Source organism: Hipposideros armiger, unplaced genomic scaffold, assembly GCF_001890085.2.
Source record: "Hipposideros armiger isolate ML-2016 unplaced genomic scaffold, ASM189008v1 scaffold_12, whole genome shotgun sequence".
NCBI classification, from domain to species: Eukaryota; Metazoa; Chordata; class Mammalia; order Chiroptera; family Hipposideridae; genus Hipposideros; species Hipposideros armiger.
In genome coordinates this window covers 650,278-722,366 of record NW_017731362.1, presented here as the reverse complement: position 1 = coordinate 722,366, position 72,089 = coordinate 650,278, and the positions used below count along the sequence as shown (strand labels likewise).

Genomic DNA, 72,089 nt, shown 5'->3' with positions numbered 1-72,089 from the left:
TTTTGGAGATTGTACAGCAAGTTGAAGATGGAAGACCAAACTGTGCATTTTTGCCATATTTTACTGTTACTTCCATAAAGGGAAGAACGCCTGTCAAGCTTGTGAAAAGTTGCATAAAGTTTACGGTGGCAATGCTCTACAAGAACGTCAGTGCCAACGATGGTTCATGAAATTCCATGCTGGTGATTTTGATCTCAGCGATGCTCCTCAGTCAGGAAGGCCCACCGAGGCTGATGACGACAAAATAAAGGCATTGTTCGAGTCAAACCCACATTACACGACACAAGAGATTGCAGAAACATTGAACGTCCATCATTCAAGCATTCACAACCACCTGAAGAAGCTGGGATATGTAAGCAAGCTCGATATTTGGGTTCCGCATGAACTCAAAGAAGTTGATTTGAAGGAACGTATAAACATCTGCAATATGCTCATTAAATGTGAGGAAAATGATCCTTTTTTGAAGTGACTTTTAACTGGTGGTGAGAAGTGGATTGTTTATAACAATGTGGTGTGCAAACAGTCTTGGTCCCGACGTGATGATTCGCCTCAAATGACATGGAAGGCAGACATTCATCAGAGGAAGGTTATGCTCTCAGTGTGGTGGGATTTTAAAGGTGTTGTGTTTTTCAAGCTCCTACCAAGGAACCAATTCGATCAATTCGAACCAAACAATCAATTCGAATGTGTACTGTCAGCAATTGGACAGTTTGAATGAATCCATCATCCAGAAATGTCCAGAGCTTGTTAATTGTAAAGGAGTTGTATTCCATCGTGACAACGCGAGACCACACAGAAGTTTGATCACCCATCAAAAATAATTGGAGCTTGGATGGGATGTGTTGCCACATCCACCATACACGCCTGACCTTGCACCATCAGACTTCCACTTGTTTCGCTCTCTTCAAAACTCCTTGTGTGGTATAATGTTCAATTCAGATGAGGCTGTAAATCAGCACCTTGTTCAGTTTTTTGCAAATAAAGACAGGTATTTTTATAAGTGAGAAATTATGAAGCTCACTGAAAGATGGCAAAGGGTTATTGAACAAAACGGGCAATATATCATTGATTGATCTTTGTTCTTTATATAAATAAATGACCTTTAAAAAACATAGACAAAATACGTCATGACTTTTCCGAAAACCACACACACACACACACACACACACACACACACACACACACACATATATATATATATAGTCATAGGATGTAAAGTACAGCATAAGGAATATAGTCAGTGGTATTGTAACAGGTATGTATGGTGTCAGATGGGTGGTAAACTTGTTGGGGTTATTACTTTGTAAGGTATGTAAATGTCAAGTTACTATGTTATTTGCACAGCTGAAACTAATAATAAAAAATAATAAATTGGTCCTGCTTACAAAAAAAGAAATGAGAGGGGGAAGTTAATGAGCCAGACCAAGAATATGACTGTGAACTTGTCCTCCAAGCCAACACCAGTCTCTGGAAAGGGCAGCCCTGTGTCAACCTGATAGCCACCGTTTCACCCATCTCACCACAAAACTTTGGGCCGGTGCTGAACATCTTGTCCAACGTGAGTTAATAGGTTCACCCTGTGGATCTTGAATTGGTGCCCTGAGGGACTGAGTCAGAGCAGTTCTTTTCAGGCCATTTATTGGGAAGGATCACATTGGTTCCATTATTTTCCAAAGTGCCATGGACCTATATTGTTGTAAAATACAATAAAAATGAATTACCAAAAATTAAACTGAAAAAAGGATATGGAAACTATAAGACCCAAATTTTTATTATTAAATATAGCAGACATAAAGTTATTTTTCAATATAAATAGAACAAACATAGCCTATGGAGATAAAGAAAAGAATTACAAAAATTATGCACATTTTTGTTGAAAGTTTACATAAAGGCAATGAATATAGAGTCAATCCATAAACATAGCTAAACAGAATTTATGATTTTAATAGTGATTCTCCATAATGCCTACCTGTTTTGAATGAATACTATGTATATCAATATTAAAAATTTTTAATGAGCTTACTTCTTGCTTGTTAACTAATCTAATCTAGGTTGTATCAATGACAAAACTACTTATAGAGGATAACTTGTATTTAAACTGCCTCTATGTTTTCTTTTAACAGCTCTCATAGTAGATAAACCAACCTTACAGAAGTGGATTGATAGAAATAGAAGATATTCTAAGGAATTCCCACAAGCTCAGGGTAGTAACTTTTGTCCAAATGAAGTAGGTGATAATGTATTTTCTAAATTTATATCCAATTTGATTCAGTAGTCAGTTCCAAAAACTTAAACTTATGAAGTTACAATTAGATTTCAATTTCCTTTTGATTTGTAAAATGAATTCTGAATTTTATACATTTTTGGGTCACAGTTGACAAAATAACCTTAAACTAGCACACGTTGGAACATAGTACTGCTGCATATAATGTGTGTCTCGCGCAACTCACCATCTGAACTTAGTATCACCCACCCTGGTCTCTACCCTATGCCAAAAGGCAAGCCTACCCATCATGCACTTGGATGACGGGGCAAGATCAAATTGCTATGAAAATTTCTAAACATTTACTCTCATTCTGTACTTTCTTTTTTCTTTGATAGAGTGGTAACAATCTTTTCACAGACTGGCCTGCGGACACAATTTGAGGAACCCAGAGCTATGTAATGGAGGAAATATGGACTGAAGTCATGGGATTTAGGGCCAGGCAAAATCTCATGCACACTGAAGGTTTGGGGAGGCAGAGAAGCTTCTCAGTCTGTAATGATAAGTGTACAGAAGGGGTCAAAGTCCGTGAGGTCCATTTAAAAACAGAGAAGCAGCCTTGTTCTTGACCTCTACCTTTTAGTTCCTGGGAGAGGCTGCTGTCAATGAAATTGGGTGCTAGGCCTAACTCATTTGAGGTTTTTTTGTTTGTTTTGTGCAACAAAAGGATCCCTGAGTAAGATATTAGATAAAATTAATACAACCCTTCAAGAAAGCAGATTTAGAGTGACTTTCTAAGCCTCTTCCATCTACAGATGGCTGCCCAAGTACAGCTACAAGTGATCCAGGTGTGGATGGCCTCCAGAAAGTTGTTAGCTATGCATGTAGTACTTGGGTCTGTTTTTTTTTTATAATTCTGCTAGGGGATTGTGATGCTCTAAGCCTTACTGTACACTTGTAAATGGGAATGTCCTGATTCATTCTGAATGTTTTTGAGAAAGAAGCAAAATGCTGTAAGTTTGAAGGGTAAAAAAAAGAGTGGGAGGTCAATGGTCTTCTTCAAACTGTGTTGTAAGTCTTGTGAGTACTTGCTGTGGATTGTATAAGAGAGGAATTTCCATGCCAGTAGCTCTGGCCAAGCCTGATATCATTAACTAACAAGCATGACCAATAGCTGCTGAAAAAAAAAAAGATGATGAAAATGTGACTGCGGGTATTAGCGGGGATTTTCCCAGCAAAAGTCAGGATGACTCCACCTGGAATTGCCCGGCTCCAGGAATTTGGGCTATTTTTTGGCATATCTACCCTACTTGTACAAGCAATTTGTATAGGCTTTTGTGGATGATTTTGTTCACTGATATAGCTCTGCTCACCTTGCCTTCACATATGTGGGTGTTTGATGTTTGCTGATGAGCATTTAAGATGATGTTTATATATATTCTGGTTTTGCACAGATGTGTCTAGGGATTTATAACATAGGGCTTCCATTAGGCCTTCCTCAATGACTAGATATTTATTGACTAGATTAATTAACACATTATATATTCTTAGGCACAAATATCTCCATTTGTCAATGATTTAGTAATTTCATGGGAGACATTGAAGTCGTTCATTAGGGTACATCATTACCCTTCTGGAACGCAAAAATGATTCTAAACTATTATCCCTTGAAACCCATGCTAAATTAGAGCACATACATAGAAAGAGTTAGAGGGAAATTATGAATAGTTCATTTCTCTGTAACTCTTAAAATCACAGGAGCGTGTGTGGAGGGCAATGATATTAGCTAACTCAAAGCCCTATCTTCTGACAGTATGGAACCTGCCGATAGACCTGCACTTGAGGAGGTTAAAAGAAAACTGAAACCATTAGGACCATCATTATGAGCATCAGCAAAAGGCAGTCAAGCTGGACTTACACAACAGATTTCAACTCATACCCTGGTTTAATTCCCACATGAATTCATTATACATCAAATAGAGTTTCCACATCTCATAAAATTCTCAAATCTTTCACTTGGAGCGTGGGAGCTGATATCATTTCCAACCTATTGACTGACAGATATCCACCCCAGGCTGACCTTAGTTCATTAAAAACAATATGTGTGTTTTTTCTTTATGTCATCACTTTATTGAACCCCAAATGTTCATTGCTAGTTCTGAGGCTAGAAGGTTAAATTGTTCATATTGCAGAAGTTACCTAATTTTTCTGCACATTTTTTTTTCCATGACCTTAGGTTTGACTCTTTGAGGTAAACCTCAGGCATGGGCATTTTCAGCACATTCTGCTTTTGAGAAACAGGCTGCTAAAACGTGCTTGCACTGAGTGCAACCAAACTCAGACTGCTTGCAGCCACACACACACACACACACACACACACACACACACACACACACACACACTTCAGTTGTTGCCAATGGACGGGCTTTAATGTGTCAGTTCAGAAATCTCTCAAGAAGCTGCTGTCACATTTTGTTTGTCACTGTGAAGTTAGTGGATGCGTTCAGCATCGTCTGCCCTCTGCGGCGTGGGCATGAGCTTTACATAAGCTGGCATGATCCATGTGCAAACTGTCTAAGCAATTTGGCAAATTAAAAATAGACGTTTGGGGCTGGCCGAGTGGCTCAGTTGGTTAAGAGCTCACTCAAGAATTTGAGCTCTGAGCAACAGCGGTTTGATTCCCAGCCCGAGCTGAGCAGCCACTGAGCTGCCAACAGGTGGCAGGACGGCTCAGCTGGAGAAAAAAAAAAGTAGACGTTTATATGCCCCATATATGCCTTGCCCAAGGGCTCCCATTCTCCTGATTCCATCGTACATTAGGGCCTTGACTTTTTTCCCCTCTGCCTTTTGCTTTAGACTTACATTAAAGCAGGGGCACAATGACACAGCATCCAAGAAAAAGGTAATTTCTGCTCAAAGATGTACTAAGCATTTTTTAAACTTTAGTATGTAAATGTATTACCCTAATACACTGATTCTTCTCTTGTTCAACAGAACCATTAAACATTAGACTGCCCATGACAAACTCAGAATATTAACAAGAATCCTTTTACCGCACTATCATTAACAAGGATGTTGGAGTTCCTACTATGTGCCTGATGTACAAACATCTAGCTAAGGCCATTTCAGAGATTCAGGTCCGAGGCAAATTACATCATGTTTTCTTCCACGTGTACCCTTCCAATTCTCCCCAATATTTTTCCATAAGCAGCATTAGGCTAAAGTTAACTTCCAGCTTGACATGTAAAAAGAGTAGCATAAAGACAACCTACAGACTGCAAAGCAAATGGGAAGATGAGGGAGGACTGCCTCCTGTTACTCAGCATGTTGCTTTAGGTTCTATGGGAAAACACAGGAGGTTTCCAGAATGACTGATAAAATTCAAGAGTATTTGGCATCAGCTATAGAGCCACCACCTCTACCCTTATCTGCATCCTTTCTAAGTCATTGCCAAGTGCTCAGCAGGGCTCCCTCAAAGAAAGGGCAAAGCAAGTAAGGTGAGCACATGATTTGTGTGGCTACTCAGGCTGGCCTTGAAAGCAAGTGCAGTGCTTCTGAGTGGGGGAAGAACAGAGAGGACATTCTTCTCCAGGAGGACCACAACACACAGGGCTCACAGGGTCACAAGGGTCTGACTGGAGACTAGAGGTCGGGTGGGCACAGGTGACAGGGAGGCTGGGCTCGCAGTGCTGCCTCCATCTTGTGTCCTCTGCTTCTGTGTCCTCATTTTCTCATAGTTGGACCACTGAGTCCCCCACTTGTAGTTTCTCTCAGTCCTGTTCTTTGCCAATCCAGATGGAGACTGAAAGTATGTCCGCGGCCATACTCTCCTTCTCCACCAGTAGTTGCACACCTAGATTTATGACACCATTACAGACCTGGCTCAGCCACACCTGCAGGATTCCTAACATTGCTCTTTACCCGCTGATCACACCCAGGCCACTTGGTGCCCCTGGAGCAAGGCCTGCAATCAGATTCCTCCAAGTTACAGCTCACTTCCTGTCCAGCTCCTGCCCAGCTAGGACTAGACTCCTGCTGTTTCCAGGTCACAGGACTCAGGGCTTTACGGCCTTGCCTTACTCTGGATGGCCTTTGCTCCTCTGTGAGAAGTTTGACCCCAGAACCCAGCCCAGTGGCTGGGGTCCTACTCCCCAGAGAGAGCTTTGTAGGGTGGTTACGTCTCCCTAGATGACTCTCTGCTCTCCGGATCTGGGGTCACTGTCCCTTGCTGGCCTGATTGAGAACTCCAGTTGGAACCCAACTTTCATTTGAATCATGACTGAGATTGACACTGGTTTAAGCACATTTTAGAAGGACTTGACCCTGCTCTTTACCTGTTCTTCGTGGTCCAGGAGTCAGACTCTGCAGCCCCATCACTTCCCCACCACTCATTCTGCCCTGGTGCCTCGTTGTCTTGCTTCTCGGAGAGCCATCATACAATGTATTTAAATACAATCTAGCCAAATATCAAGATATGCTGTGTATAAAGGAACCACACTGGTGGACAATCTCAACTGATAACCTGTGATGTTAAGATCTGATTTTCTTATGTAACAACAGTTAACACCAGCATGATACACTACTTTGGATATATACTCACTTGGTCCTCAACAACCCTATGTTAAATACATTTGTGATCTCCATTTTATAGGCAGGGAGACCAAGTCAGAGAGAGGGTAGTTACCTTGCTCAGTGTCACACAGCTAGTGAGCAGTATGCCTGGGATTGAAACCCAGACATTCTGACCCCTGAGTCCACATTCATCACCATCTCTGAAGCAGGAGGCCCCCTTTAGGTTCACAATATAATCAATCAGTGGTCAAATTGGGGCATTTTGGGGGCACTGTTTGCATAAGATATTTCTGTTAAAATAAAATTACTGCTAACTGAAGCTAATTTAGACTTATGCTATTCCAACACACACACACACACACACACACACACACACACACACAATTTGACACAGACAAGATTTTACCTCTCAGTGCACAAATGATTGATTTGGGCAAGAGTTTTGCAGTGAAAAATCAAACACTATAAAATATGAAAAGGGACTATTATGGTTCCTGGTATTTGTAAACATTTGATAACATTTATTATTGTCTTTATTATTAATATATCATATGTCAGCATTATGGATTAATTTGCAGCCTCCCCATACTAATATCAAAGGTGCAGTGACTTTCTACAAAAGCTCCCTTATCTCTGGGTCGCTCCCTAAAATGCTTTCTGTGACCATTTCCCTATATGTAACACAGATGCAAAAATTTTGCCTCTTTCAACATCACAATAATGTTTGTAGGTAAAATAAAATAATTTGCAAATTAAAACACTTGAAATGACTATTTTAATGAAATACTGAGAGAGTTCCTTAAAAATCAGATTATATTTCATACTGCTACCTCTAGACTCTCCCTAGAAATATACCATTTTGAAATAGCTTTGATTAACAAGAAGCAGCATGGCCAATAAGAGATATAAAATTATTTTCAAGCTCATAAGAACGGGAACTTCTCACTCTGTCATCCCTATACCTACCCAGAGCCAGTGTCATGGGTGTGTGAGTTGTGCAGACACACAGGGCCTCACACTTAGAAGGTCTGTGTACTTGCTCTGCTGTCACTCTTTGGAAATTCCTATTTGTGAACAAAGGACCCTGCATTTTCATTTTGCACTAGGACCCACAAATTATGTAGCCCCTATCTTTAGTCTGTAATGGACCTACCTTACAACGTAGAATTGATTTCCTTAGGGTCATCGTCTCCACAGGGTCTAATAACTCCCACAGGGGCTTCAGCTAAATTTAGAACAGAGGATAAGTAATAGCAGATTGGCAATAACGCTTAGCTTCTTTACTATTACCGCATGACACACCTGTATTCTGGCAAAGTGATTTAACAAAAAACTAAGTGAGGTTCATTTTGTAAAAAGGAAATAGGTTATGGTCAGAAATACCTGCCTCAGCCAGGAAGTGGGAAGCTACACTGATAATACCTCCATTTCTGAGACCTTGGGTGCTAAGAAGCATCTCCCATGTTCAGTACCCATGCTGGGGCCTGTGAGATGAAAGCTGGTGGCCATGAGGGCCACACCTCTCCATGTCCTTTCCTGGACAGGGACTGCTTATAACCTGCAAGCAGACTTCCACCACGTATGTGGAGCTGCTCTTGTTTTATTGCCAGTCATTTTAGAAACAGCTTTATTGTGATATAATTCACATAGTATAAAATTCACTCTTTTAAAGTGTACAATTCAGTGGGGCCTTTTTAGTATATTCACAGAGTTGTGCAATTGTCACCATAGTCATTTTTCAATACCCTTAAAAGAAATCTCGTACCCATTAACATCATTTTCCAGTCTTTCCAACCCAGCCACTCATTCACTTTCTTTCTCTATGGATTTGCCTCTTCTAGATTCTTCCCATAAAGAGAATCATACAATATTTGTTCTTTAGTTCCTAGCTTACTTTACTTAGCATAATGTTTTTGAGGTTCATCCATATGGTAGCATACATCAGTAATTTCGATTCCTTTTGATGGCTAAATAACATTCCATCATATGGATATACCACGTTAATTTCTCCACTCATCAGTAGGTGGACATTTGGGTGGTTTCCACTTGGAAGCTCTTGTGAACAATGGCACTATGGCTGTTCACACACAAGGTTTTGTGTGGATCAGTGTTTTCATTTTTCCTGGGTTTACACCGAGGCATGGAATTTCTGGGTTGTGTTGTAAAGCCAGTCATTTTTCTACGTATCTACAAAAACAAGACCCTCCTATCACAATTACCAAAACGAAACTAGAAATTGAATCTGAAAATCCCTAAGCGTGCAAATTAAATAGTAGTGAAATCATTTATATTTAGATTCAAAATTTGGAGCCAGATATGTTGGAACAGCCATAACATAAATGGCTTTATAATTAAGTAAACAAACCCCAGAAAAGGTAACATCCCTCTGCCCTCTAGCACAATTAAAGTAGATAATTCAGGATTTTTGCTCTACCTTAGCCAGAAATTGCGTTTGGCATCTGTTCGAAATCACTCCTTCCTGAGGCCTTTGGGAGATCTGGCCTGGGAGATATTTGTAGAACAATGTGCCAAAAATTAATCGGGTCTCTATGTGTGCCTAGGACAGGTTTGGGAGGGAGAGCTTTGGAAAGCGCTATCGTCTCAATGTGTCCCCCTCAAGTCATATGTTGAAATCTAACCCCCAAGGTGACAATATTAGGAGGTAGGGCCTTTGGGAGGTGACTGGGTCATGAAGGCAGGGCCCACATGAATGGGACGAGTGCCCTTATTAAAGAGAACCCACAGAGCTCCTGTTCCCCTCCCACCATGCGGGGACACAACAAGACGTCTGCAACCCAGAAGGGGGCCCTCGCCGGACATGCTGCACCCTCATCTCAGACTTCCAGTGAGAAAGAAAATTCTGTTGTTTACAAGCCACCCAGTCTGTGGCATTTTGTTATAGCAGCCTGAACAGACAGAGACAGGAGGGGAGATCAATTTGAGGAAAGAAGTTATAAGAAATAATATGGAGGGCCGGCCGAGTGGCGCGTTGGTTAAGAGCTGTCTTGGGATGCCAGAGGGCCCTGGTTCGGATCCCACATGTGAGGGCCAGTGACACTGCCCTCCACAGCTAAGATGCTGAACAACAGCTCAACCTGGAGCTGCACTGTCATGAGTCGCTGGAGATGGAATGGGCTGCAGCCCCTGCTGCAGTGGGTTGCCATGGACTACCGTGTGTAGCCAGCAGCCAGTGTGAGCAGCCAGCAGCCGCAGTGACTGGCCGTCCAGAAGCTGGCAACCGATCTGCCTCGCCTGGGAAGAGCGCCATGATGGTGCCAACTTGGGCCAGTGAAGCAACATCTTCCACAACTAGACTGAAGAACAAAAGGACAGCAACTTGTCTGTTCCCATCCCCCAATTCCCCAATAAAAATCTTAAAAAAAAAAAAAAAAGAAATAATATGGAAACTGCCAAGGCAGTGTTGTCAGGCTTTGAAGTGCACGTGCGTTACCTGAGTATGTTAGTAAAATGCTTGATCTGATTCAGTGGGCCTGAGTAAGAGGCTTACACACTGCATGTCTAACAAGTTCCCAGGTGATGCCAATGCTGCTTGTCCCTTGACTTAAATGTAACAAGGCTCTGTGGGACCCCATGGCAAAAGGAAGACAGACTAAGTGACATGGCTCCCTAGACTCTGAGTAGGTCATGGACCCAGATTTGTTGCCCCAAATTTGACTCCTGTGTAGTTTTCTAGGTAAAATAAAGCTTGTAAGGGCCAAATATCCCACACCTACTACACTGAGGCAAGAAAGGGAAAGACTTGACCACCATAAGCTCACATCTCCTCTTGCAGAATCAGCAAATCTCATTTTGTCTTTCAATTCAATTAAGCTCAACAAGCCTGATTAAGTGACAACCTATTTGAAAGCTGGGTGGCTTCATGTTACAGTGAAAGACCAGGGTCAGACCAGCAAGCAAGAATAACTGAAAATAAAATTCAAAAGTGTATTCTCCTGAAGAACAAGGAAAGGCAATCTAATTTAAAAGCCACAGAAAAAAGGTATTAAAATGCTCCTTTCCTAACCGCCTCCTCAGCCTCCCAGACACAACACAATGGCCTTCAAGATCTTTCTTCTCTAATTTCTCACAGCTCCATCTGTCTCTGTGTCTTGCCTGTATAGACATTCTTCTTCCTCACCCTTCCCTTCCCTGTGGGTCAGGTATTAGTTGGGTAGACACTGCTTCTTAGATTTTAAAGCACACATGAATCACCTGGAATCTTGTTAAAATGGATTCTGACATGTAGATCAGGTGCAGCCCAAGACTCTGCATTTCTAACAAGCACCTAAGTGAAGCTGATGTGTACCACACTCTGAGGATCAAGTGTTTAGATTATTTTAGCTTTTCTGCTTCTTTAATTTCTTGTCTTATTTCTCCTCCTCTTCCTCCTCCTTTGAACTGGCAGGAAATAAATGCTGATTGTATAGACTAAATGATCCTTTCTGATTCTTAGTTTTATCACCTGTAATAGTAATGACAATGAAGGCTACTGTTTTGAGGTTGGTAATGATAATATATGAAAGACCTAGCACAGTGACTAACTCATAATAGATGCTGAAAATATAATAGTTTATTTTATTCCACCATCCTAGGTTCCTTGTGAAGTTCTAAGCAGGCAATTTTTATAAGTACAAGGGATAAACAAGCATTAACAATTAATATTAGCAGATATCACAAACTAGACTTTTCCCCATAAAAAATGCACTGTTTATTAAAACAGAAGCATGAATGATGGAATTAATCACTGTGGAAAAAGTGTAATTATATTGACATAGAAGCTGCATGAATTGGAGGTAACATCCTTCTAAATCCAGGTCATTTAAAATTAGAGCAAGATTTCAAAGAAATCTAAAGTGCCTCACCAGCCTTTATTCTCCATCAAAGATTAAGCTATCGAAGACTAAGATAAAAAAAGTCTGATATTACCCACACAGCTTCTAGCCCTCTGCCTGAAAACGGGTTCTTAATTATCTGAATGTTTCTGGGTCCCAGCTGACTTGGCCCTCTCTGTGGTGGTTGGACAGATGACAAGTGGGGTGCCTGACTCTGTAGTGGGGTATCTGCAATCCTGAAGAACTTCCTTTCCAAGGGAAGAGACATTCTGAATCCTGTTTTATGCTCCCCCAAGGCAGAAAATTGTGAGACCTTGGTGACACCCAGTCATGAGTCTAATTTTATCAGGGACACTGGAGATCAAAATTCTTATGTTATCTAATTGAGCACACAAAGTCAAGCTAGCATAATTTCCAAACAAAGAGGGACTTTTAACAAGAAAGTTGCAGACATGACACATTCTCATTCCTCATGGCACTTGGCTGTCCGTCTTCTGGGAAAGAGGCATACAGATCATGGCATAACTTGCTTAGAACAATAGATAATTGTCTCAGCCTATTAAGGAAAAATGGTTACATGGTGAAGTCAGAGGGTCTTGGGCGCAGACAAGGATTTTCCTGAGGGTCTCCCACAAGTCCTGATGTATAATTGGAAGCATGATGTAAAGAAGGGGACCCTCTGGGTTTTCAAGGTCTGAGTCCCATCACTGCTTCTGTGATCTGAGCCCACTGTTTTATTAAAAAAAATTTTTTTCCAGTGGTGAGCTGGGCTTAGAGTTGCAGCATTAATATGGATAATGAGAAAGAAGAGGAAAACAGAGAGGGACATTTGCTTTAAATCAGAGTGAGATGATATTATCTGCTGGATAGTGTAGAATTTCTACCTGATTTGTTCTATCCACTATCAAGCTATTCCTAAACTGGAGAGAAGGACAGTATCAAAATATTCATAGGTCTCTTGATAATTCCTGGTTTTTAAAAAATTATTATTTTAAAATTTTGTGTAATTTGGAGGTATCATTTAGATGACTTTACCCTTAATTAGATCATCCCAGGAAGTAGCCCTGATTGGGGGTCAGTACTCCTGATTCTTCAACTAAATGCTCCTGTGATCTTGGGTGCATATTTCAAACTTTCTAGACCTTTACCCATAAAAGCTAGATTAGTCTCTGTTGGGTTTTTGAATGTGTATTGTGTAGAATAAGTGTTAGGCAAAAAGAAGATTCATTGATCAAACATGGATGATGCTGAGTGAGGGTTAGTTTTCTTTGTCGCAGGACTTCTCAGAGTCTTTAATATGCAGGACACATACACTGAAAGTGTCCGAAAAGAGGCTCAAGTATGCTGTTTCTTGAAAAAATTTGACCACAGAGCCCCTCTCCTTTGGCCCTCCTCCCATTTTAGTAGCATCTCCTGGGACTTGTCTGAGATTGAACACATTTTAGAAAATGGTGTTTCTCAATAATATCTAAATTTTCACTAATAGTTATTTTAAAAACTATATTAGATCCTATCTCTCAAGTTGCCAGCCTAGAGACCGTTTTCAGAAACTTTCCATACACATTAAAAAATTATTTTCCTCTTAGCTTTTTCGTTGACATGCTACAAATTTGATGTCGATCTTAAGAGCATGAATGACTTCAATACCTTTATATACTGCATCTGCAATGAATTATTCCGGCTCTTGGGGCTGCTCTATTAATTCGTGGATCAGGGGAATGTTTATGTAATTTCAACATTAGCTCCAAATACACTTAATCCAATGTTTTAGGCTGTTTAAAGAACACATCAGATTGATTTTATGGCCAACTTGATAGCTCAAAAACTTCTTTTGATAATGGTTCAGGAAAAAAGAACAGACTTCACAATGCTAAAGTTCCTTATACCACTGTCTCTGTGGATTACACAGGTACATAAGGGTCCACCAAAAGTAATTTCTAGTGAAAGAAATTATGAATTATTGATTATCTTTAGAACTTGGGTATTTGTCCTCAGAGGGTATATCGTTATCTAGGCAGGAAGATGTCCTAGTCACAAACAGGCTATTACAGTAATCCAAGCACTGATGACTAACCATCTATTCATTTTAATTTCTCGGGTAATTGGTTCCATCTATTAGCAGTCAGCCACATATTTAAAAGACTTTTCTCCATAAAAATCTTTCCTCTTGGGTGTGATGGTCAGCTAAGCCAGTAAGCATAGTGGATTTTGCCAGCATCTAATATCAGTGATTCTAGACATTCCAGGAATTGGCCATAAATATTTCCCCAAACAAGATCTATAATACAAAGTGACTCCTACTATTTTCTGACAAAAGAATCCCAGAATGGTGTGCATTTTGCAATTAGTTTTCTTTTATTGTACAGCCCAGCTTTCTATCATTTACTTTGCTATATTCATGATATCCTCGGGACATTGCAGATATCGGTTTAATGTGCCATTTCAGAAGGACTAGAGCAGCTGAAGCTATTTAACAGTTTACAATAAAAGAGGTCCTTTCTGAGATGAGAGTTGATTTTTATGTGCCTTTCACATTTCAAACTTGGATTTAGTTGGACTACAAAACATTTACATTTTTCACTACAAACAAGTTCCTGTTTTGACAGATTGAATGTAAAGAGATTCCCAACTCCTTTTCCACTTTCAAAAGTGTCCAAATGCCTACTTTTCTCCTACCACCACCACTGTCATCTAATAATCTACTTTGTGGAAAAACAATCCAATGTGATCCATTTATAAGCTGAAGCTAGAATATGCTACCATGTTATCATGGGGAAGAATGATTTAATTTATATTATTCTTCAAGGGATAAAAAAAATCTCTTCTAAATTGACATTAAGCATCATTTTGTGGTTCTCTTCCTGAAATTACATCAGATTCATCTGAAATGTGTGATTCACGCAAAACTCACTTTAGAGACTCAAATACCTGTTACTTGAGACCATCCTCTACAATTATAAAACATAATCAAAAGGAGAAACAGAAAATGGATATATTGTCCACAAGATCAAAGCAAGGGGTTAAAATACTTCATTTCATCTTTGAAGGGTAAAGTTCTGTTTCAATGAATTTAACAGTCTATAAGAATTATTTTGTATTTTAAATTTTTAGGAAACTAATTATGAAAGATTTCAACCCCAAAAAATAACACAATAGTATCTATGTATGAATTATCAAGAATAAGATTACATTGGGCCGGCCGAGTGGCGCGATGGTTAAGAACTCGCTTGGGATGCCAGAGGGCCCCGGTTCGGATCCCACATATGAGGGCCAGTGACACTGCCCTCCACAGCTAAGATGCTGAACAACAGCTCAACCTGGAGCTGGGCTGCCGTGAGTCGCCGGCGACGGCGTGGGCTGCAGTCCCTACTGCAGTGGGTTGCCATGGGCTACCGTGTGTGGCCAGCAGCCAGCGTGAGCGGCCAGCAGCCGCAGTGAGCGGCCGTCCAGAAGCCGGCGACTGATCTGCCTCGCCTGTGAAGAGCGCAATGATGGTGCCAAGGGCCAGTGAAGCAACGTCCTCTACAACTAGACTGAAGAACAAAACGACAGCAACTTGTCTGTCCCCCTTTCCTCAATCCCCCAGCACTGTTCCAATTCCCCAATAAAAAAAAATAAAAAAAAGAATAAGATTACATTAATATTTTCTATATTTCTTCTGATAGGCCTTTTTAAAGGAAATACTATGCTACAGGTACGCTCAAGTGCCTTTCCATTTTTCCGCCTCCTTCCCTCTAAAATGTCAACTTTTACCTTAAAGTTGATTTGTATCGCTGCAATGCATATTTTGAAGTTTTACTACCCACATATTTACACTTTTAAATAGTATCTACTTTTTTTATTTACCTAGTCTACATCTTTGTAGAACAACTTTATTGAGATATAATTCACATAACATACGATTCATCTATTTGATGTGTACAATTTAATGGTTTTTAGTATATTCACAGATATTTGCAGCCATAACCACAGTCAATTTTATAATATTTAACCACTTCAAGAAGAAGCCCAGTACCCTTTAGCTAGTATCCCCTATTCCTCTATCAACCCTCCCCTGCCGCCGGCCAGTTATAAACAATCACTAACCTAATTTCTGTCTCTATGGATTTGCCTATTCTGGACATTCATATAAATGGAACCATATAATATGTGGTCTTTTTGTGACTGGCTACTTTCACTCAGCGTGACATTTTTAAGGTTTGTCGATGTTACAACATTCCATTATATGGATACACTGCAATTTGTTTATCCCTTCATCGGCTGATGGATATATGGGTTATTTCCACCTTTGGCCATTATGAACAATAGTACTATAAACATGCAGGCACATGTTGTGTGGACAGATGTGTTCACTTCTCTTGAGTATATTCCTAGGATACAGCATTGGTTTCCCATACATGTAGATCTAGTTCATTGTAACTGCCGTCTGGTGCTGCATTGCATTAATAAACCTTGGTTTAGTCCTCTCTTCTCTTGCTAATGCACAATGTAGTGGTTTGTTCTTTTCATCTTTGCTCACAGTGCTGCAGTGATGTCCTTATCTGTGCTCTCATATGCCTACACGGGACTTTCTGGGGGAAGACTACCACAGGTGGAAGGAGAACACATCTGGAAAATTTCTAGTTGTGACAAAATGTCCTCCAACATTGCTACAAACATGTTTATATTTACCAGCAAGATGTAAACATTCTTATTTCTCCGTATTTTTCCCAAACTCACAACTATCTGACAACTATTTTTTCCAGCCTGCGGGGATTGGAGTTTCATTAGTTCGCTTCAATATGCATTTCTCTGGTTATTAGTGAAGTTGAGCACATCCTCATGTTTGCGGGTCATTCCCATTTCCTCTGCAGTGAATTGCCTTTTCATAGTGTTTGTGCTTTTTATTGGGTTACACTATTTTCTTTTCTTATTACTTTGCAACATCCTTTTTACAGATTAATTTTGTGTCTGTTAAAGAGACTGCAATGTCTTCTCCTGTCTAAAGTATTTTTCCCAATTTAAAAAAATTTTTTTTTCAGCTTTATTGAGATATAATTAACAGACACACATTGTGTAAGTTTAAGGTTTACATGATGATGACTTGATACATTTATATATTGCAAAATAACTACTACAATATTAGATAACATATCATCACCACATAATTTTCATTTTTGTGTGTGTGTTTTGAGAACATTTCAGAACTACTCTTTTAGCAACTTTCAAGTATATAATACCGTAGTGCTAGCTATAGTCACCATGCTATATATTAGATCCCCAGAACGCATTCATCTTGTAACTAGAAGTTTGTACCCTTTGACCGACATTTCCCCATTCCCCTCCCTTTGCCCCCGCCTTGGTAACCACTATTCTACTCTCTGTTTCTATGAGTTCAGCTTTTTTCAGCTCCACATGTAAGTGAGGTCGTACGGTATTTGTCTTCGTCTATCTGACTTACTTCACTTAGCATAATGCCCTCAAGGTCTATTCATGTTGCCTCAGATATTTCCCAACTTTTAAAATGCTTCTTGTCATACATTGGTTTTAATTTTTAATATCAAATTCTCAGTGTTTTCCTTTATAACACATCTTTTGTATCTTGGTTTAATAATTCTCTCATTTTACACTCTTATTATTCTTCTGTATTTTTAAGTGCTAGGTTTTGCTTTTTTCACATTTAAGTCTTCAATTCATTTGATATTGTGTTTGCATGTGTGTGTGTGTGCATATGTGAGTGTGTGTGTGTGTGTGTGTGTGCATATGTGAGTGTGTGTGTGTGTGCATATGTGAGTGTGTGTGTGTGTGCATATGTGAGTGTGTGTGTGTGTGTGTGTGTGTGTGTGTGTGTGTGTTAATGGGGTGGGGGCAGAATGGGAGGGAAGGAAGAGGGGAGGGGAGAAAGGAGAGATTGTTTCTGGGTTCTCTATTCTGCTCTGTCTGTCACTGTGCTAACATCACATTATTTACTTTAGCTTTATAGTAAGTCTTGTTATCCAAGAAAATGAATCTTCCTGCTTTCTCTTCCTTTCTTCTTCACCTTCAAAATTATCTAAGCTACTCATGGTCTTTTGTTATTCCCTAAGTATATTTAGAAGCAAATCATAGTTGTTAATGCACACTTGTTAAATTCCAGAAAAAAAGCCTGCTGGTGTTTTTATTGTAAATTGTGTTGTATTTAGATTAATTTGGAGAAAACTGATTAAGTTTAGACATTGTTAAGATAAGTATACAATCTAAAATTCAAAAAGTAACCACTGGGGGGGAAAGTAGAGATGGAATATATAACTTTCAAACCAGTACAAAGAAAAAAGGAAATTAAAAAAACACAGTATAGTAAATTGACATCTTAGCAATCACCTACTGTTTTTCTCCATGTTCTTGTGTTTACTATTTTACTAGCACCTTCATTTTACAGACCCTACAAATTATCATTAGAGTGCAATTAAGGAGGAAGCACAGGCAAAGAAAAAATATGGTAAATTAGAAGAACAGGTATTATGAAAGAAATAAAGTCAATTATATCAGTAATCCTAATTATTATAAATGAACTAAATTATTATAAATGAACTAAATTCAAGTTACAAGTTAGAGGCCCTGAGACTGGAAGCCCCTGGCTGTATTCCAGAGCCTTGGTTCCTACTCCCCTCTCACTTGGTTCGGAGCCCTGGGTCCCCCCCTGCACAGACTATTAGGGTGCCCCCTCCCCAGCCTCACTCTTGCACTCCTGATCCATCATGTGCTTTCACATCTTGTTTCAGTCCCACCTTTATTTCAGGCAACTTGGTGTTCCTCTTCTTACTTGTGAGTTCAACGCACATTTAAACATTTTATTTTGTTATATTTTCACAGCAATTATTAAGTCTTTATAGCTGGAAGACTGTCATATTATCTTCATTTGCCATCTTGCCAAGACCAGAATGCCTCCCACAACAAGTTTTTACCGGCCTACCTGGCCCTGCAACTACATAACCTATAAAGTTCATAAAACACAGCAAGTTCTGAATGATTCAAATTGATGGAACACATGGTTTTGCCAAACAACAGACACTAGATAATTTGTGTGTATGTGTGAGGGTTCTCCAGAGAAACAGAACCAATAAGCTCTATATGGCTATATACAAAAGGAGATTTATTACAGAAATTGGGTCACACAATTATGGAGGCCAAGAAGTCCTATGATCTGCTGTCTGTGAGCTGGAGAACCAGGAAAGCCGATGGTGTAATTAAGTCCAGTCTGAAGGCCAGCGAATTGGGGGGCCAATGGTGTAAGTGCAGATTGGAGTCAAAAGGTCCAAGAACCCATCCAAGGATGGGAGATAGATGTCCCAGCTCAAGCAAAGAGAGCAAATTCACCCTTCCTCTGCCTCTTTTGTTCTAGTCAGGCCCTCAACAGATTGGGTCCTGCCTACCCACAAGGGTGAGGGCAATCTTTATAACTCAGTCTACCAGTGGAAATGCTAATCTCTTCTGGAAACGCCCTCAGAGACACACCCAGAAATGATGTTTTACCTGCTGTCTGGCATCCTTTAACACAGTCAAGTTGACACATAAAACTGTCACAGTGCGATTCACCATTTCTATAAATTATTTCTAAAACTATGCTGTGCAGTAGAAAAATATAATTATTGTTTAGTGAAACAGATACAAAAAAAATGCTTCTTTATGGTTTCAGTAGTTAGGAAAAATCATCCCGGCAGTGTGGTATGGGATATATCAGCTGTGGGATTTGTTTATTGAAAAGTCTGATATTGACCAGCTCTCCAGCTCCCATCACTATGAGATGTGTCTCCCATTACTATGTGTTTTGATATTTATTTTGAGAATGTAATATATATATATATATATATATATATATATATATATATAATACAAAGAATGTATTCTCTATTGAGATTTATTTTGTCTCCCATCGCTATGAGAATGGGCAGTGCTTGTGTCAACATTGTGCCCCATCCTGAATTGTTGGTTCAGGAAAAGGTGACCAGCCACCTAGAGGAAAACATGGATGTGTGCTCTGTGGACCCTAAGAGTATAGAAGAGTCCCTCTGCTGGGCAAGATTCACACAGCCTGGTTTGGAATAAATTGGAGGCTCCTAAGCATCCAGTAACCAGAGTTATTCAGTGAGGGGGGGGGGGGGGGGGGGGGGGGGGGGCGGGGGAAGCATGTTGCTTTTCTAGAAATATTGAAGAAAGGAAAAGAGTCTTGAAAATAAGATAATCTTATCAAAATAATGTCTCCGAAACCCCAAAAGTTTCAGTGTGAAAACGATAAGCCTAGAGAAATAAATACTATGTATGTGTTTTTGTTCTAGTCTTGATTGTCCCACACATTCTTATATCTTGAGATTCTGAGCACCAGAGCCAGATAATGTGAATAAGAAAGCATTTCTTGCTTTTATCCCCACTCTTGACAGAAAGGACTTGACTCTTAAAAGATTTCATGGAATACTGAATAAATGACATTCGGGAGACGATTTTACTTTTGAAGCTCAGCCAGTTATGTGAGTTACATACCCAACAGCCATTTACTCTTTTTGCTCACGAACAGTTGATTTCATTCAGGTTTTTCTATCTTTCCCCCGTGTAGCTCTGATGACAATCCTGATTCATCTTAGTCAATCACCACAATCCCATTTTCCTAACCAGTAAGTGGGTCCAGGGGTGGGCATATACCCAGCCAATGAGAATTAAGAGGAGATCTGGTGGGGGTTTTCATCTGTCTGCACATTGTTGTTGGCGGATGATGTTTGTAATTTTGAAAGTCATCTTGCAAGCTTGTGGGGAGCTTGTCAAGGATGAGACCAATTTGCTGAGGTTGGCAGAATGGAAAGAAGAAAGAACCAGGGTCCTGAGGTCCTTGAGTTGCTTTATTGAACCATCTTAGAGCCAGCCTTGTGATAGAACTTCTTATCTTATAAGTCATAATTGTCCTTTCTGTTTAAGCCAGGTGAGGTAGGATTTTCTGCTATATTTCAGGATGTTCTGGTACAGCCCAAGTCATCCTAATTGAAACAATAGCAACCTTTAAGAGTCTTGGTTTAATCACCACTCAACTGGACTTTGTAAGATTTGGAGATGAGTGGCAGAAAGAATTCGAGAAAACTGATTTCCCAGGCAGCCTAGTGGAGGAGAGATGATGGATGTGAAATAAGGAGGCTATAGGGTGTGACATCAAGCCATTTCTAGAATTCTATCTGAGGCCCAAAAACTCGGTTGCCCATTTCAACAGAACCTTCTAACACTGCTGGAGGTACCCACTAACTGATGATACCATGTTCAGGCTGCTGTGGTTTAATTAGTAATGGGGCTCTTGCCTGCATTAAACAAGTACAAAATTCTCTGTTTTTTACTTCTCCTGAGGTACAAATACTGTCCAAGATGCTTGACTCTGCAGGGAGGAAGGAAGGATGTGGAAAATCTGTTTATTTGGCACCTTCGCCCTGTGGCAATAGTGGAGTCTCAGAGACTGAGCTGCTTGTTTTGCAATTAAAAATGGGGGAGGAGGATAGACGTTTTCCAACTTCTCCTGAGTGAATAAAACAGTTCTAAGCAGCAGATGACTGCCAGATAAAGAATCTGATCTTTTGTTTTGTTTGCTTGTTTGTTATGTTCTCCTAAAATTGGAAACAGCTGGTGGCCAAGGAGCTCAGACTTCCAACCGTGAGGCTGCCCTGGACACTGAGGCAGGTCTGAGGTCCGGCCTGAATTCCAGAGCAGCAGGGAGGTGTCTACATGAGAATGAAAAGCTTGCCCCAGAATTTCTTTCCTAGAAGAAGTCCATGCTCTGAAAATTCTTGCCAAAATAGAAAAACTCCCCAAGAGTAACATCCTTCCTAGCCTCCTCCCTCCAACCAGTTCACCTACAACCAGGAAGCCCAGTTGCAAATGGATCCCAATGTGCCCCATCCTCACACCTCTGCAGCATCCACAATAGTTTTACAAAGGCATGAAGACATGTTTTCACTGTGTGTCAAGGAAGGCATGGGGGCGGGGAGGAGAAAAAATATTCCAGAGCCTAGCCATATGTTTCAGATTTTTATGGAGATTCAGGAAATGCAGGGCTCCCTTACTACCACAGCTGTCCCCTAACTTTCCACTGGTGTTCACATCTGGGCGGCTGAGCCTGAGACTCCGTAGTTCCCTGTCCTAGAGCAAGGGGGGTGAGGTGGAGGCTAGTTCTCACTCCTTATGATTCTTCCTCTATTTATAACTGGGATTCACTCTGATGAGGAGAAAAATGTGAAAAACGGTCCTGGACTCTTTCTCTGTGTTTAGCTTTCTTTTGTGTCTGCCTTAATCAACTGCCCTGTGCTTTAGTCACAACTTGCTGGAGTCCAACAAAATACTTGGGATTTAGAAATCAAACAAAAAGATAATCACCCAGAAATCAGATTTAAATCCGCAGTGACTAAAGTTGTTTTGTTAGAGAAATAAAAGTGTTAAGAAGCTTTTTCTTCTAAGGTTACTAAAGAGTTGTAGCTCAAATAGGTTTGGGGCTGTTTGCATTGAGCGGTGTACAACTCACCTCACATGTGGAAACAGGTTAGATTTACTTTGATTTCAAAGCTCTTTCAATCACTCAGAAAATGGGGAATAATTCCTCACTCTGATTTGGAAGAATTTATGCTTTTCTTATTAATTGTCAAGGCTGAAAATGATGCAACCTCTCTTTTGGCAGATCCCAAATGTCACTCCCACATCATGAAAACGAGGGGATTAATATGACCTGGGAACTCAATGAAGGCAATAATTACAATGCATTGTCACACTGATATTTTACAAAGTGGCTTTTTAAAATAGAAAATAAATAAATAAAGCCGAATAACCCCCACAGCGACCCGTTAATGCCTCAACCTGGAACAATAAAGCTCAGTTAAAAACACTTGCCATTAGCTACCATCTGCTGTCAGCAATTGGGGGTAATCTTTATGTCCCGTTGACAGCTTGGCCTCGTTCTGTAGCCCCGTGATGAAGCAAAGCCTCCAGTGGATGAAACAGGTAGGGGTAAAGATCTATAGCTTTTCAGAGCTCTGAGTTTGGCGACTAACATTCAATAATCTGTTCGGGGTTTTCAAGATTGCAGGTAGAATTGAAGAAACCTTGCAAACTGTATTCCCTTCCCCACTCACAGTGCTCTGTTCTTGTAAGCATTTTCTGCACAAATCAGAGGTAAGGTGAGCTCAGTGACCTGGACATATTTGGGAATTTAGGGGAATAAGAAAACTACTTTCCTACTCTGCCCTGCTAAGTGAGGAAAGTTGTGTGTGGCAACAAAGTTCTCGGGAGCACAATTCCTCCAGTGCGCCTGCATCTTTCTCCCATTTGAGCATGTACTTTTAGACTATTTAGTAAATATAATTCTAGTTCACACCAAAGTAAACATTTTCTCTTTGTAGTGCTATGAGCTAAGAAATCTTAAAAAAAAAAATAAGCAAGATAAATGAGAGAGTCACATGGTCCCCCATAATTTAGTGAAGAACTCTTTAGTAGATAAAGGTGCAGAGCACAGGGAAAAAATGCTATTAAGATTCCGAGTATACGGAGACTACTGTTTTTCATCTTTCAGATGTAATCGCCCTGCATATGAGGACTATGATTAGAGAAAGGAATGCAGTGCCGGTAGAAGGTCTGAATGACACACGCTTGTTGGCTTTTATCCTGTACAGAGGTTTTCCCTATCCAGCTCTCTCTGATGGTGCAGAGCCATAAAATGAGCTTTGATTTCTCTGGAATCGTCCTTCTCCAGTGTTTGGACTACATGGAATTCTTTGAGACAAAGTTTCTGTGTTCTTTTTGTGTACCCACTTGTTACAGCAGAGAACTGGACCATAGGCATAAAAACAATCCCAGACAGGCTGGTTTCTTCAACAATCTCTAATCCCAAAGGTAGTGCTCTCTGATCCACTCCAGTCATGGTTACTGGGGATGTCAGGGCTGGGGAAACTTTCCCCTAAACCCTTTAGTTCTTCTGACTGGTAGAATAATTCAAACAACATACAGCAGATTAACAGGAACAAATAAAATTTTAAAATGTGCACACAGTGAATTCACGTAAGTGTGAACATTGCAAAGATAGTGAGGCAAAGTGAGGTATATATGTCATTTTGGACTAAGGAGGGGGAGGTAGGCAATTCACAGGTAGATCAGAAAAAGCAAACATTTGCTAAGCAAATTCCCCCAGAGTCACCCAGAAACACTGGGACACAAAGGGGAAATGAATCTAAGGAAAGATTTTTGCTTGGATCCTCCCTGTCTGCTGTATTTAGTTCATACATGCTAAGGTGAATATGGTAAGGCTCCCTTCCTGAACCAGGATTTTTTTCTATCAGAATCTCTTTAGGCAGGTAACAGATAAGAGGGAGGTAACAAATGGTTTCTGACTTTGTTGGGCTTTAATTGTTTTCGGCTCAAAATAATCTGCATGCCAGGGTGGTACATTCTAAAGATACTTCCTTCTGACCCCAACAGGATCATGCCCTATTATTTCATTTTTGGCTTCTGTCTCCTGGCGGTGCTCTGAGAAGGAAAATGGGGTGTCGGGGTGGGGGTAGTAGAGAATGGGAAGGAATGAGGGATTGGCCTAGGCCAGCTTGTCAGGTGTACATTCTTTCAACCACACTTTTGTGTTCTCCTTACTCTTAACCTCCAGACAGTATTCCTTGCCTTAATATCAAAGGGATTGATGGTCTACTTTCCATTTATTCTGGTAATAATAGTGGCAGCATCACTTTAAATCTATTCCAGGGCATTCATGCTCTGTTGGGAAGGCGTTACTCTAGACCAGAGGTCGGCAAACTGTGGCTCGCAAGCCACATGCGGCTCTTTGGGTACGTACATGTGGCTCTGAAGTAAAGTTGAAAATGAAAATAAAACTATCATAGTTTCATTTACAAAAATTTAGAGGATATTATTCACATAATGGTGATTTCATTTATTTTATGGCTCTCGAATAATTTTTAAATTGTTGTGAGGGACTGGATTGGCTCTTCTGTCTCAAAAGTTTGCCGACCCCTGCTGTAGACACACAAGATGCATAATCTCTCCTTTTCCTTGTCTTTTTTCCCCCTCTTCTTTCTTCTTGTTCTTTTAGTCTTAGACTGGCCTTGGACCTCACCCAGACAAAGAATGCCACACTCTATTGGTCTGCAGGTAACCTGGAGGACTCTAGGAGACCAGTAAATGTTATTTTACTTTTTTTTAAGCTTTTATTGGGGAATCAGGGGAAGGGGAACAGACAAGTTGCTGTTGTTTTGTTCTTCAATCTAGTTGTGGAGGACGTCGCTTCACTGGCCCAAGCTGGCACCATCATTGCGCTCTTCCTGGGTGAGGCAGATCAGTCGCCGGCTTCTGGACGGCCGCTCACTGCGGCTGCTGGCCGCTCACACTGGCTGCTGGCTACACATGTGGGTAGCTTATGGCAGCCCACTGCAGCAGGGGCTGCAGCCTACGCCATCACTGGCAACTCACGGCAGCCCAGCTCCAGGTTGAGCTGTTGTTCAGCATCTTAGCTGTAGAGGGCAGTATCACTGGCCCTCATATGTGGATCCGAACCGGGGCTCTCTGGCATCCCAAGCCAGCTCTTAACCAACACACCACTCGGCCAGCCCACCAGTAAATGTTATTTTAAAAGGTGAGAACCCCTGCTCTTAGAATTTATGTTCTGCTAATAATGAGTATTTTGCATAGATACATGTTTCACTGATCAGAACTCTCTCCTTCATCTAGTTGTGTCATTTATGTTGCCTAAGAATGCAGTGAGCGTGGTGAACACAAACCCAGAATAACCTTGATAATGGGGGTCTATTGCAATCCCTATGGTATATTCACTCAGCCTCATGGAGGATAAGAATGGCACTGTTTCAAATATTGCTTGAACTCAAAGAACTCATTGCAGACAGCGATCGTAATTCCCAAGACAGAGAATATGATCAGGTTAGTTCTCATCATTCAGTATCAAACACCCACTTAATCAGTGATTCACTTCATGGCTAGATGGCCTTGTTCATGGTGAGACCATTCATTGTTTTCATCAACCTTATCATCATCATCATCTCTGACACATATAGGCCCTGTTCTAGGTATTTTACATACATGAACTCAATTTAATTGTATCAACAATTACATGAGGTGGATACAATTATTATCCTCACTTTACAGATAAAGAAACTAAGGCACAGAAAGGTTAAGTTACTTGCCCAAGGTCACCCAACTAGTAATCGGAGGAGCCAGCATGCTGACTCAGGGCTAATGCTATTAATTGACAGCGCATTCATACATTCATGCTGACCATGATTTAACCTTGATTCAATCAGACAGGTTGATTAAAGAGATCAAACTCCACTGTGACTTGGAGGCCCCTTGCTATTCCAGTTAAGTCCCTTTTATTGCTGGATCTGGAGGGGCTTCTGCAATCCTGCAGGAAGAGATGGGGCAGCCACTTTAGGGCTGTGGGGAGAAGTTATTTTTCAATTGGTAAGGAAGAAGTATTTCAATATTTTACTGATGGGTAGTCCCCAGTGGCACCTCTGAATATGTATGCATACTTATAGCACTCAAATACTATTTACTTTTCCTTACTTGAAAGCTGTTTTTGCTCCAGCCAAAAATAAAGGACAAGTTATCCCACCTCCTTTCCAACATATACACACATATTCTATCATTTCAGTAATGTACCATTTGTACTATTTATTTTAGAATCAAGCAATAACTACATGGGACATCTTTGGAGCCTGTATCTGAAATTAGTTCTGATGAAATCAGATAAGATGCAATTAGTTCCAATTGCAATCCTCACATACAGAACTCATTTTCTAAGATTATTATTATAAAGGAAGAGTATGTTGTGAGGGCGAGAGGGCATCTCCTTTTGCATTTAAAAATTACAACTCCGTTAGTAGTGCAATAGAGTGTAGTTATAGTCTAAGTAGAGCCCAGGTGAAATTACGTAAGAATCAAATATAGAAGTTATTTACAAAAGGAGTTCATTTAATGGGATTGGCAATCCTTGAGTGAATGAGTAAGGCATATACAGGATATAAAGCTGAAAATACTACCCAACGTTTTAAATACTTGCACTGTTTTAAATATGTCACTGAATGCAAATAACCCACCCTAAGGGTGAAACTAGCTTTAGGAATAATATGCATTCCAAACAAATTCTGATCTCAGGTGTGCAATCATCTTTAACACATGAGGTCCATATTATACGTGTGAGGGAACTGACTTATTTCACCCAGATATAAGCCAACAACAGTCTTTCCACTCCCCCTAAACTCTGATGAACTATTTTAACTTGGACAAGGTAAAACACCTTCTCCTTTTTATGCCTTGTATGGTTCATAACCTGAGAAGAGTCACAAAATAACAACCATGCAGGGCAGCCCAAGCAATATTTTCAATTGTTTTCCTGTCACCTATCAGAAAAGATGCATTAAGGAGATTCTATGAGGTCCTACAGCAGACAGGATTCTGGGTCAATTCCACGGGTCTCAATTCTTGAGATAATTCCAAGAAGACAACTTTAAGGAAGTAAGGAAGCAAATCTCACTGATAGGTTACCAACTTGAGAAGCATCAGAACCAGTCACCCTCACTTTTTTTTTTAAATTTTAAATTGTAATACACAGGCTGAATGGCATACTTTGAAATTGCCTCCAAAAATTAAACTCCAGTGTGATAAAAGGTAGATTTTTTCCATTACAATGGTCCCAAGCTTAAGGCCTTTAATTCTGGAAAGTCTGTTTCTGTTTGTTTGTTTTCAGTTCTCCATGAATAGGTGACAAGCAGCAGTCAATTGTCAAAGTTGCCAGGTGGAAATAGGATTGAACCAATTTGATATGGCAGCTCTTCTCACATCCCAAACCTTGAGGTTTTTCACGTTGTGTGTGAATTATTTGCCCAGAGGGACTTAAGTCCTCTCCTCTGATAGCCTTGTACCTTACACCAATTCTGTGTCTTAGAAGAAATAAGGAGAATTTACAGTGTTGAAAATGGCCCCTTTGTGACAATAGTATCGCTTAGTTTGATATCTATTCAGGTTGAGAGTATTCCCTTAACCTCAACCATGCCAGTCCTTCAGAAACCATTGCTTTTCTTGGGAATGGGAATATAGAAAATATTGAAACCCCAGTTACAAGCTGATCAGTTGGACTTACTATATAATTCCACGGTTTCCAAGCTTCAAGTTAAGGCTTACTTCCTTGACTTTGAAGGACAAAGGTCACTCTGGTTTGACATATTCCATTCTGGGGAGTCCATTTTCTTCTATCTTTATTAGAACTGCAGTGTTTTTAAGGGAGGGCAACAATGGTAATGGCCACAAACGAAGGTAGAATTAAGGTTGGAAAAAATCTCATCACGACTTCTGAACCTTAACTGCCATCCCAAGGCAATTTGAAATAATTTCTATTATAGTATAGGTGAGAAAACTCTTTACTATAATCCAGTCAATCTCAGGGGCTTTCTTCCCCTCACCCCTTATAAATCCTGTAAAAGTCCAGTAAAAGAATCTGAGAAATCCTTCTGGTGAAATATTTGTACTGCGTTACGTCCAGCTTTGTGAAACCTTTGCCTATTTATTTGTGTTGATTTATAAATCTTTAAGAGATTGTCCACCTCAACTAGCTCATTCTACAGATGAAGAAACTGAGGCCTCTGAGGAAAGTGATTTACCTAAAATTCCAGTGTGAGGAAGTGGAAAAACTGGAATTAGATGTCAACATTCCCAATACTTATTTGAGTTTGTTATCACCCATGTCCTGCAACTTGATAAAAAAATCAAGTTACAGTAGCAACTTTCAATCCACTGGATGGGAAAAAGATCTGGTAGATGAAGGTCCATGCAAGAGGATATAGAAGAAGAAGCCGGGGTGGGGGGAGGGGGAGGGGCAGGGGGAGGAGGTTCAATTTAACTTTGTCCCCCAAGCTCACATATATATTTTGTCAAATAATTTATTTTTATATACCAGGCACAATTTTACATTCAACATGAGACAGAAGTAGAGTGCGTTTCCAATTTAAGGTTAACCCAAGGTAGGTCATGGTGCGAATTTTATTGGGAAGGCAATTGAAAGCCTGTGCTTGATGTTACCCGTAAGACACTCATTGCTTGTTTCAGATGCCTCATGTCTCAAGTCTGTTCATGATCTAGGACTCTAAGCCATAGACAGAATAAAACTGAAGCCTAATTTATTTTTCTACAGCAGTTTGGTAGATGGTTATCCTATTTTTTTTAAATGTGTAAATTGGATTTATTTATCAAAACATCTTATGTAATAGGGGAATTCAACATTTTAGCTTTGAATTAAGGTAAAATATACATACAGGAAAGTGAATATAAGCGTTCGGTTTGAAGAATCATCACAAACTAAATGCATTCATGTAAGCAACACCTAGATCAAGAAACAGCACATTACTAGCATCTCTTCAGACCCCATTTCAGTCACATAACCCCCCATCCCTCTCCAATTCTGAGTAACCACTCTCCTGCCTCCTAATCACATACGCTACATATATACTCCTATTTTGTACTTATAAATGGAATGATGCCATATGTACTTTTTAGGGCCTTACATCTTTTCCTCAATCTTTGGCTTGTGAATGTAAACTATATTGTTGCATGCATTTGTAATTGTTTAGCCACGGTGCAACTTTATCACAATTTATTTAACCATTCTAATCCTGTTGGGTGTTTGGGTAGTTATCCTAAAGATTTTTGGTTGTGTTGAATCACTGGCAGGAAACATTAACTCGAAGGTGATAAGCTCACCTTTTAGAAGTGTGGTATATTGCACACTTACCAGCTCATGCTGTGGAAATATTTTCCAAAATATAGTTTGTATTTTTCTGTGTGTGTGTGTGTGTGTGTGTGTGTGTGTGTGTGTGTGTGTGTGTCTTTGAATTTACTGTCCTCCCAACCAACAGTTTCCCCTAAGCCTTTCAGTGGCTGGAACTTCAACCTGGCAGCAGGGAGCCTTAACACTGCATGCTCCAATCAAAATAAATGGCTGAGTTATTGTGACATTAGTAAACAGGTAATTCATTTCCCATGTCATTGCTCCTCACCTCAAGCTGGTTAGCCAAGGTTTCTCAGAAACCCCAACTTGTTTGACCTGCTAACCAGTTACAGTCCATTTCAAGCTCTTCTATAAAAAATGCCATCTTGTCAAAGGGAAGACACCTGCTCCCAGCAGGAGGGTTGCTCACCAACTGCCAAATCCTTTGTTAGAGTGTCTAGAAACAAAATGATCTTTCCAGCTGGAATGTGTCTGCCGCCATGACTGCTGGCCTTGGCTTGGCTGCCAACCTCTGATACGAGAATGAGGCAGAGAAACATGGGAAGAGGGCCCTGGGAAATGGATTTGATGAGTTCTTGACATTATGATTTTAAAGGTAATTTTCTGTGAAGGAGAAGCATTTACCTCCTGGGAGACTTCAGCAAAATATCCTAGTTTCTAGGTCTGGTTTCTCTTTTGTGACCTCACCTCTAGCTTGTTTACTTCTTCTGGCTTATTTTAAAATTTTAAATAGCCTTTTAAAAATTCTTACTTTACTCTAAAATATTCTCCTTTGTGGAAAACAAACTCCTGACTAGGGTCCCAGCCTTTCTTCAAGGCAGAAGAAACCAGTGGGTCGCTGCTCTGCTTCACTCCCTAACCGACAGTGTGGGATGCTGGAGCCCTCTGTGTCACACAGACCCTCATAGGTCACCCACTTTGCAGTCTGGGGCCTTCACAGTAGGCTCCTCTTTCTAGCTGTCCTTTAACACTGTGAATTGAGTCCATTTGAGGGTAATAGGATGCATGTTCTCATACCAACCCCCTTCTTCCTGATTGAAAATTACCAGTGTCACCACAATTTCCAATGGCCTGCTCCTCAGAGTCCTGGGGAAGCAGAGGGCTTCAGAAAAAGTTGGCTTACTTTCTATCTCCACTGGGTTGTGCCCAGAACATAACCAGATACAGTGTTCACGAGCCGATTTTTTTAATTGCACAGTGGAAAATATTCACTAACAGAGAGCATTTTAATTAAAAATTAAAAATATTTTTCAAGATTACTATTCTCTGTTGAAACATTTACAAGAACTTTAAGATTTCAACCAAGGACTATTATTTGATGTAATTGCTGTGGATGGGTTAAAGGTCACTCAGTTTGGTGCTTTTAAGATAGGGTATTAAGAAAGAAAAACTTAACTATCTCAAGGCATTCTGTACATTGTAAAGCACAGAACAAATGTAAAGAATTGTTATTTTAATTGAGCATGAGGAATTACATGTTTAAAAATTGTCTAAATGTCCTTGGTCCCCAGGTTGAGTGGAATTCTGGAAAACAGTGACCACCAAACTACAAAACAAACATCTCTTCTCTCTTAGAAGCCCAGTGCTAATCTCTCCCTTTAATTTTTTTTCCAAAGGTAAATAACTTCCCATGGGCTCCATCTTTGTATCCTATTTAATTAAAACAACACTAATCACCAACTAATCTAGCTCTCTCTTAACAAACTATTGTATTCTAACAAGTCTGGTTTTGTTTATTGTTTTTCCTTCTCCAGGGAGAAAAAAGGATGAGGAAACGTAGATATTGGTTTGAGGTCAGCAAGGAGATTTATGTAAGAAAACTAAACTACCAGAGGAATTGACTCCATTTAGCCATAAAACATTTCCCCCTGCAAGTTCAGGAAGGATTTCCAATTATTTACAAACAGATAACATTGTGTAGCTCCCTCAGTATTACAGATAAGTCACCAGAAAACAACTAATTTGACAAAATTGCCTAGCAGCCCATTAACTGTATAGCTCGCTAAATATCCACCATGGACCTCCCTCTGTGGGATTTGCTAAGAAAACAGAGTGCACTGAGTTCCCCACCATCATTCTGGAAGTCATGAAATAAAAAGCAGGATATGGCTTATACCACTGATGTGCCAGTTATATCAATTGAAGGACTGGTTGTCATGCCTGTGTGTGTGTGTGTGTGTGTGTGTGTGTGTGTGTGTGTGTGTGTGTGTGAAAGAGAGAGAGAGAGAGAGAGAGAACATAAATAGATGGTAAACACCCAGTAAGAGTAAAAGTAAGTCAATGTTCAGGACCTTCTGAAGGTAAATGGTAAATGGATGTTTTATTACTATCTGTTTAGGGACAGCTAAGCTTAGTGGTCACTAGGGAAAGGCCTGACTTCTGGTTCAGTTTTTGAGAGTGGAAAGTTATTTTCTTCATGTTAATGTAGATAATTCCTGTTGTACTGTAATACAATTGGGAAGGAACTCAGCCATGTTAAACCAGAGACTCTAAGACAAAATAAATGAGTCTAGTTTAGTGGTGCATATTTAAAATCCTACCAAGAAATATTTTTGAAAGTTTATCTTTTATTTGCTGCTCTCTTGAGATGCCTTCACAACAGATGTTGAGAGAGGTCCAGGTCGTGTCTATGTTTGGGGAGCTCTTGATGTATTATAAAATAAAAATAAATGTCAAAATAAAAATTATAAAAGCTGATACAGATTAAATATTTTCATTTAATATATTAGCACTTTCTGGCCAGCCAAGTGGCTCAGTTGGTTAAGATCTCGCACAAGAGTATGAGCTCTGAGCAACAGCAGTTCGATCCCCAGCCCGAGCTGAGTTGCCGCTGAGCTGCCAACAGGTGGCAGGATGGCTCAGCTAAACAAAAAAAAGATATTAGCACTTTCAACACAGAAAGTACAATTTAATAAAATTGAGCTATTTCAAACATAATTAGAAAATTTATTTTAAAATTTAAATGATTGTCAACTATAAGTATTATAACCTGATAATGGGACAGAAGTTTAAAATTATTTGATGAACATCATCTTTTTCCAATCTAGTTGGTTCATCTCTGTAATTACATATATAAGCAACTTTATTTGCAGATAAAACCAGAAATCTAAATTTCAGACAGTCATTGAATGCTCCCTGGCCACAAGAACCCACGTCTCTTTCACTCTCCTGATAGGTCACCATCACCTTACTTCATTTCTACCAGTTTATGATGCTGAGTAAGGTCTAGGAGTGGGAGGTGACTTGAGGAAATAAGTGATTCTTCAAAGGCAAGCCTATAAACTGTCACCTGCCCCAGAATCATCTGGAATTCTCAGAAATTCAGATTCTTGGGCCCCACTTTAGATCTTCCGAGTCAGTATGTTTGGGGTGGGTCTCAGGAATTTGCATTTATATAACACCCAGGTGATTTCTTGGGTGCAGAAATGTTTGAGACCCACTGAGCTATGAGGTTGGGATTGAGGGTAATGAGGCCTGATTTCAGATCTGACTAAAGTTGCTTCCCAGAAACACCACTTCTGCTCACAGTCTATGTGGGAATGCCACCTTACAGTGGTCATATTTTTATGGTGTACCTCATATCATGGGGGCCACCTGAATCACTCTAGTGGATTTGGAACCACTAAGGACATTTGCAGCTGGCCAGTCTTAAAATCCACTTTTTTTTTTTTTTTTAAACTAACCTGGTTCTGCTCTCATGATGAAACCCACAAAGCAGGCACTCTGGGCTCAAGGAGTTCCTGCACTTTGCTTACTGGTGGGTCCTTACAGCCACCACTATGAAGGGAAAAAGCCTTCCTCCTGCAGAAAAAGGTCCAGAGAACCATGAAAAATGCACACTCCCAGGTCTGGCAGGAATTTACCCTAGATTGAGGAAGGTGAAGGTCAGGTAGGTGGGGCAGAACTAAACCATCCCAGAGTGGCCCCACCCTACACACTCTGCTCAACTCTGAATTCTTAGGTTGAAATCCTTCTCCAGGAGTGAGATGGAAGTGCAGAGATTCATGGCCAATGAGAATACTATGTTGTTTCTAAGAATCTGAACTTGGGTCAGACCTTCCCCTCATCTCCACCCCCACAACGTATTTTACTTGACTAGAGAAAGACGACGATGTTCAGTGGGTGAAAAAAAATCCCTGGCCCCTTCCATAGAAAAAGGGCCCAGGAAGAGTCAAACAACTGAACTGGACTAGCCCTGGGGACTGTTTACAAGAAGGTGAGCCCTTGGGTGGCATTGCAAATCACGCTGTTCCCTGTAACAGAACTGAGAGCAGGGTGCTCTGGCCACAAACAACTCCAGGAAGTTGGGCGCTGAGGTAGCCATTCTGGCTGGGGAGACCTTGGCTAAATCACATCCCTGAATGAGAAAAAAAGGGAGTGAAAGCTACAGGTGAACTATAAAGCAATACTTGTATTAGCTGTTACTCTTATCATTAATAGCAACCAGCAAATTACTAGGTGATGTCATTTGCTAGTTAATCATCTCTTTTGATGGAAGGATGCTACCTGCATTGATGCTGTTGCCATGTCAAAACAAAGCTTTCTCAACCCAGAAAATTTACATGTTGTGCCGACATTCGTTTTGATTCTGAAGGTTATATTTCCTATTACAAAGAAAGATTTGGGTACTGCTGAGAAGTTATTTATTCCTCCCATTCCTTTCCTCCCCACTGAAGTCCTCCAAAGCTCATTACAAATGTCACCTTTATAAAGTCTTCGGAGCCCTCTCTCCAGCCAAAATCAACAGTTTATTCTTTTGTGTTGTATAAGCTTGCAATTTGTACCCCCTCTTAGCATATATGTCCCTTTGCCTTATATGATCATTGTTTCATGTTGTCTCATCACTAGTTAATGGCCTCTGGGAGAGCAGGGGGCATGCCATCTGTGCTTGCCCATAAACTGGCATCATGGGTTGCAGTGAGAAAATGCCCATGAAATATCCACTAAATTAAAGTTTGTAGTCCTCCAACCAAAGTCACAAGCTGGCAGACCATAGGCCAGATATATCTTTAAAATTTTGACATAATGATGTTTTGGCAGATTTCACATAAAACCTTGGATGTCTGGCATTTCCCATGGCTGCAAGCAGCTTGAATGGAGTGGTGGCTGCCCCATTTGAGGGAGCTTCCTCCCTCTGGTTTCCCACAGTTGCTTTTCAATCATGTATATTAGCTACCTGTCCTCTGTGAACACCCTTCTCACAGAGACACCATTCCCTTACTTGCTTTGAGGTTAGTTAGTACTGAACGCGTCCATGACTGCGCTTATGATGCAAGTGGTTCAGAACCAAAGAACCAAAGGCTGTGTGTTTGCCTGGATAGGTCATTTATAGGCCAACTGCCAAGTAATCAGTTGGTTTGCTGGGCTCTATGATCTAATTTAGTAGTTAAGGTGGCAAAATGTGACCCGATCATATTTTGTTTAATTGTTTAAGGCTTAATTGCTTTGTGGAATACTAATGAAGCTTAACCCTGAAGTCAGTACAGATAAAATTAATATAAACATGAACACCTAGTTCTCGTTGGTCTCAATTTCCACTTATGTGACACTTTTACAGTCTCCCTCCTTAATTATTCCTAGGAATCCACATAGGGGCTTACAAGTTGACAAGGTTTTCTCTACCTGAGGTCTCTATATCCCTACTTCTCACTTTTTCCTTGAGCTGCTGCAGCCTGGTCTCTTATCCCATTGTGTTAGAGAATGGTTCTGATAATGGCTTCCAGGTCAGGTCACCCAATGCAATAAATATTTTTTTTATTGTTCTTTGTATGTGATCTCCTGGAAATCCTGATACTGTTGACCTTGCTCCCTTTTTCTTGAAGCTCTCTTAACCTTTGGTCATGGTGCTACCACTCCTCATATATTCCTAGGGGCTTTCCGGCTTCTCTTTGTTCAAAGCCTTCGCCTGCATATTTCTCTCTGACTGATGGTTAATATTTGAGCTCTTCAATGCTGAGTCCAGCTCCTCTTTTCTTATCATTCTGTGTATTCTTTCTAAGAAACATATGCATGTACTCTAATTACTATTCATATGTCAGTGATATACAAAATACATTTATAGCCCATATCTTTTCTTTGGGCTCTAGGTCATGTAGGCCTTTGTCTACATGACGTCTTCCCTTGGATGTCTCAAGGGCATCTCAAGTTTAATTTATCCAAAACCAAATTCCTGCCCCTCCAAAATTGGTCCTGTCCCAGGGTTATTTAGCTGGTAAAAACCACAGCCATCCAGTTAGACAAGTTAGAAAACTAGAAATCACCTGCTTCACCTACCTCCCCACCAAATAATGACCATCACCAAGGCTGGGTATTTTGCCTTCCAAATGCCTTGAATCTGTCTACTTGCAGTCATTTATGTCATCCCATACTGGTCCAAACTACCATTACCTATCACCTGGACAACTTAGAGGGTTTGTTCCCTGACCTCCTCTAGTTCATTCTTACATAGAACCAGAGAGTAATCCAAAAGCTAATGTGACCAATTTAAAGGACCCTTTCAATGGCCTCTCATTGCTCTTACAGACGGGAATCCTTGAAAATGCTGAGCACAGCCTGGCCTCCAGCTACTTCTTTAGCCTCACTCATCAATACCCTCCCGGTGCTCTCTGTGCACCAACCACACCAGACTGCTTCACATTTCCAAGTGCTGCACACTCCTTCCCATGACGGGGCCCTTGCTCACAAAATTTGTTCTGTCCCCATACCTCTATTTCCAGATGGCCTCTCTTCAACTACTTATTTCTATTTCTTCTTTAGGTGCCAACTCAAACATCAGTACCCCAGAAAGTTTTTCTTGACCCCCGTTAGTGTGTGCTGTCTGTAATAGTACTAATTATAATTTGTAATTATAAATTCATTTTTGTGACTCTGATGAATGTGTCTTTATCACACTGTGTTTTTTGCTCATCAACCCCCTAGGAGTCTCCCTAGCCCCTATGTAATGCAGGGAAGACATACACATAATTTGAGGGGTAAAAGGTGTTACTCACCAAATTACTGATCAGAAACATCTGAGCCTTAAGTCCAGCTTAGCCCAACACTTCGTTATACCTCATCAAATCATTTCCCACTTCAACGCAATACATAGGACAATGTATGAATCGTCTATAGAACAGAGTTAATAGAAATGCTTTCATTGAAAATAAGAAGAGATTTCTATGTATTTGGCTTCATACATCTCTGTCCATGCCCTAAATTTAAAATTCTTTTGTACTTTCAAAAAGGAAAGAGTCAAAGATAGATGGTTAATGGCAAAATATTTACATTGCTTCAGTAAAACCATTCAATGGAAACTGGGAACAATATTTTGATTGATTCAGCACAACAAACAAATTGCACTGATATACTTCTAAATTGCTACTATCATGATCTTTAGTAATTGTGTGGTGTAAATTATTAGTCAATCAAGCACTCAATATACCATGTGAGCACAACAAAACTGGGCTAGATATGATAATTAGGTGGAAGTGTGATCATTTCATGAAAGTGAACATGAGGCTTGTATCAATCTCATGGTTATGTATGGCCATCTTGGCCCTTATGTACTATGCTAATAATTACTCCATTACTTTAAGATTCCTTCCTAAGGGGCCGGCTGAGTGGCTCAGTTGGTTAGGAGCTCGCTCAAAGGTTTGAGCTCTGAGCAACAGCGGTTTGATTCACGGCCCGAGCTGAGCTGCTGCTGAGCTGCCAACAGGTGGCAGAATGGCTCAGCTAAAAAAAAAAAAAAAAAGGAGACTAGAAAAAAAAAGATTCCTTCTAAAGCATTAACACATACTTGAACTCATGTTAAATTTCTACACTTGAGCCAAAGAATATTATGGCTTGGGTTTAGATTTTTAAAATATACATATAGTCTTACTGATACAAGCTTCCAATCACTGTTTTCCTAGTTGAAAATGTCCCGATATGGCCGCCAGGGAATGGTGAAACTATATAAAACTATATAGGATTCTTCTGAGGGTTCTTGGTAGGCAGACATCAGAAAAAGGCATACATAACTGAGAAGCAAGGGATCATAACAAATATATATATATATATATATATATATTTTTTTTTTAATATTTTTATTGGGGAATTAGGGGAAGGGGAACAGACAAGGTGCTGTCCTTTTGTTCTTCAGTCTAGTTGTGGAGGACATCGCTTCACTGGCCCAAGCTGGCACTATCATTGCGTTCTTCCCGGGCGAGGCAGATCAGTCACGGGCTTCTGGACAGTCGCTCACAGCAGCTGCTGGCTACACACAATAGCCCATGGCAACCCACCTGCCATGGCCTGGGGACTCACGGCAGCCCAGCTCCAGGTTGAGCTGTTGTTCAGCATCTTAGCTGCAGAGGGCAGTGTCACTGGCCCTCATATGTGGGATCCGAACCGGGGACCTCTGGCATCCCAAGCCAGCTCTTAACCAACGCGCCACTCGGCTGGCCCATAACAAATATTTTTTAGGTCAAATACATGTATTCTCTAGGTTCTGAATTTTTTTTTTAAGGCAAACACATTACCAATCCTAGCACAGGCAAGTGTCTTTCAAGCAGCTGAAATGCAAGTTTCTCCAAGTTTCTCTGTTTGGTCTCTGAAATATTGGTTTTCGTTGACACCAGTTCATCTGAATGTAAAGTGGAAAATGTCACACTGGGCACTCCTCATGTGGATGGTTCCCAAATAAGACTAAGCCTTCAGTGAATGCAAAGTTAAGAGATTGTCTTTGGTTAAAACAGGTATTCTAGTTGGACTTGGAATTTTTGTTTGAAAGCTGATAGATCACTGACCTGCAGTGTGACATCAGGTAGAGTTAGTGCTGTGCTGTTCTTCTGAGCACTGGGGATCATTTGGAAATCAAATCTTCTAACCCAATCAATGACCATCATTTGTCTTCAAAAGCACATTTGACTAATCAGATTCTCTCATTTTCCTCTATTCTGACTTTCAACCATGCTTCCTATTAAGACAGAGGAGAAACACAGAACTCTCCTTTCTACTGCTTTCCATACAATTAACATCAAAGAGAAATAAGTGATTCAGAGTCACAGATAAAAATTTAGCCAATTATAAACCGAAGCTGGGATGAACAGTTATGTCAATAAAATCGACTGGCACAAGAAGCCAGACCCATAAAACCAGGACATTTGGCAGAATGTAAGACTTCTAGTCACTGCAGAATCCCACTCTCCTTCCAGTCTGTCACCCACAACTGGACAAATGGACAATGGATAATGGAGACTTAAAAAAAAGGGGGGGTCATGGTTCTGGTAGGGGTCATTTAGGGCCAATTTATCCAACAGGGCTGTGTGAATGTGTGGAATGGACAAAAAACATTTGCCTGTTTTCCCTAAGTGAACCTTCACATAGAGGCATTAACTTAGCAGCCTGGGGACAGATGAACGTTATTTTTCAGACATAATTCTTTTTTTCCTGGCATATAATTTGGAGGGGAAAAGAGCTACCCGTTAAAAAATTTAAATACTTAAATCTTTGAATACTGTTTGCCAGACATTAAGAATGAATGACTTGATTCAAGGTCATACCCTCATACAATGAAACGACCAGCCGGAAGCATCACTGAGCCAGTCACTGCACCATCTTAACAGGGCATCACTCTCTAGTGGTCAGGGCACATGAGGCACATCCATCTGCACTGAGTAGACAGGCCATGGTGATCCAAAGTGATGGGTTCTATTGCTCCGTGGTGTTCTTGTTCCAGTTGATTAGACACAGCTACAATTTTGACTGTTTTACAGATGGCGATGCTCAATGCATTTCAATTTACAGTGGTATTATTATGGGGCTAGAAAGTGAATTCTTGTTGGTTATCTGGAGCCTGTGTGGCACAGATAATAAGCTAAGCCCTGTTGTATACCCTGTGTCTTAATCCCTCCCCAAGAGAAAGTTAGGTGCTTTGAGAGGTCTATTAACTATTTAAGGCCACTTATAATACCATTTAATGCTTTATTGCTACAGTAATGCACTCTTATACTTGCAAGGGAACAGAATGGCCATTTATGTGGGAGATGGAGAAATGCCACTTTGGCTCGGCCTCTGACATCCTCCTAACCATCTCAAGTCCTGCCATTTCAGAGGGGAGTGGCCCCATATATTATTGTCCAATGTGGGGCAAGGGAGGGGACTTGTACTTATGTAAGACATAAATTTGTACTCATATAATTGCAATATTTTTAAAAGGCTCAAATGCTGAGAGTTAATTTCTAATATCCGAGAAACAGTTTGGATGTAGTATCCAAAAGCATCACTTTCTCTTTTTGCTTGTCATTGGGTTCATTTCTTTCCTGTTAAGACCAGAATTGCATTAGTAATCAAGTGCTCTTATCTGTCTGAGGAAGAGATGTGGCACAGGCCCTCTTGTCCTTTCAGATCAGACTGTTTCCCCTCCGCATCCTGAGGGCCAGTTATAGAACACGGAGCGTGGGGTAGGTAATGAGCCAGGGTCAGCCCGGTGCCCACTGCTGCCAAACGGACATGAGGACATGAACCGTGCCTTGCGATAGCCATGTGAAGATCTGATGACCAGGCAGAGTGATGGACATTGGAGTGAACAGAAACGTCTTTGAAATTTTAATTTTCATATTATGTAACAGATTCCTGACCCCATTCATAAAGCATCCAAGTTGAGACTCAGATTTCGTTATTGTTCAAGACAACAGGCCTCTATTACATGAGTTGAAAAAGAAAATCCCAAGATCACCTAACTTGAAATCCTCAGCAATTTCCTTTTCAGTTTAAAAAAAAAAATCTTTTTCTACTTTATACCACTAACCTCCAAGCTTAAGTTCACTGTGACGTGACAGAACCCTCTTGCCTGTAAGTGATTTTTGAGAACTATAGGACGACTATAGGGAGATAAGGTCCTGTCTTTCAAAGGTGTTTCCTGGGCTAACTTGCCATGCCAGGGGGCTCAGAGAGTCTTTTATCAATCCCCCCACTGAACTTGGCTAGCAATACCCGTGGCCCAATTTCTCTCCAGCATGTTGGACTAGTGTTATCATGGCAAGCCTACGCAATCTAAGCAGTGCCCACTGACAGAAAGAAGGCTAATCCCAGGGAGGAGGTCTGGGGCAGGGTCCCAAGTACTAAAATACTCAGATTTTAAACTTCTCAGCAGCCCTTTCAGTGAACACTGAATGTACAGTGTGGGTGGAGGGGCGGAAAGGTGTAGAGAGGAACGCTTTCTGCCATTCTAGTGCCCTCCACCCTTTTCAGTATAAATACTTTATTTTCTTGGAGTAATTTTAGGTTTATAGAAAAATAAATGCAAAGAACAGAGAGTTCCCACATATGTCCTCAGCTTCCCTGTTCCCACCCTGTTTTTTCCCATTATTAACATCCTGTGTTAGTGTGGTATATTTGTTACAATGGATGGGCCAATAGTGATATATTATTATAAATTAAAGTCCATAGTTGACATTAGGGTTCTCGTTTGGTGATGTATGTTTTATGGGTACATTCAATCTACCTTTTGACAAATGTATAATGACATGTATCCACCATTATATATATCACACAGAATAGTTTCACTGCCCTTAAAATCCCCTATGTTCTGTCTGTTCATTCGCCCTCCCCCAACCCTGGGCAACCAACTTGTCTTTTTTGCTGTCTCCATAGTTTTGCCTTTTCCAGTATGTGATATCATTGGAATATACAATATGCAGCTTTTTCAAATTGGCTTCTTTCACTCAGTAATATGCATTTAAGTTTCCTTCATGTCTTTTTGTGGCTTGATAGCTCATTTCTTCCTATTGCCAAATAACATTCCATTGTTTGGATTTACCACAGTTGGCTTATGCATTCACCTAGAAAGGACATCTTGGCTGCTTCCAAGTTTGGGCAATTATGAAAAAACTGCTATAAACATTCGTGTGCAGGTTTTAGTGTTTAGTTTCTCCATCTTGTAAATGAGCAGGGTGGGCAAAATAACCTGGGGAGCGCTCTTCCAGCTCGACTTTCTAGGATTTAAGGATTCTGAGGGCAAAGTACGACTCTCATCCCGTCTTTCTAAAATGAGACAGTGCACACTGAACTCAAAGCTGAAATGACTTTTAAGCTCAGGAAATACTGGACCCTAAAAGGATCTTCAAGAACTTTTAACCTCAATCGGATCATTTTGCTGATAAGGACACTGAGTCCCAGGGAGGTTAATGGATCTCCCCAGGCTCCACAATGGGTCAGTTACAGAGTTGGCCTAGGGCTGAAGCCCCAGATAGACAAGCTGCTTTCCTCCCTCTCATTTCTCCAGCGATTTCTTCATTTTCTCGTACCTTCTTTTTCCTGTTAACTCCTTTCAGTGTGAAATTCATTTCATTCTAATCATAATAGCTCCCATCCACTGGATGTGACACTCTTTGACAGTGAAAGCTGAGAAAGAAGGTGGCTTACACCAGGAAAAATGTAATGGATAGAATCTCTCTCTTAGGAAATTTATTACTTAAGGTCACTGTGTGCCTTAGCCCCCCTCAGGCACTTTAAAATATTTTCCCATGGGAGCAGAGAGATCTTTTCACTTCTCCTTCTAGAATCTGATTGCAGCCAAAGCAACAGACTCTTCCATTTTTGCCTAAAAGCAATGAAATGATTACCTATGTCCTTAATTTAAATCCCCACTGACAGCTCAAGCGCTGTTGCAGCTGGAGGAGGCGAGCTGACCTTCACATCTATTGTCAGTGTAGAGACAGAGGGGAATTTTATTGACCAGAGAGGATAATGTGCATTAGGGAAGCCAAGCAAGGATGCTCTGACCTATTGGAATATAGTGCAGGGTCAAAGGGCACAGGATTAGAGCTGTGTGGCATCCTTAGCGTAAATGCCAATTGTGTCCCTTTGTGTGCTCTGCTGCAGGCCTTGCTTGTCTGCACCTTGGGGACTGGCAAGAGAGTCTCTTTGAACCGCTCTCTGCTTATCTATGGTATTGAGAAGAGCTTGCTGCAGGCCGCTGCCTCAGGGCTGCCTCTTGAAAAATGGGAAAACAAGCGATTGCAACACTGTGAATCCCAGAAATTCCATCTGCATATTTTCAGAGCCTCTGGTACACTGGGTCACTCCTTAGGGGGACAGTTTACTGTATTTGCCTTTAGAAATGAACCCTCAGAAATCACTCAAGGGAATAGCCAATAAGCAATTCTGCTTTCTTTTTTCCCCCTCCCCCTCCCCTGCTAAGTGTCTCTGAAATGCTCCTCTCTGGGGACACTTGTTCCTGGTAATATCAGGCCCTAGTAATATATGAGACTCCCGGATATTTCTGTTGTTTATTTCTTTCCTCGCTTCTGAGCTCATCAGAGGTCCTGGGAACCGGCTGTGTGAGGAGGGGCTGCCTTTCCTTATTACAGAACAGCTCAGTTCTAAGTGGCAAGCACAGGCCTATGTGCTTGATATACATCTTCTCATTAAGTACGTGTGACTGGTGTCCACATTTGAAAAATGAAGAAACCGTGGCAGAAAAAAGTTAAGTAACTTCCCAAGGTGATACAGAGAGTAAGCGTAGGAGCTGTGCTGTAAACCCAGGCATTTTTACTCCAAAACTTGCGTCAGTAATCACTTCCCTTACCATCAGGAATTCCCCCCCACACCCCTCCCCACACCCTCCTTCCCTCCCTTCATTCCTTTCTCCCTTTCTGCCTTTTACAATTCTTTAGAAAGGTACAAAACCACTCTCAGCTCCAGGGCCATACAAAAACATATTTCCGGCTATGGGTTGCAGACTCCTGTTCTAATCTAAAGCATCGATTCTAATGGTATCACTAAGACTGTTTTAATTGCAATTAATAAAAAAACCTAGACTAAAATGCTTAAGCAAGGGGAAAAGGGATTTGATTGCCTGTCACTGAAAAACCCAGGAGACTCTCATGGTAGGTGGGGCTCAACCAGAGGTTAACAACTTCATCCCCAAGGCTACAGGTTTCTGTGCTTCTCTGGGCTCTGGCCTCCCCCGTGGACTTCATCCCCATGCGACTCCACCCATTACAGCAGAAATGCACAATCCCAACCACTACATTCTTGTCCCACGTCACAGAAAACTCTTCCAGTAGCTCTTAGAGAGTGAAAAAGCTCTTTCTCAAGAGCTCTTAGCAAGCATCTCACATCTCCTAGGCTCACATTGAGCAACATGCTCATCTAGGAGTCAAGCCTGGGAATGGACTTCTTTTACTATCTTAAACTAATTTTATCTAAATATGACAGACTGTGGGAGAGGACTGGTTTTCCCAATGGAAATATAGACCCTTGCTGTGTGAAGTGTGGTCCTCGGAGCAGCAGTATCACCCTGGACAAATGCAGCGTCTCAGGTCCCACCCCAGACCTACTGAATCAGAATCTGTGTTTTCCCAAGACCCCCAGGTGACTCATCTGCACATTCAAGTCGGAGAAGCACTGATTACTAAGAAAGGGGAACGGACGCTGTGCGGTAGCCATAGGTGACTGCTACACAAATTTCCTTGTGAAGGAGTTAAATTGATTCTGACAGCATTTTCCATCGAGGAGATTACAAAATGAGTGGAGTAGTTATCATTAATCAGTTTGAAAGTTTTCAATGACAAATAAGAAATCTCCAACTCAACAGGCTTAAAGAATAAGGGGGGAAATGCTCTTACATAACAAAATGTTACAGCACAGGGCAGCTCTTGGGTTTATTAATTCTTTTTTAACAACCTTTCATTGAAGACTCCCAGTGGTCTTCTGCTCGCATTTTATTGGCCGTGACTAGTGTCATGCTCACCTCTAAACACACCTCTACCAAGGAAAATGGTATCTCTATCACTGGCTTGGCAATTCAATATGTAACTCTGATTCATGAGAGGAAGGGGTAGACGCCATTAATACCCAGGGACCAGCTAGAGCATCTTTGGTGTATTTGTGGAACTTTCCAAGATTGCTACTATTTATGCCTGTGCTTATGTTAGCATGCTTCATTTCTTTTTAATCGGTTGTCATTTTAAAGTTCTACCTTAAAACAATTAACTTTGCTTATATATCTTATTTTTTAAAATGAAGCGAGGACAATTTTTAATAAGAAAAGGAAAATGGCCCAAAAAGAACAGGAAAAAATTTTGAAGTCTTGAGTGTGACAAAAGACAAATAAATGAAAAAGACACTTGACAGAATCTTTTATTTAGAAAAAAAAAAGGGGGTCTTATTTGTTTTGTGTTTGGGCAGCACAGCTTTCTTTTCAAGGCCTGCAGCTGGGGGTCAGACTATATCAAGCAGGATCACTAGAATTTTGGGCATTGTGCTATTTAAGCCCTGGGGTACACATTTAAATTGTCATATTTGGTCTGCTTCACAATGACATTCTCTGCAAGGGAAGGAATATACAGTACGTGGTTGGTGTGAAAGAGTAAAACCAGACACACTTGCCAGTCGCACAGGAAAGTCGGAAAAACAGGCAAGTTTTTCACACTTAGGCTTGTTTGCCTTCATTGAGGCAAAATACCAAAGTCATCCTCTGTCTCCTAAGAACAAAGAGCAGCACTGGGGTGAATTAGGAGGCAGTTAATTATGCCAAATGCTGTGTCAATCCTCTATTGATGACGTGAGTGTTTGCTAGGAAAAAGTGGGCCATCCAGGGCCCCTGGGGGTGGGGGTGCACCCCGTGAATGGCTCCTCTCTCTTCAGGGCTCTGCTTAATAAGGGGCTCTCCAGCCACCCCCTGCCTCGTGGCCCTCCAGTCTGTTGTGGTAGGGGCAGGGGGTGGTTTTGCACTGGCTTTATTTGGTGGCTGAATGGATGGCTTCCTCATGATTTCTTTTGTTCCCATTTTATTAGCAACTGCCCTATGCAGAGAGTTTTGGACAAGCGTGCATATTGGAAGGAGGTTATGGAACAGATTTCACAGGCTCCAGCATGGTCACGCTGGCACTTCACCCGTAGCCAGTAGGTTTTACACTTCAAGCCTGGCTGTTTTTGAACGTTCTTCTTGGATTTTACACAGAAAGAGCATTTACCATAACTGAGGGTACTGTGGCTGCCAAACCCAGTACCGGGAACTTTACATGCAATAGCTTGTCTAGTGCTTTCAATCACCCTTTACAATGTGTCCTATTATTATCGTCATTTTAAAAAGGAGCAGCTGAGGTTCAGAGAGAGAAGGTGTGACTTGCTCATAGCGATGGGCCCAGAATTAAAAACCTAGCTTTAACTCACACTGCAGCTCTGTTGCCTGACACTTGGGCTCTTTACTGCCCAAGGCGTCACCTTCTTCTTTGGTTTTATTTGTGACATGTTGGCAGCTGCCTACAGAAGGAAGTCACTGGAGATAGTGCAGAGCCCAGGAGCAGACGCTAAAGGCTTGGAAATCACAAGCTCCCAGACTGCCCTTCAGGTGGTTGTCCCCGCAGCAAACCAGGAAACACAGTCCTTACTTCTGTGCTCCAAGCCCTCACATTACTATTTGGGGTGTGTTACTGCTCCTCCAGGAAGAAGCCTTTATTTATTCATCACTGCATTCCCAGAACCTAAGAGTGACTAAGCATACCCAAAAAGCACCGATTGCATTTGAATGGACAGCAAAGGAGCTGGTCCCACTTTTTCCTTTCTTTCTCTCTCTCTATTTTTTTTTTTAAAGAGCCACAGCATATTATTTTCAGCTTGCACCTCAACTTTTAAATTGTTGCTGTGTGACATTGAAGAAGATACTACACATCTCTGAGTTTGAAAAGGTAATAATAGGAACTATGTAGTTTTGTGTAGAAGGTTAAATAAAATAAGACCAGGAAGATAAAGAGTTTAGCTCAATCTCTGGATGGGGCAGGCTTTTGGTAAATGGTGGCTATCACCATCATCATGGCATTTTGCCGGTGTTTGGAATAGTGTTTCAGGTGTGTTTCTCATAAACTGAGGCTCATGGCTGCCTGGTTACAGGAACCTCGGTCTGTTTTCTTAAGACAAGAACACTCGTATTCTATGACTCCCAAAAAAGGAGTTCCTTGTCACTTGGCCACATTGCTCTGCAGGGAGTGGGCCCAGAATTCTGACCATGGGGGCGTGGAAGGAGGCGGCAGGGCTTCCATGGGTTTCTATTTCCATACAATTGTCTCTCCCCCAGCTCTGTTACCTGGGGGTTGACTGCTCTTCCATTCCTGACCTACCGGAGCCCCATCACTTCAAGAAACAAACATCGGAATCTTCCCCTTCCAGGTAATACACAGACTAACTAGTGTTTTCCCCAATGAGTATTTTAAAACTAGAGAGTTGTATGGCTCATTCAGAATCGTTTCACCAAAAGAGGCAGCCGCGGGGAAAATGACTTTAAAGGACACATGAAAGATGAACTCCGTCTGTCTTCGTGGTAACAGAAATATTGTTATTATTAATATCATGCACTTAGAGAGTGCCGCTTTCCCAAGGAGCTCAAAGCATTGCACATATATTATCTTATTTCTCCTTGCTGCATGCCAGGGAGCTAAAAAAAAAAAAAAAAAAAAGACAGCAATGGGCAATCTTCTGAAAAAAGACAGTTTACTGAAGTGCATGTGGGTTGAACTGGAACACTGGAACCAGACCAAGTCATCCCAGTCTGGTAGGAAGAGAGCTAATGAGTCAAGTTCCCGGGAGTTCCTGAATTCCTGTTACACTTTGTTTAATGTCTGGGAGGTAACAGCTCCTTCTGAACGAGACACCTGCACCCACATCTCTGGAGAGTGACTCGCTGAGGCCCTGGGCCACTCAGCAGCCCTCATGACTTACAGCTGATGTGGGGGCCCCACTTCCTCTTGGAGCTGTGCTGCCTTCTGGATGAGTGGCTAAGTCCAGTGCCTATAGTTGGCATTTTTTTGATCTTGGCTTCTGACCTTCTCCAAGGGCATTTGTGGAATTCTGCAGGTAAAGTCAGGAGTGTTCCCCATTACACAAGACCTGTCCCTCTGAAGGATATTGGATACATTTAGGAATAGGCTGTGGAAGATGTACTGCACTGGGATTTCCTGTTGCCCAGCAATGGGAGAATCTCTACAGCGTTGAATACCTATTCAACTGTATGCGAGTTCAGGCATTTATTTCATGTTATACCCTCAGCTTTAGTTCTAATCCAGAGCATGCCCCACTTAAGTTCATCCTAATTGAAATTTGACTCAGTAAAGAGCTGGCCATAAAAGGCTATAGGCCCACTTAGATAAATGTTATGCTGCATCTGAACTGGAGCCTAGTAGAGGCATCATTCCCATCTTTGTGGGTGATGAAAACTTGGAATGAAGTTAGAGACATTTGGGGATAAGTAGAACCACTCAGAAGGCTACCTCCATACTGTGTGGTGTCAGAGTCTTTAGATGTCAGATTCCGACAGACTGGAATCTCAAGTTCCAAATCCACACATACTTATCCACATGTTCTCAGAAAGTTCTCTTATTTTTCTGAGACTCAGTTTCCTCATCTGTAAAATGAGAACCATGACATAAATTGAAAGGGGTGGTTAGAAAGGCGCAAAACCGGCTCCCCTTCAGTAAGGGAGCTCAGGATAAGGCCGTGGAACCCTCTACCTCCCTGTTTGGCTTCAGGCACAGGTCCCTGGGAGCCATCGGTACTTTAGGGAAATGGTAAAATTTGATACACTCCACTAGGAAGACTCCAGGAAAATGCTGGCATTTCATAACTATTTATTGTAAGGACATGCATTCATTTTTTTTATTCAATCAGTGAGAGAACAACTATTTAGGAAACTTTGGCCCTTGGGCTAAATACTACAGACACCATGATGGAAATGGACACAATCTTTGCCCTCAGGGAATGGTGACTGTTGTGTTTGGCAGACTTTTTTTCCCCTTAGTTGGTGATATATGAACCCCAGGTGACTTGAGTAGAGCTGCTGTCCACAGAGCAGTGAAAGGAAACAGCAAACACTCCTCTGAGTGGGCGCAGGCCTGGGATTCAGCACAGCCGACCACACCAATTACAGTGTTTCTGTCAGGGCTGACCTTTGAGGAGATTCCCTCAATTATAAAAGGTCAATATCTCTTGGTTCTGGGACAAGCAAGTCCTGAGCAAGGTGGTAAAATCTAGCCAGATAACCCCATGGAGGTCTTTGTCTTTGCTGCTCAGCAGTGACCCAAGGCTACCAGGCACCTTTGTAACTTAGTGGTGAAATAGCTCTGACATGCAGTGTGTGCTGGAAAATTAGCACTTACATCTTAATAAAAGTACATTTGTATGGGCTTTTTTATTAGCAATTCCAAATGTGTTTTCATAACTAGTTAGTGGTTCCTCCAAAATGCATCAATTCCAAAGGTCATGGACATCTCCATACAAAAGTTGCGGTGTGTTACTTATGGCAAGATTAGGTAGTGTTCAGAGAACACATTCCTCCAGGTAGGAGGGAAAGTGGGCAAGGGCATTCAGTATCAAGTTTTTGTTTTTCATCTTGCTGCCTTGACACAAACTCCAAGAAGAGAAATTACATCTGCTGATATTACCTGTAAGGATAATAGTGACTTTTGACCTAGATGCAATTCCCTATCGTGAAGCTGCATCTTCGTAACCTGCAAGACTCCATCTCTCAGCATCCCAAGAGTAGAAGGCAGACCAGGTTGAATGTTCTCTTCAGAAGGACAAGACAAGGGACAAGAGTTCAGAGAGAATGGTAAGCTGGGTCAGACCCCCCGTGATTCTGTGAAATTGGCTTCTGTGAACCAAATGCAGCCTTGTGCTCACACCAAGTCAAGAGAAATGTCCCTTGTGTCACCAGACAATGAAAGTGGTTTCCTCTTCGTCTAGAGGCACAAGATCAGGCTGAGAACTAATTTTGAACCACATTGTCACATAGCTTATATTTCCTTATCAGAAGGGGGATGGAATTTTTAAATCTTTTGTCCGAGGCCTTTGGTTTGATTTTAGCTTCAGTTATCAACAGAAAGTTTTTTGATAGAATAATATTATCAGACTTCTTTGCTCACTTTTCTCAGGGTAATGCTGATAGCAGGACCCTTTCTGGAGTGGTTAAATATTTGTGTTGCCCATTGGATAGTTTTTCAATTTATAAAACTTGGACTTTACAAGACTTCAAAAAGAGCGTTTAACTTCTGGGTTGCAAGGTCTGTGGATGGGTTAAAAATCCTTATAATTATATGCAAGCAATTTTGAATATGTACATTTTGTTGAGGGGAAAAAGCTGATGTTCTTATCAGATTCTCAAAGCAGTCAGTGACCTAGAACATATTTAAAACAATGATTTAGACAGTTTCTTTAACTTTAGTAGCTGATAGGTGACTGGTGGCTATAAAGGGGTAATTGTAACGAGAGAGAAGCAATAGGGAGAGATCTGTTAGCAGGAAAAGAAGGTGATTCTCAGTCCCTTTGGAAGTAGGAGCATTTTAACCATGGGCCTGAGGCCTGGCTTAGATAAAATATATTTTGGTTTTTGTGTCTGTGTTGCAGATACACAATAGTTCTGTGTTGAGTTTCTTCTAAAAAAAATATTTGTCCAGAGAAGTACCTCACTTCGATCACACATAAATTATAATTTCACAGACTTCGCATGGCCAGCAAATAGGAAATCTGTGCAAATTTGAATTGTGTTCCATGCTGGCAAGATACAGTTTTACTTTCACTATATCAAAGGAACACTATTCCTGTTACCCAATGTTCTGTGTCACTAGTAATGGACAGCTAAAAAGCACAAAACAAATGAGAAGAACTACCAGAACCCAAACAATCCAGCAAAAGGATACAAAGAAGAAAAATAATTCATAAAATGAAAGAGAATTGTTTAAAATCTTCCTAAGTAATAAACTCAGAGAGATTAGAAAATATACTTACAAAACAAGACTTGAACGCTATGAAAACAAAACACCCAGAGAATAAGAAAATAGAAAAGACTTTTGCTAATTAAACACCATTATCAGAGTAATAAAAGGAAAAGCAATAAAAAGATTAAGTCTAAGAAATTTCTCAGAATATAGAGGAAAACAGGCAGAATAAAATTTTTAAAAATCAAGTAACGGTAAGAGACGTAAAGAAAGGAAACATCCAGGGAGTTCACATTGGATTACTAAACATCCTAGAAAGGAAGAATTGAGGAAACAAAGGGGAGGAAATACTCAGTAAGATTTTCCCAGAGCGAAAATACTGGGATCTTCTAATTGAAAGGGCACATCAAGTGCTGACTCTAAGTAATGGAAAGAAGCCCCTCTCTAGATATAATCCTGTGAATTCAGGACACCAGGGATGATGAGAAGATCTCCTACCCTTTCAGAAATTATTATTTTTAAAAAATTTTTAATGGAAAAAGAATACAACAGACATCAATCTTCTCAAAAGCAAATTTAGATGCTAGGAAACAATGGAGCAGGCAACTTCGAGGGTTTGAAGAAAATCAACCTAAAATTTTATGCCCACTCAAGTAGGATGTTAAAACAGAAAACTTTTTAGATGTCAAGGACTCAGAAAATGTACATCTCATGACTGGCAAGTATGAAGTATCAGATTGAGAAGAGTAGAAGAGAAGGGTGACTAAACAATAGCCAGAGAGTTGTTAAAATTAGGTCACAACTTAGTCTGGGGGGTCACCACTCCCACCGCCGTGGAAGACTGACCACAAAGCTTGTTTCACTGCTACTGTTGGCCCTGGACACTGGGCCCTCACACTACAGTCTCAGGATTTACAGAAACTCAATACTCTGGCTGCTGCCGCCATCATCACCATCCCACCCAGAGCAAATACTCCACGGTCTCCATTTCTTTCAGTCACTAGCTCTCAATTCAAAGTCCTGAGTAAGGAAACCTGGTAGGTAATTCTTGTTCATGGCCTAGATGCAGAGGCTATCAGGAAAGTGGACTATAGGCATTTCGAGCTTCCAATAGAGGAACCTGGGCTTTGAAGACTTATCCAGTAGAAAATTCCCCACACGTACAAAGAGAGTTTAGATTCTGAGTAGAAACACTGACAAATATCTTCACAAGAAAGCATGGACATACTTGGTGGTATCTTAAAGGTCAAAATACAAACTAAAATTTTTAAAAAATTAGAAACTCTAAGAAAAATAAACAAACAAAAGAGAAGGAGCACACTGGTGCCACTATGAAGCAACGTGGAATGTTGTTTGATTGAGTACATGGAATAAAATGCTTTTAACTTAGGTGCTACAAATCTTCCTACCAATGACTTTGGGGTCATGAGATGAGACCTGTAAAGAAAGCAATGTAATTTAGGCATGCTGTTCAATACAGCAAAAAACAAAATTTATATATGCATAATAATGTAAACAGGTTTTCCTTGTTGTTTTTGATGTTTACGATCAATTTGAGAACAGAGTACATTGGCTTGTGGTTGCAGGAGAGAATGTGAACACCTTGGCGATGCCAGCATGTTAGGTGACTGAAGGGAGGATGGAGAGATTAGGAGAAAAGTTGGGAGAAAAGGTAGGACACAAATATCTTCCTACCCAAATAGGATATCAAAAGATATATAGAAAATCAATGGGACAAGAAATAGACTAGCATTTAAAGCTACAAAGAGAAACACTAGAAAAATCTTTAAAGGTGAATGGCCAGTTAGCTCAGGTAGTTAGAGTGCAGGCTCATAACACCAAGGTTGCCAGTTCGATTCCCACACGGGCCCAGTTGCACCCTCCACAACTAAATTGAAGACAACTACTTGACTTGGAGCTGATGGGTCCTGGAAAAACACACTGTTCCCCAATAAAATTTCTTTAAAAAAAAAAATCTTTGAAGAAATTTAACTATCAAATGCTGGGAACAGAAGAGGAGGCTGACTACATGATCCAGATCTTCATCTTTCATATTTGGAAGTCAATAGAAAAGTTTTTAAATTGAACAAATCAAACCTGCTGTTATAAGATACTCTAGAGGTATGCGGGTGATAACTTTGGAACAACTGAAACCTGACGAGAGTTGACATTGCTTTTGGGGAATGACCTAGAGTAAAGAGATGAAACATAAGCAGCCCTGCTTTCGGTCATTACCTCTTGAGTTATTATGCATATATGAAACTGTAATTAAATTAAATTAACATTAAATTAAAAATAGATAAATAAGCATCTTTGAAAAAGAACCAAAATGGCATTTATTTATTTATTTCCTTTGTTTCATGAGTAGAGGGGGAAAAAAATGGATGTGTGCTATTAAAAACTGATTAGAAACCAGGATTATTTTAAAAATAGCTTATAGCATTTTACCTTCTTTATTTTTGTCAGGTACACAAAGAGAAATGATTTATTTTAATTTTACTGAAAATTATTCCAATGAAGATATTTAAGAAACATTAAATGTGGAATATTTGGGAGCTCAATGTGAAATATAAAACAAAGCATAAATTTTCAAATTCTTTTTGGCAAGTCTAGATTTGCATGGAGTGTTTTTCTCTTTCTTTGTGTGTTTGTGTGTGTGTGTGTGTGTGTGTGTGTGTGTGTATTGTTACCTCCTGAATTTCAATTTTAGAAGGCATCAGCAAAGATCTGCAATAGAAAACTATATTTTCCAACTAAGCACCTTACTTTGACAGAAGTTGTTGAGTTCCACAATTAATTCTTGTCTGTAGATCAATGGATTGAATAAATGGCAGATCAACCTTGACAAGATGGAACAAATACAGTCATTAGTGAAATCCTAACAACACAGAACAATCGACTGTGAATTCAGGTCAGTTTGTCTGCTTTGAAACACTTTTCTTCTGTACTATTTCATACTTGACTAGTCCTTATTGCGTACTTGACATGTTTTGTAATTGTTCATAGGCAATTTGGAATCTTCATTTATAAAAAAAAACATATTTACTTAGGAGATGTGAATGTGCAGAACATGAATTGCATGGTTAACTTGAGGTTTTAACACAGTGCAGTAAACACAACAGCATACATATTCTGAAATTTTGAAATAATATCTATGGGTAGAATATGAGGTAAGTGTCTGCGGGATGTGGAGAGAAGAACAAGTCTGCTAAAACTATGGGTGTGGAGCAGCGTTTTGTCTCCAGAAGACAAGAAAATCTGGATTTGGAGTTAGTCTCTCACTAAAGAATGTGAGGAAGGACAAAAGCAGACAGAAAGGAACCAGTGATAAGTTGGAGCCCCTTTACAACAGGAAGTGCAGATTTGACAAGCAATGTAATGGGCCCACAAGGGACCTCCTGGGGCGGTACTTGCATTTTTAATCATGCAAGGCCCTCTGTGGACCATCATTTTATTGGGTTCTGGTGTTGCTTTCTTTTGCCCATGGATCATTGTTTGTGGCTCTAAGAAAGACACAACAGGCTTAGACATATTTGATTTCCTGGGAAGTTTGTAGACTTGTTCTACTTGCACTGAGTCTCTTTTATGGACTATAGCATGGGAGATTTAGGAAGGACTTAGGCATGCCTGGGCAGGAGTGCACTCTTCTTACCAACGAGAAAGGACAAACTAATTTAATTTTTTTTTTTTAAGATTTTTATTGGGGAATTGGGGGAAGGGGAACAGACAAGTTGCTGTCCTTTTGTTCTTCAGTCTAGTTGTGGAGGACGTTGCTTCACTGGCCAAGTTCACACCATCATCGCGCTCTTCCCGGGCGAGGCAGATCAGTTGCCGGCTTCTGGATGGCTGCTCACGGCAGCTAGTGGTCGCTCACGCTGGCTGCTGGCTACACACGGTAGCTTATGGCAACCCACTGCAGCAGGGGCTGCAGCCTATGCTGTTGCTGACGACTCACGGCAGCCCAGCTCCAGGTCGAGCTGTTGTTCAGCATTTTAGCTGTAGAGGGCAGTGTCACCGGCCCTCATATGTGGGATCTGAACCGGGGCCCTCTGTCGTCCCAAGCCAGGTCGTAACCATCGCGCCACTCGGCCAGCCCACTAATTTAATTTTATAAGCTTCCCAGGAGGCTCATGCTTACCAGTAAGAAGCTTTTTAGTATTTTTCACTTTTACCTAATGCTTCCTCTTCACAATGTTAGGTTCTGAATTCTCAACCATTTAAAAAAAACATTTGAGAAGTTCAGAAAGCAAATACAAAGCTACCTGGGTAGTCTGTGTCTACACCCAGTGAATTCTGTTACATTGAAGTGAGTATGTGTTCCCTTGGTCATAAATTAGGCAGTCCTCCTCAGAACCAATCAGGTTAACTTCACACTCCTGGACATAACCTTGGTCATCAGAGGGGTCTCCTTGATGTGTGTTAACATCCTGTTTGTTACCCTGGACTAGGCAGGATCGTTCGTTCCTGTTGTTAATGCAGGAGAGGTGCAAAGAATTACTCATTCTCATTTGTGACGAGGGTTGTGACTCTAACTAGCTAATTCTCACTTACCCTTGACCTTCACCCTATATCCCTGACACTTTTTCATCATAGTGTGCACAACTTGCTAAGAATAGAGTTCTTGGACTTTCTAAATGTAACTCTTTATCTTTCTCTCCACTGCTCCTTCACCTGCCTTCTTCCACTCAGTAAATATTTCTTCATCTTTCCATGTGCTAAAACCAGAAATGAGTGAGCAATCCTTGATATCTATTTTTCTATCACATACTCTATCCAATCGACTCCAAGTTCTATAGATTTTATTTTGAGTTCATCCACTGTCTACATCCCTATTTCCTTAAGTTTAAATACCCACATCTCATCCCTGGATAACAATAGCCTCACCAGTGTCCCTGCTTCCTTTCTTGGATCCTGGCAGTCCATTCTACACATGACTGTTAGAATGATCTTTAAAAACACAAAAACAAAAACAAAAACCATTGATTTCATCACGTCACTGTTGAGTTTAAAATCCTTCATCTGGTAGTCAGTATACTTAAAGTCCAAATTTCTTAACATGATTTACAGAACTCTCTCCTGTGGCCTCTGGCTCCTTCTCCATCCTCATCTTAGCCCGTTTTCCTCCTGATTCCTACATTTTGATCACGTTGGTCTTTTTTTCATTTAGTTTAATGCAGCCACACTCTCATTTTGAGGCCTTCTCACAGCTGAAAATTCTTTCTCCTAGTCTTCATCTGGCTGACTCCTTTCCACCTTCCAGAGCGTCCCTATGATGCCACTTCCTTAAAGATACTCTCTGTGACTCTGTAAACTCAAATATGTGGCTAACATTTTATTTTCATAGGATACCACAGCTCAAAGGGCAAGCAGCTAGTTACAGATGTGACAAATACAAGGCTAGCTGAGCCCCACTTTATCCTTGCCTACTTCTGCCTTTTCACAATCTTACCCTTGCTCTCTGCATGTTATAGCGTGTCTTGGCCTTATCTTCACGAATGTCTAACCAAATCTAAAATTTTTATGTTGTTCCTCAGTCGAATACTCAGATATCAGAACTACACGTTTGAGGACTCTCTCGTGATACAGAAATTGGCCCTAGTTATGCTAAGCTCCATTCATTCAAACATTCAAAAATTTTTGTTTGTTTGTTTGTAGCTATTACATGCTAGGTACTGTGTGCTAAGTACTGGGAATGCAAAAGAAAGTGAGGTGACATCCCTTCCTGCATGGAGCTCATACCTGACTAGAGAGACAGATGTTAGACACACACACACACACACACACACACACACACTCACACACACAATAATTTTGGTACAAGTTGAGATAAATTCTATGGTGAGTGTAGTATGACTAGAGGATCTGTTTGGTTTTTTTTGTATTCTCTAGTAATTACATTTAAAAAGGATAAAAAAAATAATTTTAATAAAAATATTTTTATTTATCTAGTATATCCAAAATATTACTTTTCAACATGTAATCAATATGGAAAATTAATGAGATATTTTCCTTTTTTTTTTTTTACACAGGTTTTCAAAATCCACTCTGTGTAAATTACACACACATCACATCTCAGTTCAGATCAGCTACACATGGCTAATGGCTCAATAAATCATATATGGCTAATGGCTACCATATTAGACAGAGGAACCTTAGAAGTTCTGAAAGGCTTATTGGTGCTGACTATGAACTTGTCCTAATTTTCTGACAATGGAATATTACTACTCAGGTAGGACATGACTCCTTGAGTGGCACACTCCTGATAACTTTAATTATACTCAAGGCTGAAGGCAGTGGGTAAAGCTGACATGTGAAAGAGAGAGCTTTGTGTAGCCCCAGTACCCAGAATTAGAACTGAAATCAAGGAGGCAGATTGTACTCAGAACTGTAAACAATGAGAACTTTCAAAAACAAATGAGATGCCCTGTCTTGTAGTTCTTGTCATTAGAAGAGCCAAATGAAGGCTGATGCCCACTTGGGCTAGGATTCAATAATTCAGTGAAGGCGTCTATCAGATGTTCTCTCAAGTTCCTTTGAATCATGAGATTCTGTAATTGAATTAAACTTGAAACATTCTTCCAACAAAACATCATACTTTGTTTTTTCTTTTCTGGCCTTCATTTAGAAGGCATTCGAAAATTCTTTGGAAAGCATTTTATTTTTAGAGAAAACAAGTTTTCATCTATAGCTACTTATACAAAAAATTTTTTAGAATTTAAGTAGCCATTTAAATAATTATAGAGAAAAAAGGATGAAAAAATTGGGGGGTTAAGGAGAAATAATCTCTTTATCCTTTGTGTGTTGACTTCAGTTTTATAGTATAAATTAGGCCTTAATGAATTTCTACCCTACATGGCATATTGGACTCATCTACAAATCTTATTTGACTGGGTGATGTGTGTTAGTGGTGGCAGTTCATTTTTTAAATGAAATTCTAACTACACATTTGTATATGAAATTAGTTAATATTTGCTAATAGACCAATTTTCTATATTATGGAACTCACGCCTGGGAAATGCTGACTTATTATAGTCACTTCTCCCAAAATGTTAAATCAATGTTATGCATCCTGTTTGTTGCTAGGAATGACCTTGGTGATGTCTGGCCCCTATTGCTGGGAAGATAGAACTCAGCCCGGACTGCTAGATATTCTCCCTGCTTTTAAACTGGGAGACAAAAAAATTAACACTTTTTTTGTTGTTGAAAATGGAAGGATATAAATAAATAAAGTTGAGACAATGGAGAAGAATGAGATAATGTTGTATTTTGCGATGATAACCATTCCTTATTTGTATTTGTTTTTAAAAAAATTTTTTTTTTAAATTTTATTTATTTTAGCTGAGCCATCCTGCCACCTCGGCAGCTCAGGGGCAGCTCAGCTCGGGCTGGGCATCAAACCGCTATTGCTCAGAGCTCACACTCTTGAGTGAGCTCTTAACTAACTGAACCACTCTGCCGGCCTGTTGTTGTTTTTTTAAATGACTAAGGTTATGGTGTTTCTAGAAATCTGCAGATTTTCTTTAATTTTGGTATTTTTGTTATCATTATTTTCAATATGCAAGTGTTTTCTATATTTGTAGATAGTCTATTATTAACCCTATCTACTCAAATCTATTTTCCATGTGCTTCACACCCCTCATTCATGCCCTGCCTCCTACCCCTTTTGTATACATCCCTTCACACATGCGTGTGTGGCCTCATGTGAGTGTGCACAAGCGTGCACGCACACACACACACACAGCAATAGAGGAGTTCACTCTGTTAAGGCAGCAAATTTGCTGTCTATGTTTCCAGGTGAGGTAAAAGAGTGCCTGTGATTCTCTTTATCTCTTCCTGGGCTCCTTCTGTCCTATCACTTACCAGATTCTTCTAAGTTCAAAGCCTTTAGTTCTATGCTCAAAGGGTAGTTTGGGCCATAGAAGAATCTACAAAATGCTAAATGGCATCTTTGTCCTATTTTGAAAGAGTTTCACTCAAGTGAAAATGTAGAGCTCTTTCCTTTTTTAATCTCACTGTTTAATTCACATATCTATTCATTCATTCACTCATTTAGTAAACATTATTTCTGAACACCCACTTCATGCCAGCCGCCTTGAGGAAAGTGAACCCATTCTCGGCCCTTCCTTAGTTCACAAGTAAGCAGGGGACGCATTCAACAAAACATTAACTTTACTACAACTTGACAAGCCAGGTGATGGACAAGTGTGTAACGTGTCGTGCCATGGGCATGCTGGGATAGGGATGACAAACTCTGCCTGCCTCCCAGAAGAGAGGGTATTTGAGCCAGGCCTTCAAGAATGCGGTGCACTTCTGGCACTTGGCAGAGGGTGAGCGGCTGCAGGCAGCCCAGGCGGGGTGAACAAAACAGGCAAGCACAGGGCATGTGTGGGGAGCGACAGATGGTGCGAAGCGACTGGGTAGTTGGAGTCAAGGCTGCAAAGCCAAGAGTGGGCAGGTTGCGAAGACCATGAGGACTGGAACTGCCCTGGGCACTTTCCTACTTCTCTCTTGACTTTTGGAATATAGTTTAATTCTACGTCTAAGCGTGGAGACTAGTGAGTCTTCTAGAATACTGGGTTAGAAAATGTGAGAAACATTCAGGCTACATTTGGGTGGTGGTGGATTCTTCTATCCTCTTCTTGTCCTCCTCCTCCCTCTATAAAATAGCAAGAATGCATCTTTTTGTACTAATTTTGCAAACAATAGTGCATAGAATGCCTAGACATGGGGAAATTCGGGTGCCACTCTGTACTAGTTTTCTATTCAAAAACAAAATGCCGTTATCTCATAGATATAAAATGCTCATGAGCCGAGCCTCTGTGCTCACTGGGAACCACCCATGGGCCAGCTCTGCTGTGGAGAGTTCTGGAGATTGCTGAGTAGAGTGTCAGAATTCAAATGACCTCAAAGCCCTATTGTAACCAAATGGCCCTTAGCATGAATGGGGATGTTCACATTCAGGCCTGTGACCAAAGAAAAAGGAGCTGCTCCACCTCCCTGGATGATTATGTAGTCTTTACAACCAGCATGGTCATAGGCTCGTTTCCTATGAACCGAGGCTGTAGATCCCATGGGAAAATAGGAAAATCTAATGTGAAATCTGTGCCCTGCATGAGATCTAATATCTGAAAAGACACCACAATGAAAATGATTGATTAATCTTATTGACTCTGGTGAGCTGGTACTCAGATCTTAAAAGCCAAGACCAGGGCCAGCCGGATGGCTCAGTTGGTTAGAGCGCGAGCTCTGAGCAACAGAGTCGCCGGTTCAATTCCCACATGGGCCAGTGAGCTGCGCCTGAACGAGCTGCCACTGAGCTGGTGAGAGCGCATGCTCTTAACAACAAGGTCGCTGGTTGGACTCCGGAATGGGATGGTGGGCTGCCCCACCCCTCCCCTGCAACTAGATTGAAAGCGGCGACTAGACTTGGAGCTGAGCTGCGCCCTCCACAACTAAGATTGAAGGACAACCATTTGACTTGGAGCTGATGGAGCTTGACTGGAAAAACACAATGTTCCCCTTCCCTAATTCCCCAATAAAATCTTAAAAAAAAAAAAAGCCAAGATCACATTCATATATGGGTAAGACTAGACTAACCAGAGTGGCCAAGCTATTTTGTGTATACAGACACAGCCTAGATCTCCACAATAAATAGTCTCTTGGCCTGACTTTTGACAAAGCACTTGCTTGTGCATAGGGTTAATTCTAACCCTTTGTTACTGACCTAAGCACCCTACTCCTTCAGCCTTTAAAGGACCTCACAGCAAGCATCCAGACTTGCAAGCTCACAGCCATAAACGTTTTTCTGAGCTCACTTAAGCCCATCCCAGAAACACGTTCATGCATTTCAGAAAAGGATGTAAGGGATCAATGAATTGAATTTTGGCAAACTTAAGCTTCTTATACTTAAACAGTTTTCTCCAAAAATCTCAAAAATCTGTCTCGAGCTTTCTCCTCTATAACCTATTATTCCATTATCGATCCCTACCCCATCCCCCACCCCTCATCCACAGTGTGTTCCTTTCTATTTGCTCAATCTGTTCTCTCTTAAAAAGTCAACTTCTTTTTCTCTTATTTAAACCCCATTCCTCTAGCTCTTTTGGCTCTGGCTTATTTCTCATATTATCTAGAACTCTTTCCCCAATAATCTCTAGATAACACAATAAATATTTATTTAGTAAATACCTACTGAATACCTATTTTACATCCGTATTATGTGCTACGAAGAGTATAAAGGTAGGTTTAGGGTCCCTGTCCTACAGAGCTTACAATTTAAAGAAGAAGCATGTGAAGTAGAACAAACATACCTATGAGGCTTGGTAAAATAAGTGCTAAGTCAAGGTCCGAAGCCCTGTGCTTTTGGAACCCTGAGCAAAATGAGGCAGACAAATGACTAGAGAGATCAAAGAGATCAAAGAGGTTGCATTTGAATTGAGCCTTGGTGAATGTGAATGATCTTTGATTTCTGATTGTGTTCAGCACGTGTTGTATCTTGCACTGTAGCATTTAATTGAACCCAATATGACAGTCTTTTAAAATATATGATTTGTTTCATGCCTAATTTTATCAACTGTGGGTGGGTCCGGTTTACCTGGCAGAGACTGAACTCCCTCAGTGCAAGCCCTGTTATCTTTTCCTCTTGTATTCCTCAGGCACACAGCATGTGCTTAATTAACCCTGGCTGGGTCATGGACACATCATTACCATCATGATGATTATCAGTAGATTTGGTGACTTCAAATAATCTGAAGTCAAAGAACCAACGACCGAAGACCTCCTTTAAAACAGGGCATGTTGGTTAGCATCATAATAGGCACTATGATGTATCTCAAAATACTGCTGTACTCTTTAAAGCTGTTACACCACTACCATCTGCCTAATGTCCCCAAAGGACTCTCTGTAGAGGCCTCTTTAGAGACATTGAGACCTTGGAACTTAAATTTAGAGCCAAAGTAACTTGATATTGGTGGCAGCATATCAACCTCAGTCTAGAGAACAGCTAACCCTGCCCTAGTGTGATCAAAGGGGGAGGAGTCTTCTGAGTAAGTGGGCAACGCCCATGTGGGAAATATGGGCAGTCTCTGCTCCCTCCAATTCCAGGCTGAAGCGATACATTATCACAGAAGCATGTTCTTTTTTCCCATGAACTTGGTATTCAGTTCATGCTTGTTCTGTTACATAGAAAGCTGTGCATGGCCTCAGGAAACTGGCTTCTTGACTGATAATTTTTCCTAGAAGTTATTATAGTCAATCATCCTGCTTGATGAAATTGCTGGAAAGGACAGATGAACCATTCATAGACAATCCCAAACAGGAGGCAGTCAGCACTGCAGTCATCTCCCATTCGGGTGTCAGGGCCACATTGGTCTCCGGCTGGATGTAGTATTCTCAGGTGCCTTCTTGCCCATGTCACTTCTGTCAACCTTTAGAAGTCAGCAAAGCCAGATCTTGGTTTATCAGACATCAACACATGATGATTTCTTCTGCCTCTTCACCTTGCACAATGGCACATAATTGCGGGCTGGCTACTTGAATGTCTCCTAATTGCATTGCCTTCAAGATTTTAGCTATCATTGTAATGCAGCGATGCCTTTTGGATCAGAAAAGCCTCAATGTCTAAGGACTTGATTTTCTGGACTGCTAGCTTGTGTTCAAGGGTGTTCAGTTCCTAGGCATGGCACTAAGGAGTTTTAGGAAACGCTGATACGACTGTAGCAATTTCCCCCAATTTGTTGCTGACAAACAGCTCTCCTCAAAATTGAGTTGACTTCTTTTCTTTTGTTCAGAAATGCTGGTAAACACAATTAGCCTCATTAACCTCAGTTTCTGTTTCATAACTGAAAATTAGCCTACAATCACTGGTTTGCTGGAAAGCACAGTTGTAATTAGTCTTTAACTGAATGATATGAAAAATCTGCCTCTTCTTTAATTTCTCTGACATCTCAGTGCACAGGAAAACATGTTTGAACTCTCCCACACTGGCGTTGGGGACAGGAGTAAAAATAAATCAGAGATTTAAATCAAGGATCTCAAGCTGAGACATGAAAACCGATATTCTTGCACATGGAAATTGGAGACGAGGAGGCATTTGTCAGAGGCGATGATGAGAAGGTAGATACTATGAAGTCTGTTCCCAACACCACTTCTAACATGTCCAGAGGGTACTAGTATGCTGATGAATCTGCCATCCATAGGCAAAGTCAAAGGATTATTTGCAAAAATGATTGGGTAAAAAGTAGTCACTCCCTTGGCATACGTGAAGAATCACTATCCCAGCCCTTGAAGTCCGTACTGTAGACCGTGACAATGCCTTTTTTTGTGAGCAAGAAGTCACATTTCATGAGCAGTCTTGGCATTAATTCCTTTGTCAGGCTAGTACCTGAAGACTAGGCTTCCAAGCCTTGTGACCAGACAGGCTATGAGTTTCACTGTGAAACTCTGTGGACATCATCCTCCAGTGGCTGGTGGCCTATAAAAAGGTATCTGGAGCAGGAAGGATGAGGATGTTCATTTCCTTTCAATCAACAGACAATCTGCTGAGATAAAGGGAAAGTAGTCTGAAGTAGTTCAGCCAGGTCTTTGGGTCTGAGTATGGTCTGGGGAGGTAGGCTGTGACAGGTACTCATTGCAATGAGCCCAGCCATCTGGATTAGTCATCGAGGTGACCAATCAAGCCCACAGACTGATGTATGGACTCCTGGGTTGTTGGCTTTGGAGGTGGCGTGATGAAGATGAATATCTTAGTGCTCAGAAATCTGAGGCTAGTGAGACCTGTGTAGGTATATGTGGGGTGGCTGGTGAATGATAGATCCTTAGGCTGAAGCATGGATGACTCCAAATAAAGCTCAGGGTATAGCAATGTCCTGAACTGGGAGGTGGGAGACCTACACGTGGCAAATATCTTTTGTTAGCCTCAGTTTCCCCTTGGTGAGGAATTTAGAGGTTATAATCCTTAAGACCCACCTCACTCTGGTACTCTTTGAGTAGATACTAAGCAAAACCATGATCTCCAGCCTTCACAAACAAGCACTGGATTTCCTAACATAGACATAATTCTTTTCTTTGTCCCCTTTACCTGCTCCCCACGCTATGGTGTTCTCTTCACTCCCACTAAAGGGTCTTAATTTCTGAGTTGTTTCTCTATATACTTCAATGATACCCCCTGGCATGCACAGGCCCAAGAATTCTGAAACGTCTCTCTGCCAGTGTGGACTCTGGCTAGAGGGCTGTGAAATGGAACCGAGTTGTTCTGCCCTGGTGCCCAAACTGCAAATGAGAAATTTTATAATTCAAGTTGAAGTTCTCCTGTGTCACTCCCTGCACCTCTTATCAAGCTCCATAACAGTGAAATAAAATAGTCACTAAAATCAGGAAATAATCCAGGGCAGTAAAGTAGGTTTTAATAAGCACCTAAGGCATCAGGTGCAAATAAAGAAATAAGAGAGGAAATTAATATTATTTTCTCTGTGCTCGTTGGAGAAAGTGGTGTGTCACACTCGACTGAGAGGCAATATCTTTGAAGCATCACCCTTACTCTCTACAGCACTGCTTATGCAAGAGGCTCTGTCTTTGCCATATCCAATTAGAACTGGTCATGGGGTCGGGCAAGATAGCTGGATCTAATTACTGGGAGTTCCCTGATAAAAGCTTCTGAATTGAGAATTGTTCGAAGAATTCCCAGGAATGTACCATTTAGGAACCACTGTATTCCAAAGAATGACACCGAGACTCTGAATTGCAGAGATATGTTTTTGCCGAGCTGCCTCCCACCCGATTTCACCTTCTCTGGAATCATAGCGATAAGCTTTCTCCATTTCATGTTCTGTTCATTTCTAGCAAGTGTCACATATCCCAAAGAACGAGGCAGGACCTTGGAGGTGGTTATGTTGACTAGACCCTCAGCAACAGGGACCTCCCTCTTCCTCTGGCATTCATTTTTTGCATGTTTCTTTTGGGTAATTAAACACAGAAAGGTCACCTAGCATCCTGGCAATTTCAGGAAGTGGGAGGGGGAACATAAAGCAAGCAAACAATCAATATGAAGAAGTCAACACAGCGCTTTTGTTTTCCTTCCAGTTTCTCTAGAAGGCATTAGTTATTTATTGATTATTCATAAGCCACCTACTTCCCCAAAGACTTTTGAGGCAGACCAATGTGATAGCATCTCAGTAACGCCTGCAGGCTCCTAAATTTAGTTTCTTGACAAAACAATAACAACAAGCCAGTACAAAAACCTGATTTGAATGCTGCTAAGTTCCTGTGAAATAAAATCTTGTGTCTTGGGCTGGCTGAGTGCGAGCTCTGAGCAACATGGTTGCCAGTTCGATTCCCACATGAGCCAGTGAACTACGCCTGGGCTGAGCTGCTGCTGAGCTGCCGACAGGTGGCAGGATGGCTCAGCTGGTGAGAACATGTGCTCCTAACAACAAGGTTGCCTGTTCAACTCCCACATGCGACTAAGATTGCACATGGCACCTTGAGCAGAGCTGCTACGAGTTGCCTATGGGTGGCTGGATGACTCAGTGGTTAGAGCGTGTTCTCTTAGCAACTCCTGCATGGGATGGTGGGCTGTGACTCCAGCAACTAAGATTGAACACGGCACCTCGAGATGAGCGGCTACGAGCTGCCGACTGGCGGCCGGATGGTGTTCTCCTTTCCCAATTCCCCAATAAAATCTTAAAAATAGAACAAAACAAAACAAAAACTTATGTCTCAGTGAAAATATCTATATTCACATATTCCAGTTCTTTTTCCCACCACCTAGCCATGCTATCTTCATTTCAAGAAAGTATTTGCTTCCTTGTCCTGCTCAGGTGCATGTGTTAAAACAGGTGCAACTACAAGATTTGACTCTTTCCATTTCTTGCACCTTCTTGGCCCAGCCATTGAAGAGGGCCAACTGTATTCCACAGCCCCAGCATCTACGGGGCCTTGTGTCAGAATAAACTCTCTTTCAATAGGGCTACTTGTCCAGGGGATTAGCCTCCCCTCTGGATAACTTCTTAGAGTTGATATCATGATAGTGGTGATTTTGAAATTCTGAGCCCTTTTCATAAAACAGGGTTGTTGCCAATCTGTGGCCATATCTTGGGCTTTCTCACTCCATGGTTTCATTCATGCTATGCTTTGGCCTGAAATCGTCCCCATTTGCGTCCCACGTAATCCTCAATCGTCCTCATCCTTCATGGCTTTGTGGAAAGATTACTGCCTCATGAAACCATGGGTATCAGTTATCAATTGTCTCAGTAAAGCTGAGTAACAAATGACCGGTGTAGTGACATACTACCATAGATATTTTCTTGTCCTCACAAGTCTACAGTTCAGCTGCATGGTCCTTATGGTCTCCGTAGGGTCCACTCATGTATCTGCAAGCAGCTATGTGATGGCCTAAAGATTTGCTTGGCTGTGCTCTCTTATGTGGAAGAGAATTGGCTGGCTGTGAGGTGACCCAGGATAGCCTTAACTGAGACAACTGTGCTTTCCCCCACATGATTTCTCATCTTTCAGTGGGTTAGCTTGGGCTTGGTCTCATGATGATGTCAGGGTTCTGAAGAAAAAAAAGAGGAAATGTACAGGCCCCTTGAGTCTGAGGCTTAGAACTTCTGCTTTCTATTGGCCAAAGCAAGTTATAATAGGCCTACTCAGTTTCAAGGGATGGAAATCTAGGCTCTACCATTTATGGAAGGAACTGCAACATCACATTGCAGTGGGTATGGATAGGAAGAATAAAGAACTTTACTTTTTACAGTCAATCTACCACAGCTTTTCTGATTGCCTGGTTTGAAGTGGGTTTTGATTGTGGTTTATTTTTACTGTTTTAGTAGCAATTAAAAAATATAGTATTATTTGGGTACTTGCTTCATCTTTCTTTATGAGTCCTTTAAAATCAGGGGCCCTGTCTCATTCATTTTTGGGGCCTCAAGCTGCTTAATTCAATGACTTGTCCCCTTGAAGCATTAGGCATATTTAAGAATAGAAGCAGTCTACAAATAAAGGCAAGATGGAAAACATATGCACACAGAATTTTAAATCTGGGATGACTTTAAACGTTCACTCCATCATCCTGTCTTGGAGTAGCAAGTAAGCTGCTCTAAATAGAAAGCCAATTTCAAAAATTGTCTCAAAATGCAGACCAACCCCCCGCCCAAGTCAGTTCCTGTTGCAAACTATGCGTCATCCATGCACCTTACAACTCCCGCTTTAATTTTCTAATTTCTTAGCAGACAGAGAAGAGCCATTTCCAAACATTTTCTTCTTAGCCTTCACTGTCTGCCTTCCTCCTGTCACTATAATTCAACTACACACTTCATTGGTGACAATGACATCGGCTTAGCGTTCCAAGCTGGGAACAGTGCCTGAAGAACAGTGTTTTGCACAAAATAGGTGCTCGCTAACAACGTGTTTAACACATAGATGCAGGAAATTCCTTCCACCTTGGGGTCTCAAGGTCCCATCTCATCGAGGGATTTCTGTAAGAACTACTATATGACCCTGTAGGGAATTCTGGTTTCTCTGATGTCTTTTTTGTCTTCCTTCCTGAAACGTGGCTCCCAAGGGAGTTGGTCCACCTCACACCTTCAGAGTACACTGAGTTCCCATCGCTCGGCATCTCCCATCCAGCCTTTTGGCCAGAGCTGTATTGTAGGAAGACAAAGCCAATCCAGAGGGGGGATGTTGAACTCTGCTCTGAAGAGAAAGAGAAGATTGAGCCCTACATGGACTCATTCATCTTGAGAGCTCTTCCCTCTGCAGAATGGAATTCAATTAGTATTTCAGGTTTCTAATGAAACTTGTTCTCACCGTGACTTTTCCTGTCACCGTTTATATGAGTTTTAGGTTTGTAGAACTCAGTATTACAGGAGGTCTTTTATAATCAGCATATGCCTCATAGTTTTTCTGGTTTGTTTTAATTCCCTAGCCAAATTGCTAAAAAAGAAGTCTTCTTAATCTTCCATTCAGGGAACAGTTTGTTGTTGGTTTTTTTTAAGCCTTAGTTAATCTATAATTCTGTGCCCTTTACTGTTGGTTGTAGGTTAGTATGCTTTTAACCTCTGTTTACAACACATTATATCTTTCAGATTCTCCCTGAATCGTGTTCTTTGAATCAGTCTCTGGGATGGTTCATTTTACGTGTCACCATAACTGGCTCTTAGGATGCCCAGATATTTGGGCACTGTAATAAAGATTAATTCTGGGTGTCTGTGAGAGTGTTTCCAGATGAGATTAGCATTTGAATCTGTAGCCTGAGTACAACAGATTGTATCCTCACTGCCAGTGGGCACCATCCAATCTGTTGAGGGCCTGAATAGAACAAAAAAATAGAGGAAGGGAAAATTCACTCTCATTCTCTGCCTGACTGTTTGAACTGACACAACGGTCTTTTGCCCTCAGACTGGACTTCCACCATTGGTGTTCCTGGTTCTCAAGCCTTTGGACTCAGATTGGAATGTACACTCCGGTTTTTCTGGGTCTTCAGCTTGCAGACAGCAGACTGTGGGGCTTCCCAGCCTCCATCGCTGTTGGAGACAATTCGTTATAATAAATCTCTTTATATGCATCTAACTGGTTTTGTTTCTCTGGAGAACCCTGACTAGTAATGATCTCTTATGGTGATATGACTATGGCTTTGTGACTTTAGGACAACCGGGTGTCTGGTGCCTTCTGGTATCTGTCCTCAACTGTCAGCCTTTCTCCATCAACAGAGTTCAATGGAAGTAATTAAACTGCCTTTTTACCTTTCAGAATGGTCCATTACTCTCTATGACTTTCCAAGATTCTATCTTTCCTGAATTTAAGTCTTCTTTGAAACTTAGTTTTTCCTATCGACAAGGGCAGCTTCTACTTTGCCTTTTAAAAACAGAAAAGAAAAGAAAAATTCCCCCTCTCCAAAATCATTTATTTTCTCTTCTGTAGTCAGGGTCTATTTCAAATTTTATATCATACTCTCTTAAGACTGGATAGAAAGGGTTACCACCCCTGCAACTTACAGTGATAAGTTGCTGGCTAAAATCTTTGCAATGGCTTGTTTCATAATGTTTTTAAATGAAATATAAAAGGTAACCTTAAAGTAATTTTTTACTCAATAATTATTTATTCCTGATACTCTCTTAGAGATTTCACCTAATAATACAGACCTCTACATTTGTCTTTATTGGCTCTTATCCTTTGAGAGAAACCTTTATTCTTCAGGTAGTTGAAACAATAATTATTTAGCAATCGCTAGTGACTGGCGCTTGCGTTCGGTACTGAGGATCCAAAGATAAATGCCCTCAGGCTGTGCAAGGAACATGGTGTGTCTTCCTGCCAGTCAGATCAGAAGCCTGGGAGCCCTACTAGGAACGCTGGGTAAGTCTTCCCTCTTTCATCTCGCTCCCTCTGATTCCAGAATAATTTTTTGAGCACTGGATGTTAGTTACTGAGTAAGATATTGGACAGGTTTCTTTCTTGTCATTAGGATGTAATTTTAAAGGGAAGTATCTTTGTATTTTTTTCCTCTGCCATTTTAAAATACTAGGCTGTGATGGTTCCAAACTGTATGTTTTATCACAGTTATCACATAGTATAGTTTTTATATCAACTATGTAAGCTCCCTTACTTTTTCGGGCTGTGCGTTCTCCCCTCCTAAAATTTATATTTGTGTCTCCCATCCACCAGCCTTTCCCACGAACTCTCAGGCACAGAATTTATTTCAATTTTCTGTAATTTCTCTCTCTAACACCAATAAATAACCCACCTATCTCTACGAGGACTCACTGACCTTTTGTTTCTTCTCCACTTGACAGTTTTATTTTTTGTCTTTCATTTTTACACATTTTTGCTTCAGTTCTCGCATCTGGGTTCCTTTTGCCCAGTTTCGTATGCTGGCTACCTAACTTTGGCTTCTCAGACCCCCACCTTCCCGTTTCTCCTTTGTAGAGATTCCTCCAGCCCCCAAGCTCTCGTTGCTGCTTCGGGCTCCTGTCTTTCTCACCAGGGCTCTGATTTCTGCTTAGCTCAGTGGGTCCCAACGTCTCTTGGACTCAGTTCACTTACCTCTTCACTTACTCTCCTCCTGCTCTTGTCTGCACTCCCTGCATTATTCTTCTCTCACCTGACTGTGCAAAACAGGATGTCCAGAGACTGGAAAGCCTCTTTACCCACCCCATCCCATCACCAGTCCCCATCACCCACTCACTGCATTCACCCACTGATATGCATGGAACCGTGGGAGCTCACAGGAGGTTGATTTTGTTAGACAATTCTGCAAGAAATATTGGCAATGCCTTACAGCCTCTCCCAGACACAGTGTTCCCTCTCCGTTCCTGCTTTTTACTTCTTCTTTGTTGGCTACCGGGAACCTATTGTCCCACATGAAGAGATTTGTTTATACTTTATTTTGACAGTCCCAAACTTATAGAAAACTTGCAGGAATTGCAGAAAAACTTCCATCTACTCTTAACTCAGAGCCCCATTCATGTTTTGCTAAATGTCTCAGCAGCAACCCTTATAGCAGAGGTCACCCATTAAACCTGTTGACCGTTTCTCTAGGCTTTCAACCTGGAATGGTCTTGAGTTGTCCCTGACCTCCATGACCTTGACATTTTCGAAGATTGCAGACCAGTCATTTTGTGGAATGTTCCTCAGTTTGGGTTTTTCAGTGCTTCCCCAATTATATATATTTGTGGATGTAACATTGCAGAGGCTGCTGTTCGCTCCAGTGCACCCTATCCGGTGGTACATAATGTCTGTTTGCCCTGCTAACTTTGATCACTTGATTGCGATGGTGTCTGCCAGTTTTCTCCACTGTACAGTAACTTTTTTCCCTTGGTAATTAATAAATATATTGTGGGGTGATATTTTGAGACTATATAAAATCTTATTTCTTATCCAATTTTTGCCCACAAGTTTTAGCACCCTTCGCTATGTTTCTTGCCTAAATTAATTATTACTGTGATGGAAATGGTGGTTTTCCTTTACATTTATTAGTTGATGTCCAATCCTAAGAAAGAGCTTTCTCTCTCCATGTGTTAATTAACCCATTATTCATCAGTGTGGACTCACAGCTTCCTATTTTACTCAACGTGTTGTAATACATTCTCATTCATTTTGGTGCTCAAATTGTCCAAGTTTGGCCAGTGGAACCTCCTGCATATGTGAACTTTTGACATGTGTTCCTCATTCTTTGATCATTTCCTTGCTTTCTATCATAAAAAAAGACATTCCAGACTTACCTTGTTCTTTGCCTGACCCAGACCTAGGGAATCAGTCATTTATATATATGTATATATGTGTATGTTTTGTATATGTGTGTGTGTGTGTGTGTGTGTGTATATGTGTATATATATATGTATATATATATACACGTACAATGTTTGTATACATGTGCATATATGTGTAGACACACACATGTACACAGGTATATCCTATATTTATTCTATATCTTTCTAACTATATTGAAAACCAAGAGTGCTCACTGATGCTTCCAATTCCAATCCAACATCACAGGGTTAATTCTAGCTTCCCCCCTTTCCATGTTTGTCCTTCTCTCCCCTGACAGTGAGAAGCCTGGCTCCCAATAGCTCCATCTCCCTGAATATAACCACTCCCGTGACCCCGCGTGGGTGCTGTCCTCCTTGTACACCCAACCCTTGCGTGGGCCAGCCCTCCTTCAGATCATCTACATATTTGGGTTTGCTTTAGTGGCGTTTTGGTAAAGGAAGGGGGGAAAAAAACCAATAAGTATTTTTTAAAGAAGGGAAGAGGAATAGCAAAAGAACAGTGCTAAGAGTTTTACCCAAACTGCATTTATTATTTCCATCTCTCTTTGAACTTAGACAATTACTTCTTTACCATTTATGAAATTATTCTAAAGAATTAAAAAACACAGCTTTGGCTATTTTGCTCTAATGTTGTTATTCTGTTGACAGCATGTGCTATTTCTACACATACTCAGTACTCAATTGTCTTTGAGAATGGATAGGAATATGAGACACCCAGTTTAGTGCCGTGAAGAGAATAATTTCTGTTTTGATTAAAATGGATTTTTAGGCTGTACGAACAAACGTCCCCAAAACCTCAGTGGTTTAACACAATGAAAGCTTAGTTTTTATTCATGCTACGTGCCCAAACAGAAAAAAAAAAAAAAGACAGGGATCTCAGAGACTTAGATTTATAGAGGCTTCATTTCTAAACATGTTCCCATGATTTCCATAGTTGTAGGAAAAGACTGTGACTAATTGTACGCTGTTTCTACCAGGAGGCGAGCCACATCATTTCTCCTCACATTTCATTGGAGAAAGTAAATCACGTGACCATATTTCCCAGGAGGTGGAGAAGTGCCTACCATGTGTCTTAAAAGAGGAAATTATAACATAGTCAGAGAGGAGCGGTGATGCCCTCCATAGTGTCCTTTGATGAGGGACATCAAGGCCAATCATCTGCCTTGGGCCCTGCCTTTTTCTATCAGTCTGAGATCTTGTATCGTTTCCATTTCTTTACCTGCAAGACAGGAAAAATCTAGCTTATGTGGTTATTATAAAAAAAAAATACTAGAAGTGCTTTACAAAATGTAAACACTGTAAGAAGCGTCATAACTACCATTTCTGATAGTAATGTCCCCAAATCTTCCCAGGAGCTGTGTAACCTGATGGATTCCATATTCCAGGTGGCGAGGAGGACAGTCTTCTTTTCTGATTATAAAGATAACAGGTGCTCAGTGTTGATCATTTGCCCAACACAAAAAACATATAAATAACAACGTACAAAAATCCATTATATTAAAACAGAACAATGTTTACTTTTTAATATTCATCTTTCCAGTTTTTTCTATGTATAGTTTAAGTAGTTTAAGAAACTATGAACAATATTTTTGTATTTATTTTCAAAATTTGAACTTATATGTAACATTTTTTTATCTTTAAATATTTTCTTAAACTTTAAATATTTCCTCATATAATTACACATTTTTATATTGCTTTTCAAAGCCACATAATATTCCATAATTAATTAAACATTTATCCATCATTGGGGATTTAGGTTGTTTTCATATACAT

General features: G+C 40.7%; 1 long non-coding RNA gene across 1 annotated transcript; it reads left to right on the top strand.

Annotated features, from left to right (window-relative positions):
* Positions 1-46,433: 46,433 nt before the first annotated feature.
* On the top strand, positions 46,434-52,944 carry LOC109394291 (uncharacterized). The gene is made up of 3 exons (XR_002126421.1): positions 46,434-46,519; positions 48,817-48,953; positions 52,869-52,944. It is a non-coding gene; the product is annotated as an uncharacterized LOC109394291 (long non-coding RNA).
* The last annotated feature ends 19,145 nt before the right edge of the window (positions 52,945-72,089 follow it).